Here is a 72,089-nt window from a genome sequence, read left to right as displayed (position 1 = left end):
ACAAATGGGACTTCATCAGACTAAAGAGCTTCTTCAAGGCAAGGGAAAACAGGATTGAAACAAAAAAACAGCTCACTAATTGGGAAAAAATATTTACAAGCCACTTATCCAACGAAGGGTTAATCTCCATAATATACAAAGAACTCACACGGCTTAACAACAAAAAAACAAACAACCCGATCAAAAAATGGGCAGAGGACATGAACAGACATTTCTCAAAAGAAGATATAAATATGGCCAATAGACACATGAAAAGATGTTCATCATCACTGATCATCAGGGAAATGCAAATCAAAACTACACTAAGATATCACCTTACACCCATTAGATTGGCAAAAACATCCAAAACCAAGAGCAACAAATGTTGGAGAGGTTGTGGAGAAAAAGGAACCCTCATACACTGTTGGTGGGAATGCAAACTGGTACAGCCACTATGGAAAACAGTATGGAGATTTCTCAAAAAGTTAAAAATAGAAATACCCTATGACCCAGCCATCCCATTACTGGGTATCTATCCTAAGAACCTGAAAACAGAAATCCCAAGAGTCCCTTGCACCCCTATGTTCATCGCAGCATTATTTACAATAGCCAAGATGTGGAACCAACTTACATGCCCAGAAACTGGTGATTGGATAAAGAAGATATGGTATATATACACAATGGAATACTACTCAGCCATAAAAAAAGACAAAATTGGCCCTTTCGCAGCAACGTGGATGGACCTCGAGAGTATTATGTTAAGCGAAATAAGCCAGTTAGAGAAAGACGAACTCTATATGACTCCACTCATAGGTGGAAGTTAACATATTGACAAGGAGATCTGATCGGTGGTTACCAGGGAAAAGGGGGGTTGGGGGGAGGGCACAAAGGGGGAAGTTGTGTACCCACAGCATGACTAACAATAATGTACAACTGAAACCTCACAAGGTTGTAATCTATCATAACATTAATAAAAAAAAAAACCACATGATCATCTCAATAGATGCACAGAAAGCATTTGACAAGATGCAACAGCCATTTATGATGAAAACTCTGAACAAAATGGGGATAGAAGGAAATTACCTCAGCATAATAAAGGCCATATATGACAAACCCACAGCCAACATTATATTCAATGGGCAAAAACTGAGCTCCAACCCCCTGAACAGGAACAAGGCAAGGATGTCCACTATCATCAGTCTTATTCAACACAGTACTGGAGGTTTTGACCAGAGCAATTAGGTAAGAGAAAAGGAATAAGAGGAATCCAAATAGGGAGGGAAGAAGTGAAACTTTGTTGTTTGCAGATGACATGATCTTATATATAGAAAACCTCCAAAAAATCCATCGGAAAACTAATAGAAATAATTTACAACTACAATAAAGTTGCAGGGTATAGAGCCAACTTACAAAAATCAGTTCCTTTTCTATACTCCAATAAAGAACTTACAGAAAGAGAACTCAAGAATATAATTCCATTTGCAATCGCAACTAAATAAGTAAAGTACCTAGGAATAAATTTAACCAAGGTGGTGAAGGACTTATACAATGAAAACTATAAGACATTACTGAGAGAAATTGATAATGACTTAAAGAGATGGAAAGAGATTCCTCGCTCATGGATTTGAAGAATAAACATAGTTAAAATGTCCATACTCCCCAAAGCTATCTACAGACTCAATGAAATCCCTATCAGAATCCTAATGACATTCTTCACGGAAACAGAGCAAAGAATACTAAAATTCATATTGGGTGATCAAAGACCCTAAATTGCTAAAGCAATCCTGACAAAAAAGAACAAAGCGGGAGGTATCACAATGCCTGACTTCAAAATATACTACAAAGCCATAGTGACCAAAACAGCATGATATCAGTACAAAAATAGCTACACAGATCAATGGAACAGAACTGAAAGTCCAGAAATAAAACCACATATCTACGGACATCTAATCATCAATAATTTGCCAAGGATATACAATGGAGAAAAGATAGTCTCGTCAATAAATGGTGTTAGGAAAACTGGACAGCTACATGCAAAAGAATGAAGGGAGACCACTATCTCACACCATACACACAAACTCAAAATGGATCAAAGACTTGAAGATACAACCTGAAACTATAAAATTCCTGGGAGATAATATTGGTAGTACACTCTTTGACATCAAACTAAAGAGGATCTTTTCAAATACCATGTCCTCTCAGACAAGGGAAACAAAAGAAAAAATAAACAAGTGGGAATTTATAAGACTAAAGACCTTCTGCAACACAAAGAAACTAGGATCAAAACAAAGAAACAACCCACCAATTGGGAGAAAATATTTGCAAATCATATATCTGACGGGTTAATCTTCACAATATATAAGGAAATCACACAGCAGAACAATAAGAAAGCAAACAACCCGATCAAAAAGTGGGCAGAGGTGATGAACAGACATTTTTCCAAAGAAGATATACAGATGGCCAATAAACACATGAAAAGATGTTCAACATCACAAATCACCAGGGAAACACAAATCAAAACTACACTAAGATACCACCTTAAGCCTGTTAAAATGGCTATAATCACTAAGACTAAAAATAATGAATGCTGGAGAGTGTGTGGAGAGAAGGGAACCCTCACACATTGCTGGTGGGAATGCAAACTGGTGCAGCCACTATGGAAAATAGTATGGAGATTCCTAAGAAAACTAAAAATAAAACTACCATATGACCCAGCTATCCCACTACTGGGAATGTACCCAAACACTTTGAAAGCAACAATCCAAAGGAACATATGCACCCCTATGTTCATTGCAGCACTATTCACAATAGCCAAGACATGGAAGCAACCCAAGTGCCCATTGACTGATGATTGGATAAAGAAGATGTGGTATATAGTAACAGTGTAATACTACTCAGCCAGAAAAGAGACAAATTCATCCCATTTTCAATAATATGGAAAGACCTAGAGAGAATTATGCTAAGCAAAATAAGCAAGTCTGAGAAAGGCAAACACCAGATGATTTTACTCATATGTCGAATATAAACAAGTATTGGGACAATGAAAACAGTTCAGTGGTTACCAGGGGAAGGGGAGTGAGGGGGCACAGTAGTTGATGGGGAGCACTTATGTGGTGGCAGTCAAGAAGTAATGTACAACTGACATCTCACATTGATGTAAACTATTATGAACTCAATAAAAAAAGTATAAAAAAAGAGACTTCCAGATTGCTCCTTTTATGGGGTTGAATAGTGTCCCCCACAAAATTCACATCCACCAGCATCCTCTAAATGTGGTGCTATTTGCAAATAGAGTCTTTGCAGACATATTGTGTTAAGGTGTGGTCACACTGGGGTTTCTGGGTCCTAACTCAATGACTAGTGTTCTCAGATGAAAGACTTAGAGACACACACAGATGGAATCCAGCTGTGTGAAGATAGAGGCAGAAATTGGTGTGATGTTGTCACAAGCCAAGGAACACCAAGGATTGCTGATTACCCCCAGAAGTTAGGGAGAGGCATGAAGCATATTCTCCCTCAGAACCTTCAGTACGAACCCACCCTGTGCCCACTTTGATTTCGGACTTCTGGCCTCCAAATAGTGAGAGGATGTATTTCTATTGGTTTGAGCCACTCAGTTTTTTATTTTTGTTTCTTTTTTTACTTTCTTACAGCCACCTCATCTATCATGCGTAAGACAGAGAGACTCTTCTCTGAACATGTTCAACTGGACAAACTCTGGATTGGTACACCTGGCAGAAAGAAGGTAGGATGTTGGACCGAAAGCAGGAGAAACAAAGGGATTTCCATCATCCTCTGCTACCGAGCCATAAGGCTAGACTTCCACCTCCTGGGCAGAAGACCAGCGAATTCCTCCATGAGAATCTATACAACCTAAAGGATCTGTAGATTCTGGTATTTAGGGGATTTCCAGCCAGACGACCCTACACCAAAGCCCACCACTGACAAATCTCAGACACTCTCAAGTTGAAGTAGACAGGCAAGGACCAGCCAATATTCAAGGGAAAGAACAAAAGCAAAAGAGAAAAGAGCTCAGACATACTGAAGCAATGCAGGCGGAGGAAGGGAGATTTGAAAACTGTTGCAGTGGGCTGAGAGTTGTGCTCATGTGAAATAAGAGCAGAGAACAAAAAGGAATTTGGGGAAATAAAAAAATATATAACAGAAATGTATCTTTCTGTAGAAATGTGAAAAGATCAAGTTAAGTAGCTCACCCTAAAAGAAAAACAAAGAGATGGAAAATAGGAGAAAAAAATAACAGAACTAGAGAATCATTCCAGGAATTCCATCATATGACAATATGGGGTTTCAGAACACAGAATAGAAAAAAACAAAATAAAGGATTCAATAAAATTTCCCAGAAATGAAGGCCAATACACTGCATTGTTCAACAGAGTAGCCCTAGACACATGTAGTTAGTGAAATTTAAACATAAATTTGTTAAAATTAGATCATACAACTCATTGGGCACACCAGCCATGATTCAGATGCTCAATAGCCTGGTGTGGTGAAGGCCACCACATTGGACAACAGACATACAGAGAATTTTCATTGTCAAAAAAAGTTTGATTGGACAGCTCTGGTATAGAGTAATGGATGAAGTCAGATGCACCAAGGCACATAGATATGGAATTTCAGAGCACCAGAGATGAAACGAAGATCCCAAAAGCTATGAGAAAGTGTGAGGGGAGCAAGGAACGGGTCACACACAGACTCAGAAATCAGAAGGAGACTAAATTTCTCAACAGTAATATTAGAAGCAAGACTCTATCTCTTCAAATTCAGAGAAGAAATTCTAGCCTGCCTAGAATTTTGTTCCCAAACTCTCAATTAAATATGAGGGTAGAACAGATAATTATTCAGACAGGCTAGTTCTTAAAAACATAATGTACTCCTCTGCATTGTTCGTCATAAAGCTACAAAAAGATGCCCTCTAACAAAATGAGGGAGAAAACTAATAAAAAGACAGTCACAGGATCCAGAAGCAGGTAATTCAGAGTATCAGAAAGGTGAGGGGAATGCCCAGGAAGATCAACCTACAAAAGCCACCAGAGCAAGAATCTGGACATCTGGACAGAAGCAGGGGGAAAGTCTCAGGAGGGCTTGAACCTGCAGACAGCAGTTACCCTCCTGGTGGAAAACAGATGATGGGGCACAGAAGACTCATCAAATTACAAAAAGGAGCTATTGATTTCAAAGAAAATTAAAAGTTGTCAAGGACAGAAATAGAAGGATAGCAGTGTGCGTGGCTCAAATGTGAATAATACCTATTTAAGTCATATTGATGCAAACACTGAACTGGAATCCCATTCCTATCCCTGTTTGGGGAAGATAGAAAGTGGATGTGAGGCAAGGGGGATAGCAGAAGACCAAACTCTCCTCTTCCAGAGCCATCAAGACAGTAGTATAAGCATGCCATTTAATGACACAGCTGTGAACACTTGGAAGAAGCTAGAAAACAGGTTGAAAGCAGATTCTGAAGGGAAAAACTGGAGTGGGGGATCAGGTAGAGAAAATGTGTGCATATATAAACTAGATTTTTAAAAGCAATGTTTTAAAAGCCACAGATCATGCGTCAGCTTCTCCCTTGGGACAAGTGCTCCATCTCTGTGCTCTGAAAGACTGGCATTGACCTCCTGCCATATTGAATTAGCCTACTATGGATCTGAATTTCCTCCCCCCAAACTGAGCACTACTCATGCCTAACCCAGAGTGGCTCTCAGGAAATGTTTGTGGATCTAAACAGAACCCTGCTAAGAACCTTCCTACAGACCTTCCAGGAGTGTTTGATGTTCAGGTGACCCTCGTGATAGCAGGTGTTGGGAAGTCTTCAAATGACATAAGAATGAGGGGTGCCAGTGGGAATCCACGTGGTGTTTCCAATAGGTGTTTCACAAAAAGCCATGAGATGTATTCACTGAAGGTCTATTATGTGTTCAGTAGCATTGTAGGCCCTGAGAGGACACCATTGGGGCCAACATTAGACTCAAGGCCAATGCTGCCCTTTGTGTGCCTCCTGGTCACCATCCCAGCAGTGGGACTAATGAGGTTATTCGGAAATGGATAATAGTAAAGGCCACAGGTCTGGAGTGCTCTGTCTTTTCCAGCTCCCTCACCTTGGGCAGCTCATTAATCTCTCTGGGCCTCAGTTTCCTCAGTGGGCTATTAGGAGTATTAAATGAGACATCTGTAGAATTAAAAGCTTGTACTCCAACACTGAGACTCCATTCAACTCTCTGAATCTTCTATTTGATCTTCGTTTGTCAATCAACTGTGTTATGGTAACAACTGTAGAAATGAGACATACGGTGCTTTTGAAACTTCACACAGATGCTCAAATAAAATGTAGCATTTTAGCTTTTCATAACTGAGAGCATCTTCCCCATGGCACCCTACCTGGGGTGGGGTTGGGGTGGGAGAATTTCTTGTTACCAGAAAAGAACTTGTCGATCTCATTTGGGTAACGAGATTGTCTGAGTTTGTTTTTTCCAATTTGCCCCCCTGTTCCCCTGTTCCTGTTAGGATGAGGTCAGGATGTTTGTGGGTATAACTTATGGGAATGGGAAAGTGGGCTCAGACCCTCCTCCTGCCCTGGGCCTTGCAGGTGACAGTTGCTCCATGCCCTGGCTCTGAAGAGGGTCTTCTAGTATTAACTGCTGCATTCATGGTCCTATCAGGCCTGAGAGTCACCCCTGCTAACCTGGGCCCTTCTTGCTGGCACCCAAGTACCAGTACCACCCTCCACCCAGCCTTGATGAGAGTACACATTCACTGCTTTGGGTCCTCTTAGCCCTCCTGTGACAGCCACCTGTGGACCCATGGGCTCCCTTCTCAAATCATATTATAGGTTGAAATGTGTCCCCTCCAAATTATATATTGAAGTCCTAACCTCCAGCACCTCAGAATGTGACCACAGTTGGAAAATAAGATCTTTAAAGAGGAAAGTAAGATTAAATGAAGTCATATTTAGGTTGGTCCTAATCCAATTTGTCTGGAGTTTTTATAAAAAGAGGAGATTGAGACACAGACATGAACAGAGGGAAGACCATGTGAAGACCAGGGAGAAGATGGGCATACACGAGAGACTCAGAGAGGCCTCAGAAGGAATCAACCCTGCTGACACCTTGATCTCAGAATTCCAGCCTCTAGAATTGTGAGAGAATAAATTTCTGTTGACTAAGCCACTCAATCTGTCAGACTTTGCTATGGCAACCATAGTAAATTAATGCAAATTCCTTCTCCTTCCCTCATGGACCAGAGCAGAGTGTGTCTAGGGGCACACTGATTGTACAATTGTGTTACCATCTCTCCAACTAAATTATGAGATCTTCCTGGTAGGAACTTCAGTTTATTCATATCTCTATTCCTGAGGGCTGAGAGTGCTATGGCTGGATGGTGATTTCTGAATGAATACATGAATGAAAGAATCATCTCTATTTTGCACAACTATTTTCGAATTTTAGTAAGATGGAGGGTGCAGAGGTCACATCACTCTGTAAATAGACCAATTAATTAATCATTGGTACCAGCGCTCATGGAACAACACGAGAGTCATGGTGTGCAATGATATAAGACACTTGCAAGTCCTTGGTATAGGGAGGGTAAAGTTTTGGGCAAATACGGCACCTGAAGCAGCTGGTTTTAGGGCCAGTGCATGCTTCTCTTCCTTCAACTGAAGTTAATACAAGGTAAGTCAATTCACCAAAACTGTAAGACATTAACACATAAGATATTCTGTCAATGTCATTTTTCTGCCAGAGACAGAGACATAAATACACAAAAACAGAGAATACAATCCTTTGGGTTTAAGGGAAAGCCCACAAATTCACCATTATGCCCGTTAAATAGGGGCAGCAGGCTGGGCCAAAGAAAGGGACAGTGAAGGGGATGGGGCAGACATCAGGTCAGGACATAAGTCCAGAATAAAAATATGAAAGTGTTTTTACAGGAAAACCCACTTCTTCACATCACAGTGCAACACAGCAGAGGTTGGGGGTGGGAGAAGAACTGAAGACTCAGAAAGATCCTCAGGAATCCAGTGAGTAAGTCACTCAGCAAATTGCCTCTCCAGCAAATTGATCTGTGGCACATGCTGCTGCTTTCATCAATTCTGCAGCTCATAAATATAAATCTTTATAACAATGGGCAGCACTGTTTTTGGTTCACCATATGCCTGGAATCATTCTCAGGCTCTCAATTTTCTTAACTTTCTTAAACCTCCCAATCATAGGTGATCTTCTCATTATTTCTTCAGAGAAGAGGGAACTGAGGCTCACCGAAGTTAAATAACTAGATCCCACAGCTTGTAAATAGTAGAGTGTGTTAATGGATCCAGTCAACCTAGTGCCTCGTCAACCACTACATCTTATTAGCAACAGTAATCTTTACTTTCCCTCAGGAAAACTGCTGGATCCCTACTCTTTCATATGTGTTTACATACACCCATGTACACACACAAGCACACACACTCACACCACCACCACCACTAACACCAACTCCTTCCCTTGCCCAGAAAGTCCAGCTGACAGTCATGCCACTGGAGAGTCTTCCGAGTTCTCTGCTGCAGCCATCCGAGATGATGTCTCAGTTCCTTTGTCTCTGTATTAGTTACAGTTTTCTCTATAACAAATTACCCTAAAGCTTAGTGGCTTAAAACAACAATTTTATTATCTCAGATTCTGTAGGTGAGGAATTCATAAGTAGCTTAGTTGAGTGGTTCTGGCTCAGAGTCTCTGATGAGGTTGCAGCCAAGCTGTTGTCTGGGGCTGCCATCATCTGAAAACTGGAATGGACTAGATAATCTATTAAAAGGAGGCTCACTCATGGGCCAGGAAAGTCAGTACTGACTGTGGAAGAACGTCTCATTTCTTTGCCAAGTGGAAACTTGTGTGTCCTCACAACATGGCAGTTGGCTTATCCCAGAGTGAGTGATCCAAGAGAGAACAAGATAGAAGTGTCCATGTCTCTTATGACTCAGCCACAGAAGACCCACACCACCATGCCCAAAATATCCTAGTGGCTTCAAAGGTCAACTCTATTCATGTGGGAGAAGACTATATAAGGGTGTGAATTCCAGGAGGAAATAATCATTGAGGGTACTTTTGAAAACTGGCTACCACAGCCTACAACCACAGTGTGCCCTACTGAGAGGTATATTGTGGTAACACAAAGGCATGGTGTCAAGTAGACCCAGCACATGGTAGGTGGTCAATAAATTCAGTTCTCCCGAACCATGTGACCCCAAGACTCAGCCCTGCTTAGACCTTAACACTCCTCCCTCTGAGCTGAGCAACTACCCCATTCTGCTTCCAGTAATTCATAGTAACTTAAAAGTTTACTATTTTCTCCAATTTCCTTCAGTTTTCATCTCTCTTCTGGGTCCTATACATCTTACTCTATCTGAAATGGATGGATGTTCCACTTGTCTGTTGTAGCATAATAGACTACCCCAAAAGAGTAACTAGTAATGGTCTTTTATTTTGCTCCTGAATATGGAGCAGCTGGACTCAGCTGGGCAGCTCTCCCTTGGCCTCTCTCATATGGTTATAGATGGGGTGGAGTGAGGGTCATCCCAAGGCTCTCTTCACATATCTGGCTGGAAAGACTCAAACAGCTAGGGGCTGGAATCCCTGGGTCTCCTCAGACATTTCTGTCTTTCTATATAGATACATAGATGATGATAATAGATAGATAGACATAGATTCATCAATAGAGATAGGTAGATGATGGGTATAGTTGGATGAATGTAGACAGATGATAGATAAATAGATGGATATTGATGCATGTAGGTGTGGATAGATGCAAAGTAGATATAGATGGATGATAGATGGATAGATAGATGGATAGATAGATGTAAATGATATATATGTAAATAGGTAAATATAGATAGACTATTGAGAGATATAGATAGAATGATATATACAGACAGACAGACTTACACTATGACACTTAGAAATATATTTTGCATTTTCAAACAAGATTCCATGGAGAAGACACTTCTTGGCCTAAAGAGGTGAATATGGAAATTCAGATACCCAACTGAGGGCCTTCCAGTCCCATAGATAATCACCCACTCTGCAGACGTTCTCAGCCAGTCTGTCACAAGAGAGGAAGTGAATCCCTGAATTAACCAATGTTAACACAACAATTCCTCAGTCCTGCCTATCTTTGAGCCCTTAAGGGATAAACCTGTCTCACTCTAGCTTTTCATGTATCCTCGACACTACACAGCCTGGACATGACAGAAAGACTTGTCAGAACTCTGGGACCAGAAAAGTAATCCTAAGGGAAAGAAGGAGACTGCCCACATGAATGCAGTGGGAGTGTTTCCCTCAAGTCACTCCAGCGCATCTGCCTCAAGGTTGCCCATGCTTAGTTCTGATGACAAACGTACTCCTAGAATGGGGATGTTTATATTGTTGTTCTTAGGGAACTTATTGAACAGCATCAGCTCTGAAACCAATGATTTCATACTTAAACCTCAGTGAGAGATGTGTGTATTTATTTTCTAAAATAGTTGATGAAGCTGGAGTTGATAATGCTGGAGCCCAAATTTCAAAACCAATATTGGTTTCCTGAGGACCGAGGATATTTTGATGAAATAATAGCTGATATTTATTAAGTGTTCACATCATGCTCAGTGATCTGTGTCCTAAATACTTCACACACATCATCTGATTCCATCATCACTTGAGATAGGTGCTTTGTTATCCCCATATTTGGCAGATAGGGACTCTGAGGCACTAAGTCCTAAGCTACAAAGGTATTAGTAACGTGTTCAAGGTTTTACTTGTAAGCGTATGTAGTGTTGGAAGGCACCAGATCCCTTTGACTAGGCTGCGCACCCATCCACAGTTGCTGGGAGTGCTGGCTGTTGCTACCTCACAGCTTCCCCATTCTCTAGAGAATCACCATTGGCCAAACTAAAGCCACTTCACCTGGAAGTTGCAAGCATTTTCCAAAAACCACTGCTTGGTCCAGACTCAGCCCTGGACTGAGCTTGGATTCAAAACCCAAGAGCTCCAGCTTCGGAGCCCCCCATTTCTCAATCACTGTGTGGTGCACTCTACTTACATTAAAATAACACAAGTAATACTAAGGTGAGAGGGAGAGAGCTGTGTAAGCCAAAAAGTATTGTTGTGGCTCTTTCCCAGCAAACGATGAAACACTTACAGAAGAGTCTGTTCCAAGAACTATTTTTCTGAACCATCTCAGTGTAAATTGCTGACCTGATACTCCATAAACCCTGTAGTTTCTACAAACAAGGATATTTCCCTATTTTACCTCAATATGACCATCCAAGTCAAGAAGTTAATGCCACTACGTTACTGCCATCTAACCCTCTGACCCCATCGAATCCTCCCAGTTGTCCCAATAATGTCCTGTACAGCAGAAGGGCCCAGCCCACTTGTTGTTAGTGTCACCTCTCTATACTCCCTTCGATCTGGAACATTTCATCAGTCTTTAGCTTTCACAACCGTAACTCTTTTGAAGATTACACATCAATGAGAAACCAGGAGTAGATATTCCTCAGTTTGGGTTTCCATGACTGTTTCAGGATTTATTTCAGGTTTGTCTCCTTGGTAGGACTATTACAGAGGTAGCACTGAGGTCTTCTTACTGTGAGCCATCAGGTGATGCAGTCAATTTATCCTGTTTCTGGTGATGCTCTCTCTTATCATTTGGTTAAGGGGGTGTCCACCAGGTTTCTCCACTGTGAAGCTATCCTTTTCCCTTGTAATTAACTGGAATTTGGAGCAACAGCACTTTGAAACTGTGTAAATATACTCATCAAACTGCAATTTATCCATATATATATATATATATATATATATATATATATATATATATATGTTTTACTTCTTTACTTAGTTTTTTAGTTTATTCAATGGGTCATCATGTCTTACTGTCTTTCTATTATGATGGTCGAATTGTTCCTGATTTGCTCATTAGAAGCCCCACAGGCTGGCTTCTGTGTCCTGTTGACATGCCCCCTCCCTGTTTAGCATTCTCTTGCTTTCTAGTACAACAAGATGTTCCAGGTTCATCTTGTACTTTCCCAGTCCCAGCCCTGGAGTCAGCCATTTCTCCAAGGAGCCATGGCTCCTTTTAGTGGAAAATGGCATGTTTAAACCAAGATCTGGGCACTAGGTATGCTGATTTCTGTTAGGATGTCATTGCTTCTAAGCTCTAACAGTGGAGACAAGTAGAGATCATGTGTTTTTATATCTACATACACAACACAGCCACACATCTATCTATCTATCTATCTATCAACCATCTACTATATAGAAAGAATGAATTTACACTGATACATTAAGTTCAAATCTATGACTCCACAGGGTTCATTGCATTTTCTCTCCTTATCAGTGACTTCCTTCCCAACAGTTTGAAACCTGGCTCCCATCATCCTTAATATATTGACTTATTTGATCAATCCCCCTTTATGTGATCAATCCCTTTCTACTCACGGATGCCCTCCTCATCCTACTAGGCTCCTGCACACCAGTTTAGGCTCTGGTTGCTCTACCCAGGCCACTCTTCTACATGGAACCCCTTCTCACCTTTCTTGGGCTCCCAAACCCAACACAGGCTTCCCCTTCATGTGGACGCTCTCACTATCCTACTTTGTCTCAGACATGGAGCCATTGTGACTCCCTTCTCTTCATGCCCATAAGAATATGGCTGCCCACCTTGCTGTTCCCCACATATTGGCTTTAGGACAGAATTATCCAGGAAAGAAAGAGGGAAGGGATGGAGATTAAAGGGAAGTGGCAGAAAAGGAAAAGGAAAAACTTATGTAGCTTCTGAAACCAAACAAAACTGATGAAATTTGTAGCCTGTCTGCCCAACCAATGATCAATCAATCATTTTTTTTTAATTTGATCTCCATTGTATTAAGACAGTTGGGAGCTGAGGAAGGAGTATAAACACATATAATAAAACATCTTTCCTACCTTTCAGAAACATCAGGGGAGATGAGATGAAAACTAAATCAAAGCTAATATTATAATAATGAGTGCCTCATTTGAGTATTACAAAAAATACGCACTCCAACAATGGGAGCACTAAAGTATGAATACACTTTCTAAGAAACAGGCAAAGTCACAGTAGATTAACTCTCACCTGTCTTAATATATCAAATGAAAGCTCTGAAAAGTGCCCACCCACTCAGTCATTGTGATGGTTAAAAACGTTTAGTCACTGACTCTCACTGATTCAGTTCTATAGATTTCCCCTAACGTGCAAGAAGGCATCAAAAAGTACTTTTGTAAGGAGAAGTTTATTGATTTGCTCAATATAATATTTTATAAAATATTCAAAATGAATGTGTGATATAAATGTCTCTACTACAGTCACCACAATAATCATTGTGTTCATTAAAAATTGTTGAGAAATTTTATTCTCGATCAGTGTTCAGCAGAAGTAGATAGTACTAAGTGTGGGAGGATGGAGATCATCCTGCAAGAACCAGACAAGCTGAGTTCACATACCCGGCACTCACTTGTCCCCTGCTTCATATCACATAACATGTAATACTCTACATAGACACTTGGAAAATCAATAAATGTAAGAATCCTCAGGCATCCATCACATGCAGTAGGTTAAGCCCACCTTCATTCTGAATTGTATTCACAAAGTAAATTAAGATCTCTGGTGTTCTGGGATACAGCTTCCTTGAAGAACAGTGGAAGTCCTTAGGGAAAGTCAGGCTCCAGTCATGGTCCCATCTCTGGGCTCAACTTTTAGAACAATGGGCTTTTGTGGTTTCACAATTGCTTCAGTGCCTAATTTTATGGGTATCTGCAACAGTTAAACAAGCATATGAGAACTGATTGAGGTAGCACTGCCAATAACAGAACAAAGTAGACAAGACACATAAAGAACGACAATGTTTTACAAACATATAAACTACTTTTAACATCACATAACTTTAATTCTTTATATTTAGTCTGTAAGTTGCATCAAGACCAAATAGCAAAAGCATTCATCCATCCATCCATTCATTCAAGAAAATATCTATGGAGCACCAATTCTGGACCAGGATGGAGACAAATTCATGTTGGCTTGTATTCCTTTTTGATTTAAATTTTAAGTAAAAAGTATGAACTTCTACAATTAAAACCAGATTCTTATGGATTATAGGAAACTATTTTGAAAAGCCATATAGAATTAATTTTGTCTATGATGGACTTATCAGGTGATCCAGAGTGTTATTACATATTTTAATTATATTGCTTCATCCTCAACTTCTAGAATTCAGTCACCTCTCCCAGTGGAAGCCATCCAGTTTCATGACTGGAAAGGTTCTTTAGAATATTATTCCTGCTCTCCAACATCTCTTGGATCACTTGAAGAGTGCAAATGGTGAACTTCTGAAATACAGTACTTTCACTGATAGTTTTCGCCCCTTTCTCACCCAGTCACTCCTTAAGTGTTGGGGAGGCCAGCAGCAGAATCGGCTTTGGGACTCAGTTGACTGAAGCGTAAGCAAAGTATCATAGAGAGTAAGAAGTGCCAGCCTGTGGGTGACTAGGAGTTCACAGGGAGTGTCTGTACCATCCCAGGTGTGCCAGAGATCTGCTTTCTCTCTTTATGGAATCTCTTTTGTCATACTTACAGCATTGCCACACAGCTACCCTAAAATCATAAATAAGATGGGATCCATCTCTATCCTCTCCCCTGCAGGGAGCCTACTTAAGGGGAGGAGCTGCACATTACGTGCATGAGTCCTAGAAATAAACCTTATTATAGGGCCTGATTTGTTAGGAATCAAAGGCTAAAGTTCTTTACGTATTCAGAAGAGATATTCCATATCTTTCTATAAATTTAAAACCTTGTTATTTTATGATTATATATGGTATGCATACTTCTCCCCTGCAGACACATACACACAACACGCACATACAAAAATGTCATTTGTTAAAATTTTATAGTTAAAATTTTTCAAAATTTGTATCCAAGAGCTCTAAATAAACTTCAAATTATTCCTTAACCATTTGCTGAATGACTACAAGACACCGATGGAAGTTTATGATGGGAATAAATGAGGTGCAGGAGTTAAAGACATTCATAGACACAAAGAAAACATACAAACCAAACTGGATGGTTGAATAACAAAGTATTAAGTTAGGCGATCTGACCAATGATACCAGCCTGCAATAACTGATAGAGCAGAGGAAAGAATGGGCTCTGGACTAGATGGGAAGGCCCCATAGAGGGGCTTTGGGATTCATCTAAGACTTGAAGGATGAGAACAGAATGAGGAGGAGAGTGAGAAGAACATTCATGGAATTATTACTAGGATGTAAAAGGCACCCAGTTTTACTAGAGCAGGGCTCCTGGAATATGAGGTCAAATAGGTAGGAAGGACCTAGACTGCGCGAGTCTTTCACATCTGGCAGAAATTATTTAAATTAGTGATTCTCAACCTTGCCTGCACATAAGGTACAATAGGAGTGCTTTTAAGCCACACTCTAGGTGAATTATTTTAAAGTCTGAGATTTCTTAAGCATCAGGAGTTTTAAAGATCCGTGGTGATTTCCTTATACAGACAGCAGTAGAGAACTGCTGTCATGAATCTTCTGTAAGTTTTGGTGGAGAAGACCATCCTTCAACAGTCATGACATGGTGATCACTGCACTTAATAACTGTGCAAGATTTTCCCTTCCTTCCAGTGGACTTGAAACCAAATTTAAAATTTTACTCAAGTCCAAAGGACTGGGCATAATCCTGTCACACTAACTGCATTGGCTCCAGATGATCTTTATAGTTGGATCTTATAAAGTCACAGACTTAGCAATACAGAGCTAAGCGCCTTAAAGGTCACAGATGGCTCCAAATAGATTCTTCAGCTAATAGAATAAATTTACCTTTGGATAGAATACAGTCTTTTATACACACACATGCACACACACACACACACGCACACAGACCCCTTGACATAAAAAAAAAAAGCCCCTCCCAATAAAACGTTATTTGTGAAGAAACTTGACTGTCCAACCTCTGTTTCTTTACAAGGTTTGAAGGAGAAGTTCTGCAGCACTCTGACGACAGCAAGTTTCATGTTCATCAGAGCAAATCTCATGCCAATGCAGTTTCGGGGTCCGGTTCCAAAAGGCAGGTATATATAAGGATTTATGCTGTCCTTGTTCTCCTTACTGAACCTGGATCCACAAAAGTAGATGAAAGCAAGTTATTGAAACATAAAAACCACAAAAGCTACAGGTTTGGAATTCTCACTTAGCCTCCTCAATCAGTAGTACACAGGATACTGTTGTGGGCTAGTCATTGACATGCAGCTATGGATATTTTGCTGTAAGAACTGTAAGTTACAGACCATTTCTATTCCTCTTCCCTATAGTAGCTTTCAGTCTTGTTGAGGAGATGAGATGAATGTCATTTAAAAGAAAATTTATCTTTAAACAGGAAAACTACATTCAGGGTGGTGAGATGTTCACAAAAAGAGATGAGAGTGATTCAAGGAAAAGTAAGTCTCTGCCTCCAGTCACTTATGTTGGTCATGTGCACATGCAGGAAGGAAGAAGGAGAAATGCCTCCCATTATTTACAACGTTATTTTCCCTTCTCTTCCTTATTTTCCTTCCCCTCCCTCTCTCCTCCCTTCCCTCTCTCTCTCTCTCCCTTCTTCCTCATAGAGTAGCTCATTTCAGAAGACTTACATGGGCATATGATGCTACTTTACTATAGTATAATCACTGATTTCTTTATCTTTCTGTTCCACTAAGCCATAAACTCCTTGAAGGTTAGACCTATTTTTATTTCATTTGATTCCTCAATATGTGACTACATTAAGAACACCTGTGGTAGAGGTGTCAAGATGGTGGCATAGGCAGACTCTGAACTCACCTCATCCCACAAACACAACAAATTTACAACTATTCTTGGAACAATTAGCCCTGAGAGAGAACTGAAAACTGGTTAAATAGAACCCTCACAACAAGGGACAGTCATGACTGTGGTTGAAGAGGCATAAATGCCTTATGCAGAGAAAAAAATCCACATTTGCAAGCTGTGGGGCATCATGGCCTGCTGGGAGCAATCCTAAGGTATGCAGCCTTACCTGGAGGAGTGGGGGACCTGAGCAGGGGAGAGTTACTGCTATAAGCATCTATTAGACTCAGCACAAGCAAGACGAGTCTCATAATATCTAGCTTTGCTGGCTCTTAACAACAACAGGGAATACCCCCAGAAAAGCTATAAGACATAGGAAAAAAAGGCCACCTCTTAAAGGGCCCACAGACAAATTCACCCATTTTGGAGAACAACCTAAAATCAGCAGAAAGAAAGGTACACAGTCCTTTTGTGAAAAGAGACCCCCCAGTAGGCTCTCAGTGCATCTTGGTAGAAGGTGAGACCTCTCCAGGGACTGATACATTGGCAGCAGCCATCATTGCAGCCTAGTACAGATGTGCTGACACAAATGCTGGCAAACGCCATTGGCCTGTTAGCCCAGGGTCTCCTCCACCTACTAGAGTACTGATTTAATCCAACTCCACCAGGGCAAACATCATACACGAGGCACTGGCCACATCCAACAGCAAGCCTTTGGGCAACTTGTGGGCCTGCATTGACTGGGTGCCTGGATAATCTGCAGGCAGGCAAGTGGGTCTGCCTCTGTGGGGTGGGGCATGCATAAGGAACAGGTGGAGTGTGTGGGGCCTCTGCAGTGTGGGAACTGGTTCTGCTTCAGGAGGTCAGGTTGTGTGCACAGGACAGGACTGTGCTGATGTTGTGTGTGGCCCTGTGGGAAGTGGGGCTAGTCAGCTGCAGAACATTTGTATTTCTCAAACAGCCACATAGGGATCAGATGCACCTTCCAAAGCCTGAAACAATTGGGTTCTATGTGGCTGTGGCCAGCCCGAATCAGCTGCAGTCCTAAGAGAGCTGACAATAGCCTTGCAGGCCAGATGTCTACACAATTGTAAGCCCTTGAGCCTTGCAACCAGCCACACTGGGGGTCTACTCACTTAGCAGAAAAACCACAACAGAAATGTGCTATTAGACCTTGTAGGCAACTGTGCTGGGTCTCCCCTTGCCTGAAAAAATGACTGCAGAGACCATAGCAGCCACAGGCAGCTGAGCATTACAACCAGCCAGCCTGGGGGACAGCCTAGCCTCACTGGGCATCTGCAATAAGAGCAACCTTGCCACAACAGAAGGATACACATAGGCCACACAAGTGTCACTCCTGGAACATTTGGAACTGGTGGCTAGAGGGAAGCACTCTGCTGGGCTTCATAAGGCTTCTCTTACATAAGGAGACCTCTCCAAGGTCAGGAGACGTAACTGACTCACCTAATACATAGGTGACACAAAACTACATAGTCACAGAGAAAGAGGCAAAATGAGGAAGCAAGGGAATATGTTTCAAGTAAGGGGACAGCACAAAACCCCAGGAAAAGAACTAAATGAAATAGAAATAAATAATCTAACTGACAAAGAGTTCAAACAAAAAGTCATAAGAATGCTCACTGATCTTTGGAGAAGGTTGGATGAACTCAGTGAGAACGTCAACAAAGAACTGGAATATGTAAAAAAGAACCAGTCATAAATGAAGAATACAATACTGGAAATGAGAAAATCACCAGAGGGACTCGAAAACAGAGTAGATGATACAGAAGAATGGAACAACGAGCTGGCTGGAAGAATAGAGAAAATCCCCAAAGCTGAACAGATAAAAGAAAAGAGTATTAAAAAGAACAAGAACAATGTAAGGGACCTCTGCTACAACATTAAGTGAGCTCACATTCATATAATAGGTGTCTCAAAAGGAGAAGAGAGAGAGAGACAAAGGAACAGAGAATCTATTTGCAGAAATAATAGCTGAAAAATTTCCTAACCTAAGGAAGGAAACAGACATCTAGGTACAGGAAGCACAGAGAACACCAAACAAGACACAACCAAAGAGGTCCACACCAAGACACATCATAATTAAAATGTGAGGAATTAAAGACAAAGACACAATCCTAAAAGCTACAAGAGAAAGGCACAAGTGACATACGAAAGAAAACCCATAAGGCTATCAGCTGACTTCTCAGAAGAAGCCTGACAGGGTAGAAGGGAGTGGCATGATATATATAAAGTGCTGAAAGGAAAAAACTTATGGCCAGGAATATGATACCCCAAAAGGTTACCATTCAGAATGGAAGGAGAGATAAAGAGTTTCCCAGACAAGCAAAAATTAAAGGAGTTATCACCAAGAAATCAGTTTTACAAGAAGTGCTAAAGGTACTTATTTAAGTGGGAAAGAGAAGATCACAAATAGGAATAAGAAGAATTATCAAAAAAAGCAATAAAATCACTGGTAAAGGCAAAAAGACGGTAAAGGTAGCAGATCAACAAACTATGAAACTAATATGAAGATCAAAGACAAACGTACAAATATTACCTATTTCCATGGTAAGAGGGTAATGGACACACACATAAAAAAAAGTTAGATATGATATGAAAAACATAAAAAGTGGGATGAGGGGAGTAAAAGACTAGGGCTTTTGGCAAGAGGTGCAAACTAAAGAGACCATCAACTTAATACAGATTGCTATATACATAGGTTGTTGTATGTGAACCTCATGGTAATCACAAACCAGATGCCTATAATAAATACACAAAAATTAAGAGAAAGGAACCCAAACATAATACTAAAGAAAGCCATCAAGCCACAAGGGAAGAAAGCAAGAGAAGAAGAAAGGAATAGAGAAGAACTAGAACACCCAGGAAAAAAGGTAACAAAATGGAAATAAGTACATACTTATCAACAGCTACTGTAAATGTCAATGGACTAGATTTCCAATCAAAAGGCATAAGGTGGCTTAATGGATAGAACAACAAGACCCATGTATATGCTGCATACAAGAGATACACTTCAGGCCTAACAGCACACACAAACTGAAAGTGAAGGGATGGAAAAATATACTCCATGCAAATGGCAAAGAAAAGAAAGCTGGGGTAGCAATACTTATATCAGACAGAATACACTTGAAAGCAAAAACTGTAACAAGAGGCAAAGAAGGGTACTACATAATGATAAAACCCAGCAAGAGGATATAACACTTGTTAATATCTATGAACCCAACATAGGAGTACCTAAATATATAAAAGCAATTATTAACAGACATAAAAGGAGAAATAGACAGTAATGTATTAATAGCAGGGGACTTTAACACTCCACTTACATCAATGGACAGATCATACAAACAGAAGATCAATAGGGAAACATTGGTCTTAAATAACACATTAGACCAGATGGACTACACAGATATATACAGAACATTCCATCCCAAAACTGCAGAATACACATTCTTTTTTAATGCACATGGAACATTCTCCAGGATTGATTGCATACTAGGCCACAAAACAAGTCTCTTTAAATTTAGGACGACTGAAATAAGACCAAGTATCTTTTCTGACCACAATAGTATGAAACAGGAAGTCAACTACAGGAAGAAATCAGAAAAGAGATAAATACTTAGGGATTAAACAAAATGCTGCTAAATAATGATTGGATCAATGAAGAAATCAAAGGACAAATAAAAAATATCTGGAGATAAATGAATATGAAAATATGGCATTCCAAAACTTATGAGAAGCAGCAAAAGTGGTTGTAAAAGGGAAGTCTATAGCAATACAGGCCTACCTCAACAAACGATCTAACATTGCACCTAAAGGAACCGGAAGAAGAAGAACAAACAAAGCCCAAAATCAGTAGAAGGAGAGCAGAATTAAATGAAACAGAGACTAAAAGAACAAAAGAAAGATCAAGGGAAAAGATCTGGTTCTTTGAAAAAAAATAAACGAAATTGACAAACCTATAGCTAGACTCACCAAGAGAAAAAGAGGGAAGTCTCTAATAAATAAAATCAAAAATTAAAGAGGAGAAATTAAAATAGATACTGCAGAAATACAAAAGATTATAAGAGAACACTGTGAAAAGCTATACACCAACAAACTGGATAATCTAGAAGAAATGGATAAATTCTTAGAATCATACAACCTTCAAGACTGAGTCAAGAAAAAATAGACAATTTTAATAGAACAATCACCAGTAAGGAGATTGAAACAGTAATCAAAAACCTCCCAAAAAATAAAAGTCAAGGACCAGATGCTTTCCCTGGTGAATTCTACAAAACATTCAAAGAAGACTTAATACCTATCCTTCTAAAACTCTTCCAAAAAATTGAAGAGGTGGGGAAGGTTCCTAACTGGTTCTACAAAGTCAACACTACCTTGATACTAAAACCAGACAAGGACAACCCAAAGATGAAATTACAAGTCAATATCACTGATGAACATCAGTGCAAACATCCTCAACAAAATACCAGGAAATTGAATATGACAGTCCATTAAAAAGATCATACACCCTGATCATATGGGATTTATTCCAGGGATACAGGGATGGTTCAACATTTGCAAATCAATCAATGTGATACACCACATTAACAAAATGAAGAATAAAAATAAAATGATCATCTCAATAGATGCAGCGAAAGCATGTGACAAGGTACAGCATCCATTCATGAAAAAACGGTGAATAAAATCTGATGGAAAGGAAGTAGCTGAACATGATACAGGCCGTATATGACAAACCCACAGCTAATATAATTCTCAATGGAGAAAAACAGAAAGCTATCCTTCTAAGACTAGGAACCAGACAAGACTGCCCACTTTCACCACTCTTATTTAACATAGTATTAGATGTCTTAGCCAAAGCAATAAGGCGAGAAAAAGAAAAGGGATCCAAATAGGAAAGGAAGAAGTGAAACCATCACTATTTACAGATTGCATGATATTATACATAGAAAATCCTAAAGAATCCACAAAAAAACTTTTAGAAATAAAAATTGAATGGCAAAGTTGCAGGATACAAAATCAACATACAAAAATAGGTTGGATTTCTACACAGCAACAATGAAGTAACAGAAAGAGAAATTAGAAATACAATCGGGTTTACAACTGCAACAAAAAGAAGAAAATATCAAGGAATAAACTTAACCAAACAGGTAAAAGGTCTGTACACTGAAAATTATAAAACATTGTTGAAAGAAATAGAAGAAGAAACAAAGAAATGGAAAGATACTCTGTGCTCTTTGTCTGGAAGAATTACCATAGTTAAAACGACCATAATTCCTACAGCAATCTACAGATTCAATGCAATCCCAATCAATGTTCCAACATTTTTCACAGAAATAGAACAAAGAATCCTAAAATTTATATGGAAGAACAAAAGAGCCTGAACAGCCAAAGGAATCCTGAGAAAAAAGAACTAAGCTGGAGGTATTACACTGCCTGATTGCAAAATACACTACAAAACTATAGTACCAAAAACAGCATGGTACTGGCACAAAAACAGAGACGCATATCAATGGAATGGAACTGAGAACCCATAAATAAACCAACACGTATATGGACAATTAATTTTTGATAAGGGAGCCAAAACACACAATAGAGAATGGAAAATCTCTTCAATACATGGTTTTAGGAAAACTGGACAGCCACATACAAAGGAATGGAAATAGACCATTATCTTACACCTTGCACAAAAATGAACTCACAATGGATTAAAGACTTGAATGTAAGGCCTGTAACTATTAAACTTCTAGACAAAAACATAAGCAGCATGCTCTTCAACATCAGCCTTACCAGGATACTTTTAATTACTATGTCTGACTGGGTCAGGGAAACAGTAGAAAAAACAAACAAATGGGACTACATCAAACTAAAAAGCTTCTGTACAGCAAAGGAAACCATGAAAAAAAAGAAAAGACAACCTAACAATTGGGAGAAGATATTTACAAACCATATATCTGATAAGGGGTTAATCCCTAAAATCTATAAAGAAATCATACATCTCAACAAAAATAACCCAACAACCCAATTAAAAATTGGCAAAAATATCTGAACAGACATTTCTCCAAAGAAGATATATATATGGCCAACAGGCACATGGAAAGATGTTCATCATTAACTACCAGGGAAAGGAAAATCAAAACTATAGTGAGATACCACCTCACTCCAGTCAGAATGGCAATAATTAACCAGACAGGAAACAATAAGTGTTAGAGAGGATGTGGAGAGAAGGAAACTCTCATACACTGCTGGTGGGAGTCCAGACTGGGCAGCCACTATGGAAAACAGTATGGAGATTCCTCAAAGAACTAAGAATAGAACTGCCATACGATCCAGCTATTCCACTGCTGGGTATTTATCCAAAGAACATGAAAACATGAATGTGTAAGATACATGCACCCCTATGTTCATTACAGCATTATTCACAATAGCCAAGACTTGGAAGCAACCTAAGTGTCCATCAAGAGACAAATGGATAAAGAAGATGTTGTAAATATACATAAAGGAACACTACTCAGCCATAAGAAAAGATGAAATCTAGCCATTTGCGACAACATGGATGGACCTTGAGGGTATCATGCTAAGCAAAATAAGTCAGAGGGAGAAAACCAAATAGCATATGATCTCACTCATAAGCAGAAGATAAAAACAACAAACAATCACATAGAAACAGAGATTGGATTGGTGCTGACAAAAGGGGAAGGGAGGAGGGACGAGGGCAAAAAGGGTGATTAGGCACAGGTGTGATGATGGATTGTACTTAGTCTTTGGGTGGCAAACATGATGTAATCTACACAGAAATTGAAATATAGTGATGTACATCTGAAATTTATGTAATGTTGTGAACCAATGTTACCACAATACAGTAAATAAATGAATAAATAAAAAATAAAATCCAACTTCACAAAAAAGAAAAAGAAATATTGTGGATTTGGGGAAAGTGATAATGGTATTGTTGCATGTACTTTTTAAAGAGTCCTTATATTTTGGAGAACATGATGGGATAGTTATACATGGTATGTCTTAAAATAATATGGGAATTAGGAAAAAGATAGCAGTGGTGTCTGAATGAGGCAGCTGACATGGACTTATGGATGTTGGACAGGTAGTGGTCACATATAGATGCATTAAAAGTATTCCATAGACTTATGTCTATGGGATATGCTTGTATATATGTCAAATACACATACACTTGTGTATTTGTCAAAATTCCTCATGTTAGGCATTTTTTAACGTTTGTATTTCTCACTGCCTGACCCAGTCCCTGACAAGCAACAAGCACTCTCCGTCTATTTGATGAGTAAATGAATCAAAGAGAAGTACAGTTAGTGGTTTTATGGTCAAGAAGTTTAGGAGGGGGAACTGCTGAGCTTGGAGGAACCGCAGAGGTCCTCTGGTCCAGAAACAGAAGACTTGGCCAACTCTGACTTCTTCTTTCAATGAGTAGCACATGTAGACACTATGCCAGCACTAGGGACACCATGGCCAACAAGAAAAGTCCCTGCCATTAGGGAGCTTATCCTCAGGGGCTAATAAAAGTTTAGATCCAAGCCAAAGCCCTAGAAATTTTGTTTCAAATTTTGCTCACAATAAAATAAGTGGGAAAGCATTAATGCTTTCCAGAGTTCAAGCTGTGCCCAAAGTCGGATCTTGGTTCTGAATTCCCAGAAAAGCATCCTCAAGACCCCTCCAAGGAGGATGTCTCAGACATCTAGAGAGCAGACATTTTGCTTTGGAATTGTCAACCAATAGTAAGAGTAGAAGGGAGTCGGCACAGGACCGCAGCCACAAACAGCACTGAGGGACCTGTGCTTACCTCCATCGTCGATGAGGTTGCTTAAACTATCAGAGATGAGGACCTCTCTGGTCATTACCTGCACACTTACAAGAATGCTAGAGGAAATGGCAGCGAATGTTTAAAAATATGGAATGTAGGAATGTTGGTGGTAAATTCAGAGAGGTGAAGCAAATAGCACAGAAGAATGTAAAGGAAAAATGAACCTATGTTCCCAAAATCAGATAGTGCCTCAATAAATTATGGCAAATGCATGCAATCATACATAAATATATATATATATTTATGTAAATACATATACATATATAGAGTAACATAAGATGGTTATAGTTTACTGGTAAATAAGGTAAACAGTTCAAAGCAAAATAAAATATAATATCATTCCATATTTTAAAAAATTTATATATGCATAAAAAAATTCCATACATAAATGCATCACCTTATTAACAAGGCCTATCTTAAGGTATTGGGACTGTGGACAGCTATAATTTTCTTTTTTCTAGTCTACGGTTTGTAGAATTTTGCAAACAAATAATAACCACTCTTGTAATAAAAAAACCTCCCTAAAATAAAAAGATGTACAAATAAATGATTGTACAATTACAAATTTGTCATCTATACTAAGATGTCAGAATATGCTGAAACCAGACTGAATCAGAGCGGGTTCCCTTTTCCAGGGGCCCTGTACCTTTCAGGACGAAACTCTTCAGGCTCTGGCCAGAACTCTGAGGCTCGGTGAAGAACAAAGGTTGGCACAGTCACCAGTGTCCTTTTGGGAATGAACACCCCATTGAGTTCCACATCTTTCTTACAGATCCTCTGAAGTCTACCAGCAACTGGGAATAATCTGAGAGATTCATTCAACACCATGTCAAGATAGTCCATCTGTAGCAGGGCATCATAGGTGGGAGGTACCTGGGAAAAAAGAAACAGATTTTGATAAAGTAAGATTTAGGATCAACTTTCCACGCAGGCTCTACAGTGTTATTGAAAGTGTTAGGTGCACAAAAGATTAATTTATTTTGATAAAGTACCTTAGCATTCCTAGGCATTTTAATATCTACATGTCCTTTGACCTGTTCAGTGGCCCATTGAGATGTGTGGAGTATTTTTGACTATGGAAGACCATTTGGACAATCCTCTATACAAGGCCTGAAATCCCTCACATTAGCACGTCTATCAGATTGGCTTTTCTTCTTTCTCTTGTGAACAAATGTGACTAATGGACTATAACATTTACTCTTAAGTGAAATATGCCCAAGTCATTGTTTTCTTTCAAAAGAGAGACCACACACCTGCACCAAGGAAAGAGAATGTATAAAAAAGGCAATTCCCTATTGAACTTAAGGTTTTTTAGTTGAAAAATACTACTTGTTAACTCTTTAGGTTATATATATAAAATTTTAAGATATGTGCTCTATTATATAAAAACTCTATAAGTAATTTGGGAAGAAACCTGTTCCTTTCTAAACCAAACATGACCCAAAAAAGGTTAAGATGGGTGATACCATGGCACACAATTTCATTTCTAGGAAAAGGTGTAACAAGAACTTTACTCTCAGCCCTACCCTCTGGTATTGGAACGGTTTCCTGGTTGGCCCTTCAGGATTTGACTATAAACTCTGAAAATCTAAACAACACACTTCAGCCCCACTTCCGCCAGGTCTCTTCTCATCATAAAGAAATTCAGTTTGGGAAGAGATCTTAAGACAGTGCGGACAATATGAGCTATCACCTGGTATTATATTGAAGATGGAATATTGTAGAGGTTAAGAGTTTGGCTCAGGAGCCAGACACCTTATTAAATGATTGGTTATATGACTAGCATGTGAAAGTTCTTTCATTTCTCTGTAGTTCAGTCTTCTGATATCTTCTATGGATATAATTAGAGCTGACATTTCATAAGGTGGTGTGGCAGAGACATCACTGCTTATCCAACATTCATGTGTCCCCTACATTTCCCAGCCCATTGAACTTGGGGGAAATCACATTTGCCAATGGGCTGTGAGCCGAGGTGATGTATGTCAGTTCAGGGAAAAAACATTTGAAAAGCCAGTGAGCAACAATCTACTTCTTTATTCCTCAGCCAATAGGAAGGCCTCATGTTCCATATAACCAGCTATAAGAAGGTAGAGATGTACAACCTGTATCTCTGAGTGCTATGTGGGGCAGAGACTCCCACTCCCATCCTCGACTGGGGTCCAGTTGGAAATGTAAATGTGAGTTAGAAGTAAACATTTGCTATGTAAATCCACTGATATTGAGGGCTAATCCCTTAGTGAGGCATAAGATTGCCTATCCAGACTAATACGGCATTTTATGAATATTAAGTTCATTTATAAATAGAAATCATTTAAAAGAGACATGTATACTAAGAAGCAAATGTTGGCTATTTGTGTTGTTATTGTCCTTGTAATTATTACTATAAAAAAGGGAGAACAAAATGCTTAGCTCGTCTCCGTCTCTAAGTGAACTTTTCATTATATTGCAATGAAAAGAATCCCAATATGGGCTTAAGCAGATAAAAGAAAGAATCTCTACTTTGGTAAGCCCTAAACTGTATCCTTACTTTACATCTGAAGGACCTATGACTGAGAAAGATCATAAGACTTGTCCAAAACCACACTCAGGAAAGTCATGTCTTCCTTTTCCTACACTGTGCTCTTCCCTGTATACCAGGATTCTCGTAGTCTGCAAAGTTTACCCATCGTGGTAGATTGCACTAATAGTCCCAATTCACCCCTTCCTGTGTCCATGCCCTTTGCCACCTAACTTTGTGGGGCCTCCAATTCTGACTCTTGGGGTGGCCATGTAGCTTGCTTTGAACCAATGGAATGTTGGCGAACTGTTATGCAAGCACGGTTTTGAAAGGTACCCATATAATTGTGCTTTTTCCTCTTGCACTCTGCCATTGCCCTAAGAAGAACAGGTCCGGGCTAATTTTATGGAGTATGAGAACTATGTGGGGCACACGCAGAACTGAGTCAGCCTATCCAGCTTATCTAAGGCCAGCATAGATCAGACAATAGCCAGAACAAGTCAAGTCCAGCCAACATCAACACAGATAACTATCCAGAAACTTGACAAATAAATGCTGATTGTTAGATGCCACCGAGATTTTGTGATTTTTACTTGGTATTATTGTGGGAACACTAGGACCGGCACTTTTTTCAAAGATCTTATATTTATGTGAGTAGCATACATTACTTAGATTTCTCTCCCCCCCTTTTTTTTTTTTGTCTCTTTACACACTTCCTAAAGAGCACACGTGTAAGAATTGACACACTCTTTTTGCAAATTTCTCTTAGGAAGTGGTAAAGAGACATTCTTGCTAAGGCTTCACCTCCCCCCCCCCCCCACTCCAAGTAACATCCATTCACCTTATTGGGGAAAGTCACATCAATCTCCTTCTGCAGCTTCTGCTGGACATCAGGGTGAGTGGCCAAAAGATACATAAGGAAGGAGAGAGAAGTGCTCGTAGTCTCATAGCCAGCAAAAATAAACACAATAGATTGGGCTACAAGCTCGAGATCAGACAGAGCTAAAAGGAGAGGAAAGTTATTTTAAGTAAATTATGTAAATATAAAACATCACAGTTCAGATGATTAGAAATCCAAATGAAACTCCCCAACCCCTAGGGAAAAAAATAGAAAAGTAGTTCTGAGTCAAACTGGGAATGGTTTGCACTCTGGTGTCTATCTAACACAACCAAGAAAAGGCCAAAATGGTCTTAATCCAGTTTTTCAAGGGTCTATAGTATTTTTGGTCTTTTCTCCTGGTTATGCCACACTCCCACCAACACAGCTGGGTAATTTCCAAGAGATACCATTCCTATCTAACATATACACTGATATTAGTAAGTCCCTTGGAGAATCCTAAAAGTACTTTAGCTACAAATAATGTAGGGTAGCATTCTCCCCCAGGAAAAATTTAAATTATGCTAGATAAAATATAGTTTGAATTCTTTTAAGAGAGTCTGCAATACTAAGGCTTAATTGTAGAGAAAACTAAAGGATGTTGCCTCTAAACATGTTTCAGGGAATTTAAGAGAATAATGTTGGACTACAGATAAACTCCTGTTACTCAGTGTGGTCCATGGCACAGCAGCATCAGCAACATCTGGGAGCTCATTAAAAATGCAGAAATTCAACGCCCACCCTAGAACTAGCAAATCAAAATCTGAACTTTCATAAGGTATGGTGGTTTGTGTGTACAACCTAGCTTGAGAAGCATGGATAGCACCTTGAGAGGCATCAGGTAATGGAAGACCTGGGTAAAGTCTTTGAATGGAAGATCCAAGATATGTACCAAAGCTACAGAGACAGAAAAAAAAAAAACACTAGAAGAGTGGTGATTGACCATAGTCTAACCAATGGCATTAAAATAGCAGAAGACAAATGGTGTCAATAGACGGCATTAACCAGCATAAGACATAGAAAAATATGATCCATTGTGTGGAACTACAATACTTATTCAATCATGGCCTGACTGTCATCTTCCTCAGCACATGCAGGCTCTGTTTGGCTCTACTTTATGCTCAGTAAATGGTCCTTGAGATACGAAGTTGTCTTCCCTTTTGACCTTCTCCTGGAAGAAACTAAGCATGGTCAGGGTCTAATCGATTTGACTGGAACTGGATTAGGACCTTTAGACACCCAGAATACTGAAATAAGCATGGTACCTTCCCCAAACATGTATTTTACAACTAAAACACTACAAAATGACTGTAAAAAAGGTCTACAGAGTTCTGATCTCCCAATGATGATTTCTGTGATGCTGTTGTCAGTAAATTCAACTATCAAAAACTTGCCATCGGTTAACATGAACCTCATGATACTCAAAGTTTAGAGCTGTGCTCTCCTATATAGTAGCCATATGTGTCTATTTAAATTTAAATTTAAATTTAAATTTTGACTACTTAAATATAAATATAACTTAAGATATAGTTCTTCATTCACACTGGCCACATGTCAAGTTTCAATAGCCATATGTATCTAGTGTTTACTGCATTGAACAGTGCAGATATATAGTATTTTCTTCATTGCAGAGAGTTGCATTGGACCAGATAGATAGGCAGATAGATAGATAGATAGATAGATAGATAGATAATACACAGCTAGATAGAACTAAATGTAGACATAGATATAGATGTATTTATAGCAGTGTGCTGGACTCAGATCATACTTGCACTCTAGTACCAATTATTAAATATTCAGAAATTATATGAGATGATTGTCAAACAACTGGTAGCTTTAAATTAACTATATGGGAATATTCATGTCATGGAAATAAACTATAAATCAAGTCCTGTTTTAGGGAGGCAGAGTATGTTTAGATTACTGGTTATGGGTGGATATAGAAATATTTATGTTTATCAGTTCTGTGTAAATATATTTGATGTTCTTAGCTTTGTCCACTGAGAAGATCTAGAAGCAGTGAAACCCTAGTAGCAATGAGCACTCCTAGACACCCGATTTGGGTATCTAAGTACCATTACACTAAAAGGAAGTGGAGTTCCTTGGAGAAATGGTTGATTCCAGGGCTAGTCACAGGAAATAGAAGAGAAACCTCAAATGTCTTCCATCAGAAAGCAAGGCAGTGGTCAGAAAATGATAGGTGAAAAGGCACAGGATAATCTGTATACCATAGTGATGGGTATACATCATTATACATTTCTTAAAAACCATAGAAAGCACAACACTGAGAGTGAACCCTAATGTAACCTATGGGCTTCTGGTGATAATAATGTGTCAACATAGATTCATACATCATTAGAAATGTACCACTCTGGCGAGGGATTTTTATAGTGGAAGAAGGTGTATAGAGACTGTATCATAGAGGAAGGAGCAGGGGTTGAATGGGAAATCTATGTACTATCCACTCAATATCGCTGTGAATCTAGAAGTAGTCTAAAAAATAAAATCAATTGAAAAAATAAAATTTAAAAAAAGGACGAAAAAAGAAAGGACAGAGGAGCCCAATTGGAAGGGCTTCCAGAGGACAAACCTGAGAGAATTTGAGAATCAAAATCAAGAATGATGGAGAGTCACCCCAGTGGCATAGTGGTTAAGTTCGTGCATCTCACTTCAGCATCCCAGGGTTCATGGGTTCGGATCCCGGGTGCAGACCTGCACACAGTTCATCAGGCCAAGCCATGGAAGTTTCTCACATACAAATACAGGAAGACACGCAGAGATGTTATCTCAGGGCCAGTCTTCCAAAAAAGAAAGAAAGAAAGAAGGAAAGAAAGGGAGGAAGGAAGAAAGGAAGGAAGGAAGAGGTGTAAGAGAGTAAATTAGCAATATATGAGATCATATTGATATAAATGTACAAACAAATGTAAAGGAGAGAATGAAAATCTCCCCTTACAAGGGAACATCAACTCATAAATGTAGAAAAAAGGATGGAATTAGAAAGGCATCATTTAACAACCATTGCAGTAATAATGGTTTCAGTCAAAAAACATCTACACTGATAAAAGTCCTAAGTGAAATTTGAAGAGGAACAGAATGGTAACATGTTCTCAAAGGCTTCCTCCAAAAGATACTTATTAATTAAAAAGGGAAAAATAAAATTTAACAATAGGTTAAGTTAGTGAACACAACTTCAACCAAGAGTCCAAGTTAAGGTCACCAACACCAGGGCAAAGGGCATCAGCTGTGCTGAAGCCTTGATGCAAATTCCAGGCAAAGGTTATGATTCAGTGAGTCTGCACGAGTCCTGATAATTGACAAGGAAACAAACTCCCCAGAGGTTCTGATGTAGGTGATCCACAGACCACTGATTGACTTTGGGGCATGAAATACTTGTATAAGGTCGCCCTCCAAGCGTTGAAGAAAATTCTGCCTACATGCTTCTAGAAAGTGTCTCTGGCTACTATTAATGTCTGAACATGTGTCTTTCTTCAGTTTGGTTTAAAAAGTCATTTGTCTGGAAAACTCCCTTCATGTTTTCAGAACCACTCCCTCCCCCTGCACTTCCCCGTCAGTGGTCCTCTGAAGCCTTCTTTGGTTACCTTTATGGGTGTCCATTTCTTTGGAATTCTGGGAGTTAATCATCAACTGAAGAAAATCCACTCGGTTCTGGAAGCAGAAAGAGACATTTCAATGACAGAAAGACACTTGTGAAGTCAGAAATATATCAGGAATGTAGTGCTTAACCTGTTTCCTGAAAATATGGCCCTTTAAGTCCAGGAGTCTGATTAGTGTTGCCTGAGTCACCAGTAAACAAAAACATCCAGCTAAAAATCTGGAACAGGATGTTGCTTCAGCATTTCTGGCTTTTGAAAACAGCTTCTTGGCCAAAGAGTTGCCTGCTCCTGTCATGCCTGCTTGCTCAAGAAAAAGGCCCTGACTTCAATCCTGTTTTTCTTCAGCATTAATTTTTAATGAATGCCCACATAGATAAATTCTCTGATATTTGCAGAGTTTATTGAAAGCTTTTATGCCAGCATCTTCAAATGCTTCACCCTCTCAGAACACTACATGGTCTTCAGTAACATCCTGGGGGTACCCAGCCCTTTCTCCTTGACCTGTAGACATCCTTGTGTTGAACTCCAGGCCTTATGAAGGCAAAGCTGGATTAGCCATCTTGCAGCCTCAATGCCCAGAGAAGACTTCTGTCCACTATGAGGGGGCTCAAAATAACATAGACTATACTCCACCAGGTAGCCTGATGGGGGCTTCCATTAAAGAATGTGTAAAATAAGAGGCCTGCAATGAAAGTGATTTTTTTTCCCAGTATAAGATCTGGGAAAATTGTAATGTAATTTAAGTATAAATAATTTTAAACAGAAATTTTTAGCCTTTGATAATTTATTGAAAGGAAGTGATAAATTTTTTACCTCATCAATATTCATGCAGTGACATACTAATTGTCATGCATATTATTAAATTTTAAACATTGCCCTCTGATTCATTTTTTTATCTCCCTCCCCATCCTCCACCTTATTCATTTTCCTGAAAATATTAGAACTCTCCTGTCCTAAAACCTAGAAATCTCCCCACCAGAAAAAAAATACACCGAAGTGCACAAATCCTGAGTACAGCTCAATACATTATGAAAAGTGAATAGCTTCGTGTAACTACCACCATATTTTACCGTTTCCTTATTTTTGAGGCGACTTTCTTTCATCCTTTTTACAGATTTTATGAAAAAATCAGTTACACTTTTTGGAAACACACTGATATTTAATGCTTCATAAACTGGGCGAAGAAATGGAAAGAGAGCTGTAGGGAAAAAGAGAAAAGAAAGCATGATGAAAATGAAAATTTCACCTTGAGCAATTGTAATTTGCTTTACCAATCAAAAGAGTAAAAGACACCAAGCTTCTCAACCATAAGCCAATTCCTCCATCATCTTTGCTCAGACTTCCTAGCTAATGGCTAAGCAAGGGAAAGTCCACACATAGGGGCCATCACTATAGCAGTGAGATCAATGACCCCTTTTGCATCTTTGAAGTGACAAAAAGAACAAGATTAAATTCCTTGACCACTTAACCTTTTATCTATCGGACTAGAGTTTCTTTGGATAAACCAGACCATAGTCTGCTACCTTAATTAATTGTGCTGTTCAATAAAAGGAGTCAGGAGAGGAATAAAACATGATGGTTTTCTAACCACAATGGAACGAAATGAGAAATAAATAACAGAAAGAAAATTGGGAAACTCACAAATACATGGAAATAAAACAATACACTCCTAAATAACCAACGGGTCAAAGAAGAAGTCAAAGGGCAATTAGAAATTGCTTTGGGAAAAATAAAAGTGAAGACATGTTATACCAAAACTTAAAAAAGTTTTAAGTTTTTAAAGTTTTAAGTTTAAAAAAAAAACTTACTGGATGTAGCAAATGCAGTGCTCAGAGAAAATTAATGAACACAAATTTCTACATTTAAAAAGAACTAAGATCTCAAGTCAATAACCTAAATTTCTACCTTACAGCAGTGAAAAAGGAAGAAAGAATGAAAACTAAAGCATGCAGAATGAAGACTATAATAAAGACAAGAGGAGGAACTAATGAAATAGAGAATAAAAACCAATAGAGAAAATCAATGAAACCAAAAGCTGATGCTTCAAAGAGACCTTTAGGTAGATTGACCAAGGAAAACAGAGAGAAGAATCAACTTAAGAGCATCAGAAAAGAAAAAGGGGACACTACTACTGACATTAAAAAACAAAAAGCACTATGAAGAAATTCTATGAACAATTGAATGCCCAGAAAACTTAGATGAAATGGAAAATTTCCTAGAAAAACACAAACTACACGATCTGACTGAAAAAGAAATAGACAATATGTGGTAGTCGCCAGAGGGGAGTGGGGAAGGGGGAGGGCAAAAGGGGTAAAGGGGCACATGTGTATGGTAACAGATGGCAGCCAAACTTTTGGTGGTGAACATGATGCTGTTTATAAACAAGTTGAAACATAATGATGTACTTTTGAAATTTGCATAATGCTATAAACCATTGAGACTCCAATAAAAACAATAGACAATCTGAATAGACCTGTAATGAGTAAAAGAAAATTGAGTGAGTTATGTCTGGACGGTTTAAATGAGGAGTTCTATCAAATATTTTTAAAAGAAGTAAGAAAAATTTTTCACAAACTCTTCCCAAAAATAGAAGAGGGAGGAATACTTCCAAACTAATTCTATAAAGCCAGTATTATCCTGATACTAAACCAGACAAAAGCACCACAGGAAAAAAAAAAAAAAGCTGCTGACAAACATGTCTTATGAACATGTTTGCACAAATCCTCAACAAAATAATAACAAACTCAATCCAGCAACATAAAAAGAAGCACACAGGGTAACCAATGGGGTTTATTCCAGGAATGCAAGGCTGTATAATACCGCACATTAACAGAACAAAAGACAAAAAAACACATGATCATCTCAATAGATGCACAAAAAGAACTTCAGAAAATCCAAAACTCTTTTGTGTTAAAGAAAAAACTTCAACCAACTAAGAGTACAAGGGAATTTCCTCAACCTGATAAAGGGAATCCACCAAAAAAACAGCTAACACTGTACTTAATAGCGAAAGGCTGGATGTTCTCCCCTGAGATATGAGCAAGACAGGGATGCCTCTTTCACCACTTCTATTCAGCATTGTACTAGAATTTATAGCCAAGGCAATTAGGAAGAAAAAGAAATAAAAGGTATCTATATAGGAAATGAAGAATTAAAACTATTTCTATTACCAGATAACATGATCTTGTATACAGAAAATCCTAGGGAATCCACTAAAAACCTATTAGAAGTAATAAACAAGTTTGGCAGCATTCAAGGATACAAGGTCAATATACAAAATCAATTGTATTTCTATACATTGCAAAAAAAAAAAGATTGAAAAGTGAAATGAAGAACTTCATTTATATTAACAACAAAAAGAACAGAATAGTTAGAAAGAGACTTTTTAAAAAGCAGTGCAAAATTTATGCTCTGAAAATTGCAAATATTGTTGAAATAAATAAAAGGATACCTAAGCAAATAGAAAAGCATCCCATGTTCATGGATCAGAAAACTTAATATTGTCAAGATGGCAATAATTCCCCAAATCGATTGACAGCTTTATCACATACTCTATGAGCATCCTACCTGGCTTCTTTATGGAAATTGACAAGATGAACTTAAAATTTGTATGGAATTGCAAGGGCCCAAGAATAGTGAAAACAATCTTGAAAAAATAAGAAAGGTGTAGGACTCACACTCCCAATTTCAAAACTTACCACAAGGATATAATAATCAAGGCATTGAGATACTGACATAAGATTAAACATATAGATCAATGAAATAGAATTTAGAGTCCAGAAATCAACCTACATGTCCATTATCAACAAAATTTTGAGACGGATTCCAAGACCATTCTGTGGGAAAATTACTCTTTTCAATAAATCATGCTGGGACAACTGGATAGTCACATGCAAAAGAATGAATTTGGTCTGTTACCTCACTTCATATACAAAAATAAACTCAAAATGGATCAAAGACCTAAGCAAAGAAAACTATAGAACTCTTAGAAGAAAACCAAGGATAAATCTTCATGATCTCATATTTGGCAATGGATTCTTAGATATAACACCATAGGCTCAGGCAATAGAATAAAAATTCACAAATTGTATATCATCAAAATTTAAAATTTTCTGCTTTGAAAAGCATTACCAAGAAAGTGAAAAGACCCCTACAAAACTGAAAAAAATTCAAAACCTATATCTGAAAAGGAACTTTTATCTAGAATATATACAGACCTCTTACAACTTGAGAATGAAAAGACAAACAACCCAACTGTAGAAGGGCAAACACTTTGAATAGACATTTATCTAAAGAAGTTATAGAACTAGCCAACAAACATGTAAAAAGTTGCTCAACAGCACTAGGCATTAGGGAAATGCAAATCAAAACTGCAGTGAGATATCACTTCACACAGACTAGGATGACCATAATCAAAAAGATAGAGAAGTGTTGCCCAAGTGTTGGTGAACGTGTGGAGAAATTACAACATTCACACATTGCTGGTGGGAATATAAAATGGTATAGCTATTGTGGAAAACAGTTGGGCAGTTTCTTAAGTGGTTCAACAAAGAGTAATTATATAATCAGCAATTCTACCCCTGAGTACATACCCAAAAGTACCGAAGGCAGGTATCAAAAAAAACCCAAAAAACTTGTACATGAATGTTCATGGGAGCACTATTCACAATAGCCAATAAGTGGAAACAACTCAAATGTCCATCAACTGATGAATGGATAAACAATACGTAATATGCCCATACAATGGAATATCATTCAACCATGAAAATAATGAAGTACTGATATATGCTACAACATGGATGAACCTTGGAAACATTATACTAAATGAAGAAAGGCAGTCACAAGAGACCACATATTCTATGATTCCATCTATATAAAGTGTCCAAGCTAGGTAAATCTATAGAGACAGAAAGTAAATTAGTGATTGCTTAGGACTAAGAGTGGGAGGGGTGGTATTTAAAACATACAGGGTTCCTGAGATGGCAAAAATATTCTAACAGTTCACTCTAGTAATTGTTGCACGTATTTTAGAATATAATAAAAATCATTTTTAGTTGTATTGAACTATAATTCATATGTATAATGACATACAGTACTGAATAAGTTTAAGGTGTACAGCATAATGACTTGACATATATATACTGTGAAAAGATTACCACAATTAATTTTGCTAACATTCATCATTGTATGTATTCCAAAACATTTTTTCCCTGTGAACTCTTAGGATGTGGTAAGTACAGCATCAGCTATTCCAACACAGAATTGAGGACAAGGGCCGTGTTCTATGCCTACCGTGAGAACACAGCCTGCAGAGGGCATCCTTTCAGGATTGACTCTCTTAGCAACTTACAAATATAGCACACAGCAGTGTTAGCTATAGACATTGTGTTGTACTTTACATCCCCAAGTACGTATTTATCTTATAACCAAAAGTTTGCATCTTCTCACAACCTTCATCCAACCCCAACTCTACCTCCAGCAGCTGGTAACCACAAATCTGACTTCTTTTCTCTATGAATTTAGTTGCTATTTTCTTTTAAGATCCCACATGTAAGGGAGATCACACAGTATTTGTCTTCCTTTGCCTGACATTGCACGTAGCATAATGCCCTCAGGGTCTATCCATTTTGTCACAAGTGGCAGGATTTCCATCCTATTTACACAACATTTTCTTTGGTCATTCACCTGTGGATGAATACTCAGGTTGTAAAAAGAATTGAATTGTATGTGTTAAATGGGTGAATTCTATGGTATTTGATGATATCTCAATAAAGCCATTATAGAAAGAAAGAAAGAAAGAAGGAATGAAGTCAAGAAGGAAGGAAGGAAAGTAAAGAAAAATAGTAGTCCACATACTTATTGAGAGAATGAGTGGATCAAGAAAATCAAGTCTTAAGAGCCTCTTAGCATTGTCCACAAAGGGATCTTGTGGGTTGTTGAGGGAATCTATGTTCACTCCAAATGATGTGCTAGTAATCACATCCATGCTGTAGGCCCCAAAGATGCTGAGGAGAGAAAGAAAGACATGGAAAATTAAAATCATCACCTCTTTACTGTCCTTATACAAAATATGCAGCAAGAAGAACATGTAAATTCATAAACACAGGCAAGACAGGTAAAGAGCCACACACCATCAGAAGTTTCTGTTGGATCATCTAAAGAGTCTATACTACCATTACACTCATTCATAAGGTGTTTATCAGGTGCCGTTGATGCAGCTGTCCCTGTGCTAATGGTGATAGGGACACTAAGGGTAGTTAGACCCAGCTCTGAGTTCAAGGAACTGAGTCACAGAGGGATAGACACCCATAATAAGACAAATTACTGTACTGTGTTATGAGTATGGGCAACAGTATGTATATAAGCACTGTGTCTAAGCAGAACAAAGGGTAGAATAAGTGACTCTTCCTAGAGGACTCAAGAAAGCTGAAATTGATCTGGTATTGCCTCACCACAGTATCCACACTCAGAGTTGATTCCTTTTTTGTATATTACAGAATAGCAGCAGCCTGTTCTGACTTGCCAGGAATGTCATCTCTCCTTCTCTATACCCCTGTTAAGGCTCCTGAAAGACAGTCTTCCTCAACTCTAGTAATCTCAGGTTGCCCTGAGGGTAGACTCATTTCCACAAATATAAAAACTGTGGATGTTCCTAGTTAAAAAATAGTAATAACAAATCACTCTAAAATTGAATTGGGGATACTATAGCTAAGAGATCACGTATCCCTAGTTTTCCAAGGACAGTCCCAGTTTACACCAGTTGCTCCTGAAAAAATTTTAAAAATCCCATTTTAGAGAATATGTGACATGGTCACCCTACCTGTAGCCTATATAGGGACTTCTCTCTTTTGAAACTGAAGGAAGGAGAATTGGTGGTAAGATTTATTATCTAGTATTTGCTGGTATATTCAGCAGAGGATGAAGGTGTATAAGTTGTTCCAGGTTCCACATTGTAACTTTCCTGCCCCACCCACTGCGCATCAATAGGTACCAAGTACCTCCCCTTCTTTTCATTCCATATTATCTACACTCAAATCCTTGGTATGATCATGTTTCTTCTTTATAAACTATGTAATTTTTTCTTCCAGAATATCCAAGGTGGCAATTAACCAGATAAATTAATCCTGGCTCATGTACACAGATGAGAAGACCCTTCATCTCTTGGCGCCCTTCTTCTTGGGTGAACATCTCCTTCTTGGGTAGCCCACTGAGGGGTAACACCACATACCTATTTTTGTTTAGTCACTAGAGGAACTGAAAAGTGGGAATTTTGGTTCCATGGCAGGCAGTTGGAGGGTCTCGTGACAGAACTCAGAATCCCAGCAGGTGCACTCCTACTTACTTTTTCAAGGTGACGGGTTTGCCTTTCTCTGCTTCATTCCTTAGGTTCCTCACCAACACATCTCCATAATGGCCAATGATGGGGAACATCTAGACAATATACAACACCAACTAAAGTTAAATGGGGGAGACTTGCGTTCTAGAAAGACCTGGCTTTCACAAGCATGGGGCAGTAAGAGATATCTTATAATGAATCTTATAATATCTCTTCTAGGGCACAAAAACAAAAGACTACTTCTAGGGAGTTCAAATTCAGCAAAATACCCCTTGGAAAGGAACTACAATCTTATTTTCTACCTGACACCAGATGCATTCTTTAAGTTTCTAATTAAAAGCCCTCTTAATTTCTTACCTCCTTGAGCTTTCCACTGGTGAAGGTTGGTGTCAGCAAAGTTCGTATTCTCTTCCATTGTTCATCCTCAGACCGAATGATGGCATTTTTCATAAATCCCTCTGGACCAAAAGTCTAGACTCAAAAGCAAAAGACATTTTGCCCTACATAAGTTTTGGAGGTCTCAATAGTTACATAGCATTTCTTAAATGGGCAGCAATTATTTATCAAATATTTAGTGACTGTCATCTTAGGAGCAGATCCTATGATAAATGCTCAATAAATATTTACCACAAATGCCTAGCTTCCTGTGAGGGTGAAGGAGACACCCAGTCAACTGATGTGATGTCCAGCCTTTGTTTTCCAATCTCCTTTTAAATGCAAATGACTCATGTGGTAGGGAAACTGTTGTTCCAGAGGAAGAGATAGGAATAACACTTACTACGTCCTCCAGGGCTGCACAGAATAGAAAGGGATTGGTAAAAGATAGACTTGGTAAAATGTATGTTGCCTCAGACCAGTTTCATCTTTACAAATCTCTACAGCAAAAGCAACTCAACAAGAGACATGTCTTGATATGGTGATTTTCTTTAAAAAAAATAGTAGTTATTACTTAAAAGATTTGTAAGCTATTTACTATTCTGAAGAAATCGTACAATCATATGGAAATCCATTGCCATTACATTTTTTCTCCACAGACAGAAAAGAAAAGAAAGTGATAATTCTATTTCTCAGCTTGGGACTGGCCTACCAAGCCAAACTGCTTGAGAATTTCTTTCATCTTCCAAACTATTTTGTCTTAAAATGCATATCTCCAACAGCCATTCACTATAAAAACTCAAAAACTAGGAAGAGAGGGAAACTTCCTTAACTTCGTAAACAGCATCTACAAAAAAAACCCTACAGCTAACATGATGCTTAATGATGAAAGACTGGACTGACTTCACTAAGATGGCCAAGTAGAAAACTCCAGCCTCCGACACCCCCCCGCCCCGGCAAAGAACATCAGTGAGACAGCCATCCATGAATGAAAATAGATCCAGGAGGGCTCAAGGTTCTACTTAAGAAGCTTCAGGAACACAGTGGAGCAAAACACTGAGTGTAACTGCACATAATGAGTAGGGAGAGTATTTTCACTTGCCTGCATCATCCCATGCCCCAGACCAGCACTGATCAGGGCCAAGAGAATTCCTTTGGTAGGAATAGGACAGTGGGACAAGTGAATAGTTTCTCCAGTCTTTCAGGGCACTGCACAAATGGCCTGCTTGGTTTCAACCCACCCAGAGAGTGGCATAGCTGACATGTCTTGAGACACCTAGGAACGATAAAGAAGAGCAGAGAGTGCCAATATTAGCCATGTGGCAGGAATGACGTAGTTCTCTGTGGCCTGCTTTGCAGAAGACTCCAGAGCCTTTGCTGCTGAGGAAACCAATAACCAGCTTCAATTCTGAGGACACCCTATAGATTTTGCTGCTGATAATCCCACAGATTTTCATCTCCTCAGACTCCAACTGCCTGAGTTTTGCCCTGTGCCACTACTCCCCAGTCAGAGCTGCCCTAGCCAGTGCCACCAATGACTCCCTGAGCGCTGTGATCTGTGACAAAAGACAGCCCCAGTCTCTGTGGCTGGGTGTGTGCATGACAACAGACCAGGCCCCTGCAGCTGCTCAGGTTCCTAGAGCCAGCCTTGACTCCTGTCAGTGGACTGAACTGCTGCTGTGCCCACAGCTAACTCCTGCAGCCATACACCTGCACTCTGCCACCCTCAACTCTAGTCATCAGCTCCCACTGCAGTGCACGTGCCTGCAGTCAGCGCCCACAGATGAGCATGTGCACACCACCAACTATGGCCACTGGTGCCTGCCTTGGTCCCTCAATTCTGGACCTGGAGGTGTTGCTGAAGACCCCAATAGCCCTCACAGCCACTGTGGACCCTCCACAACTCTTGCTGCTGAGAATCCTGCAGTTTGTGATGGTGTGGACTCCAGCTACCCAAGCCAACCATGCCTCCCTGGACCTGGAGCTGCCACATCCCCACGCTTCACACCCCAAAACACTAGACTGAGGGCCACAGCACACTCTGGTGTGCCTCAACCCACAACAAAGGTCTTTCCTTACCCAAGTTAGTTTGTAAAGTCGGGAAGAGGTGACTGCTTCTCCAAATGCACAAACACCATTGGAAGACAACTAGGATCACAGAGAATTAGACAAACATCACACTATCAAATGAATGCTATAAACTTCCAGTAACTGACCCCAAAGAAATGAAGATCCACAAATTTCCTGAAAAGAATTTGAAGTAAATGTTCTAAAGAAGCTCGGAGAGATACAAGAGAACACAGATAAACAATTTAACCAAAACGGAAAAAAATATGAAAAGAAAATGAAATTCAACAAGAGATATAAAATGTAAAAAAGAACCAAAAAGAAATTTTAAAGCTAGATTACAGAGATTGAACTAAAAAATGCAACAGAGAGCTATAAAGGAATCCCCATAAGGATATGAGTGGATTTCTCAGAAGAAACCTAGAAGGCCAGGAGAAGGTGGAATGATATATTCAGAGTGCTGAAAGAAAAAACTACCAGCCAAGAATGCTTTACCTGGAAATGCAATCCTTCAGAAATGAGGGAGAGAGACTGACATTTTCAGAAAAACAAAATCAGAAAGAGTTCATCACCGCTAGACATGCCTCAAAAGAAATGTTAAAAGGAGTTCTTCATGCTAAAAAGAAAAGACATTAGCTAGTAACATGAAATCATATGAAAGTATAAAACTCACTGGTAAATGTAAATATATAATCAAATTCAGAACTCAGTAATATTGTAGTGGTGGTGTGCAAATCACTTACAGCTCTAGTGTAAAGGATAAAAGGCAGAAGAATTAAAGATAACTATAGCTAATTTGTTAACGGATACACAATATGAAAAGATGTAAATTGTGACATCAAAAATAAAAAAGGTGGGGGAGGCTGGCCTCATGGTGCAGTGGTTAAGTTTGGTGCACTCTGCTGCAGCAACCTGGGGCTTACAAGTTCGGATCCCTGGTGTGGACATACTCCAGTTATCAGCCATGCTGTGCAGGGACCCACAAACAAAATAGGGGAAGATTGGCACAGGTTTTAGCTCAGGGCAAATCTTCCTCAAAATAAATAAATAAATAAATAAAAAACAAAAAAAGGGGTGCAGGGGAGTAAAAGCATTGAACATTTGAATGAGAACAAAGTTAAGCTGTTTGCAGCTTAAAATAGACTGCTATAGCTGTAAAATGTTTTAGAAGCCTCATGGCAACAACAACGCAAATACATGTGATAGATACAGAAAAGATTAAGATAAATGAAATAAAGCATGTCGCTATAGAAATTGTCAAATCACAAAGGAAAACAGGAAGAAGAGAGAAAATAGGAAAAAAGGATATTAAACACCCAGATGAACAAAATGGCCATAATAAGTCCTGACCTACCCAAAATTACTTTAAATGTAAGTGGATTGATGAATGGATAAGGAAAATGCAGTGTGTGTGTGTGTGTGTATATATATGTATACATTCATATATTCATATATATATATATATATATATATATATTCAGCCTTTAAAAAGAAGGGAAGCCTGCCATTTACAACAACATGGATGAACCTGGAGGACAACATGATAAGTGAATTAAGACAGGCACAGAAGGACGCATATTGCATGCTGTCACGAATCTGTGGAATCTAAAAGAAAAAGTCAAACTCATAGTAGCAGAGAGTAGAAGGCTGGTTATCAGAGGCTAGGGAGGGGGAAAGAGAGACATTGATCAAAGAGTAAAAACTTTTGGTTACAGCAATGGAACAGTTCTGTATTTTGATTGTGGTAGTTGTCACACAAATCTACACAAATGATAAATTTTCATATAGCAACACATGCACGGACACACAAATGAGTGCACATAAAATTGATGAAATCTGAATAAACTCTGTGGATAGTACCAATGTCAATTTCCTGCTTTGATATTGTACTATAGTTATGCAAATTATTATCATTGGGAGAATCAGGATGAAGGCCACGTGACATGGCACCTCCCCGTACCATTTTTTTTGGCAACTTCTGTGAATCTATAATTATTTCTAAATAAGAATTTAATAAATAAATGCAATTTTAAATTAAAAGAAAATGGATGCGTACTCGCCGGTTTGTGAAGACAGAATAACATTCTTTCACTAGTACGGTTTTGATCATGTCTGGATCTGTGATAGCCAATACAGGAAGCCGGCCTTCATAAAACCTGTTGAGGAAACAAAGCTGAATAAATTTAACAAACTGGCTTCTGCTGCTGTTACCATACCTGGAAGTCCAGATTTTCATCCTGACATTACAGAATTCATACGCCCGGAGATCATGGTTAGAAATAACATTGGAACACTTGTTAAGTCTGGGTGGTACGTATATGGGTATTTCCTATACCATTCTCCATAATTTTTCTAGGTGTAAAATATTTCATTATAAAAAGGAAGTAAGTTTAGTAAATAAGTAAAGGAAATGAAACTACATAAGGACGAAATAATAATTAAGGAAAGTCTACCCCCTCAGTCATGAAAAAATATAATTTTGAAGATGCATCAACACATGACAAATGCATGACATAACAATAGATGAAAATTGTAGACACACTGATCATAAATATGTAAAAATGGTCTACAAATGGAAAAAGATTTGGAATGCTCAAAAGGCTATAGTAGGATAACGTATGATTTAATTCCCCTGTTTCTAAAATTTCTCAAAGAGTCTCTGGACTGAGATTGTCTTACATACAGTGAGGACATAATTATAACCACAAGTCTATCCAATTAAAGTTTCCAGAATACTTACCCCCACGTTTTTCCATACTTTTTAAAACATTTCTTGTCAAAATCCCAAATACCCTGCAGGGAGAAAAAAAATTAGATTAATCTAAATATATTGAACCCAACCTGTCTCTTGGAAGAAAATGACTCAAATTCCATGCAATTGGGCTTACTATCTTTCATTGATAGTGAGAGGGACCTCTTATGCAAAAACATCTCAGGGGAAAGGAGAGAAAATAGAGGAGCTATTTGAATTGGAGAATTTAAAGTCACTCTAGAAATTTCTCTGAGTATCATAGATACTAAGTGATTACCCATGTCTATGAATACTAAGTAACTCCTCCTCTTTATAAAGTGTTTTCACTTGTGCATCTGTTGTCTCTGAAATCAAATAACTCTCTGAATTATTACCTCCATGGACATGTTAGAAATCTGAAGCTGAGGGAAACTGAGAGTGGCCTGTACCCTCTTTGATCTCCTATTAAGGATCCTTTTCATTTATCTCATGAGCTCTCCCTAGAATTCTAACAGAATTAGGAAGTTTAACACTACAGTGACCTCTTTTAGTCCAGCAGATTTAAATAAATCTAAGTCATCTTTGTTGAGTAAGAAAGTGAGTAAGTGAATGAATGAATGACAATGTGGATTCGCCTTCCACTTTTCCAGGTTAATATGGAAAGGATGGGGAGATGCTACCAGTCCATGTAGGACAGTACAAATTAAAACACTTCTTCTGAGCTGCCACATCTGTAAATTAAGGAAAAAGAATCTTCTTATCATTAAATTTAGTTGTGGTGTTTTAACTCTGGAAAAGAAGGTCCCAGAAATGTGGGTGTTGGGGTGCATCTACTAAGGAGCTGATCTGGGAAAGGTGGAAATGAAGTTATTGCTCTTTCAGAGGGAAAAACGTATGAAAGTTCTTAGCCAGTAATAAAGCACTGAAAGACTCAATAAGGAAAATTGGGATCTGAGAAACAAGCCTCAAGGCTGTGGGAAAGGAAATCTGAGGCAGAGAGGAGCCTCCACGCAAGGCTGTGCCTGCTTGCTGTCTGTATGTGAACTTGAAACCTCCCATCCAGTGGCCAGGCCCTGGGAGAGGCATCAGAGCTGGATTAACCACAAAGGTGCCACCAAAACTCACAGTCCATGTGTCACCAATACTCCGTTCTGTTAAATTAGATTTTTAATAATGTTGTCAAATCATCTCCATTTTAGTGGTTTTGTATAAGTGATTCTGCCTTTGTTTAAAAAAAAACACAACTCAATTAGTCGATAAATATCTAAAGTCGATAGACAACCACTATCTTGTCTTATATCCATTCCCTGATCAGACTCACCCATAGGGTCCCTCTTCTGAAGACAGAGAAGTAAAGCAGAAAGTTCTTGTTCCATCTCTCAAATCCCAAAAGGTCTCATGGGTAGCAAAGTATGAGTTAGATCCATGAATATAACTGCCAGGGTTTAGCAGATCTTAAGAGAATTTCAGTATATGCAAATTACCCAGTGGAGAATTCTGGGGCTGCCTAATTGAAGTTTCAAAGTCTTCCAGGAGGATGGGGAAAAAAATGACTACCCAGAGCTTACGTTACAAACAGGAAAGTTTGACTCTAGAGTACAGAGCTTAATGAGCCACTACCGGGGACTCCCTTCATTCTCTTCTCCCAATACTAAGTACCCATTTTGCCTTTCTGGGAATCTGCATCTGGCAGGAAGATAATATTCTTCACAATACTCACAAGTTGGAACATCACATACTGTGCTGAATCGGCCAGAGAGCTGGGCTGTCCAACTGAGGCAAACCTGAGACTCATAACAGATGAAAACAGAGTCCTGGAGTAAACCTGGCCACGTGCTGGGTGGGGCATATGACATCATTTCTAGAAAGTGTGGAACCTCAGAACTTCCTCCAGAGCAGGGACATTTTCACTATAGAACTAAACTGGGATTTGCAAATATGAGCAGCAAGAGAGGGAGCTCAAAAAATACCTTACGGTAGCTCAGAATATTTCCAAAGAAAGGCAGAGGTGTCGGCCCAGGAATTCCGAGCTTCTTAAAAAGTCCATGTGTATAGGTGCCAAATCTATAAAGTGAAAGAGAAAGCCAGGTCACAGGGATTGTGGAATAGATGCTGAGGCTGGCCAGTCCCTGACTCAGACCTGGAACAGTCAAGGAAGGAAGGTAACATGTAGGAGATAAATAACAACAACAACTCCGATAGCAATGATTACATTGAATCATCATCTTCTTTCCTACCTCCACTGAGACTTGCAAAAAGTAATGATGAGCAGCTGAAAGCAGCTGAAGCATTCATGGTGTCAATCCTAGAGTGAATGCTGATAAATGTTTTTAAACTTGAGTGCTCCTGAGAGGTTCAGGCTAGAATTCTTCCAGGAAATTCACTTAGGTCGATTTAATAAGTTGACTCTCCCATAATTTGGAGATTCTCATTCTAGATAGAAAGCGAAAAAAAATTTTCTACTCTGATGATATTTAACCTAATTGCCTCCACTCAATGAAAGAGTGTTACTGGGAGCCATGTTGCTGTTGCTGTTCTTACATTATGTTCTCACATGAACATGATGTTGTTCTTACGGTTTGTTCAGAGCTGTTTATGCTTTTCCTTCCCTCTACGCCCTGACCTCACTTTAGGATGTGATCCTTCTTAAATCTATCTTCATGCAGGCATTGAAGCAGCCAGTTTTCTCTTTCTACAGAATGAAAACCATGTTCAAGCTGCCATTGGCCTCGTAGAAATGCGAGTGACTCTCTGCTACCCCCAAGTCTCTGTTGTCAGGGAATTTGGTTTACTTGAGCTAGATAGAAGGGTGAGTGGCCCATATGCTTCCTGAATAATACTATATAAAGGAACCAATGACTAGATAATCCATTTCCAGACTATTCTTCCCTCGTGGTCTCTGATCCTCCACCTGTGATACTCATCTGCTAAGCACAGTTCCAGGGACATTCTGTTTTCTCAAGAAGGTCAGTCACATAGTGGTTAGTTTACTGCTTCTGTGAATCAGCTATCTCAAAAAAACCATTAAGGCTTGAGCTCCCTACGTCAGGACTGTCTACATCTCATCTTTCATGTGTCATGTGTGGAATCTCACAACTAGGGGCTCTGGATCTTGCAAGTCTCGCCATTCTGTTGTTACTGAGAGGTGGCAGAGAGTGGGAAGAAGAGACACTGGAAGAACAGGCTGCTGAAAACCATTTTAACCATGAAGCTGCTGGGCCTACAAGGCTAACTCCCTAGAGGCAAATTAGGAAAGTATGGTTGAAAAGCATGTTATCTATAAATGGTTCAATATGCTCTACAAATCTTTTCAGCTAAAAGATAAGGGACCATCCAAATTTCAGGGCTCTTCCAGTTGATAGTATAGGATGCATAACGCAATACAAAATGAGTAACTATAAAATGTTCCTGAGAGTTGAATTAAGACTTTTTCTTCACTTCTTTGAAGGTTAGCCTTTAAGGTAGTACAGTTTCAAATCATTTAGTACAAATCCAACAAATATTTTAATATGTAATCAAATAAACCGAAAAAATTGCATGAAATGATGTGTGTTTTAAGGACCCAGCAGAGGCATCTCATCCTGGGCCTAGCTGGGCCTTTGGATCCTTCCTCCAGAAGAGCTGATGGAAGCACGTGAACTGACTGCCAAAAATGTGTATGACTCAGTTAGTCCTACCCCAGTTCCCTCCTTTGCCATCACAACTATGGCAAATCAATTGAATCAATTTCTGCTTCTACACTTTCAATGTCTTACATGAACACTTAAGTGAGGCCAAGCAATTGAGTGAATGTGTCCGTAACATTGATCCCCAAGGGAAGAACTGGTCTAGTGTCTAAACTCGTATGGTTCCATATCAAGGCAGAGGGTGGGCTGGGTGAATTCTTCAGTTTCTTTACAACTTCCCTCTTTTGAATAGAGTAATGCTGCCTTTGGTATAAATGAAGAGGCTAACATCAATGCCACTCATTATTTATTACACTTATATTATGTTGGCTTAAGGAGGGCATTGTCCACTCTGCAGCAACTGACTCTTGGCTGCACCAGTGTCTCTGAGGCTACGCTGTTGTTGGTTCAGTGGCGACACTATCTAGTGACAGTCCTACTGTCAGACGGACCAGAAACAGAGTGATTTAGATGGCATCCCTGTCTCCAAGCTTCAAGTAGATGAGATGCTAACCCTGCTACCCTGTGATGGACCACCTGTGGGACCACGACTGAGGAGTATCTCTGAGAAGTCAGCTCCAAGGGATGAGAAATATTCTTCTACTTCATCCTGACTCCTACGTGGAAGCCTCTCATATCATCACTGGCTCCGAAGTCTTGCTTACTCACCTGCACTGAGAGATTAATATACCTGCTGGACAGGTATATTTTAAAACACATATACATTCTATGTCATAGAAGTATATTTTTGTACCTAGATTCATGTTCTTGACTTTATCCCAGAAGGGTAAGGTTATTTATGCACTTTTCTAGTCACAAATACTGAAAGAATAACCCTCTTTTATCCTGTATAAAAACTATATGCCGCATGAAAGTATATGCTGGAAATAGTCTTATTTCCTTTAAAAAAATCTACTATTAAATAGAATGAAATTAAATCACATTAATTTTAAAATGTCATCAGTCCGAAAACATATTCCCACAATATCCGGAATTCCTAACGTTTCTTTCAAAGAATTAAAACCAGATTTATATTTCATATGTTCACATCTGTGTTCACGGTTTCCTACTCTCAGAAAGTGAAATTGACACAGAGGTCAAATGTGACATGCAGAGACCTTTCCTACTCACACATAGAAAAGAATGCTCTCCCAACCTGCTCCATGATACAGGGAATCCCACCATTGAAAGGAATTCCTATGATGCATGGTTTTGATTCATCCTCCTGTACTGTAACTTCAAAGGAAAAAATATTTAAAATCCAAATTGGCTTTTTGGGCTTGTGCCTTTGCAGGCTGCTAGCAAATTTCATATCCGGGGGAAAATAAATCTCTATACTGATGCTAACAATCCCAGAGGCTGGAAGGAAAAGGTGAAGGAGAAGAACACAATTTTAAAATTTCTGCAGGGTCTTCTCCACCGTAAAGATTTCTCATTGAGGAGTAAATAGCTCTGTATATTACAGGATAGGGGAATTGAGTCTTAGGAGGGAATTTGAGAGGAGGGGCACAGCAAAGAAGGATGAGCTAAGTCTGAAGAGAAGGGTAAGCAATCTCCAGCCTTAGCAAAGTCAGGGAGCACCAGGTGCCTTGTGTAACTGATGCTGGGCCATGAGAGGGAGAAGAGCAGAAGCCACCTGAGTGACACAGGTGCATGCCTTTTTCAGTAGATGCAGAACCTGGAAGGTGAAGATAGTGAGACAAAAATGAAAGCCAGTCCCTCCTGCCTCCAGAACCCTCAGACCATGAGAAGGGAGGAGGACCTCATTGCACAGGACCAGGTGTTTGCAAACTGCCTCTGCTGAATTCTGGTTGATTAGTTTATGTCCAAACTGGTAGTCAATCAAAAGATCACCCTTAGGAGCAAATAATGTCACTAAACCCTCCTACCTACAGCAGTTATCAGTGGTAGTTGTGCGAGTTGGGGGGGGTACTCCTTCAGCAGATATGGGTCAGATCAATAATAATACCTCATGTGTTTATAGCACCCAACAATTAAGCAGCTTCTCCTTCATTAACTCTTTTCATCTTCAAAACAGATAAGGTAAAGCAGCGCTGATTAGTTCCCCAAGCCCAAGGTTACAGAGGACATGAGCCTTGACAGTTACTCACAGATAGAGGAACACAAGGCTGGTAGCCAGGAGAACCCAGGTTTCTGTAGAAAAGTTGGGGATCAGGTCCATGGCCACTTTCCTTCTAAGATTCTCTCTTCTGAATTTGCCTTTCAGAAGTCTGTGCTACTGTTTGCAGCCTGTGGGTAAAGAGCTTCCCTTCTCTCCCAGTGGAGATTCAGTGAGGCTGGAAGATTTATGTGCTGGGAAAGGAGGCAGGGCTGGAGCTGCAGCCAGTGGAAAGGCCACCTGCACTCGAAAGGTTGGTTCTCTCTCCAGCCTGATACTTGGCCCAGCGTCATGAGCACTCTCAGTTTGACCTCCTTTGAGGTCATATTTTGTGACAAATCAATAAATAACTCACTCAGTGTTGTCAGTGAGCCTAAAGGTTACAAGTAAAGCCATTGGCTTTCAATCTCTAAGCTGCCCTTGACTCTGTGGCTGCATGCACTTCAAAGTACTTGAAATCATTCTAACAAGCTAGGTCTTCAGATTTTTACCCACGCAGATCCCGCTGCCTAGAAATGCCCCTGTGCCCCTAGAAAGCTCCTATCCTTAAAACTCAACTTAGAAAGAACCCCCTGTGTTAGAGTCTTTCCTCACCAACCTCCTTGAACAGATATAAGTACTTCCTACACTGGGCAAATTCTATCTGCCCCTAATTCTATCATTGTTCTCTCTGCCCTCCAGCGCTGTTGGTGGTTTCAACAACTAGTGTCCTTCTCAGACTGAGAGATTCTCAAGGGCTCAGTCTGAGTATTATTCACTGATATGTTCCTAGTCCGTAACAGAGTGCTTAATGAAGAGGAGGTGTCCTAAAATGTTGGTGGCATTGAGTTGGTGGAGGTGAGATTGCTGGTCCCCTGCATGTCCTTTCCCTGTGGCTCATTAGTGACCACACCATTTTCCTGGATAGTTAACATAATAAAAGGGCCTGGATACACTTTGGCAACCATCACTGCACGTTCAGGCTGATCCATCAGGATTCTAGTGACAAGAGGGCCCCTGAAGGAGAGGCAGGACAGGGACAAGATGGTGATGGCTTTACCAAGTGGTATCATTTCATATTACTTCCTGTCCTCCCCATCAGAAGGTCCTGCAGTAGTCAGACAGTTAGACAGATCCTTGACCAAAGAATGCCCTCCTCTCTCTCTGGAAAGTTTATGTCCAAGAACAATGAAGGTCAAGGGAGTGAAAAGGAGAACAGTAGCTTGAATGGTCAAGTGGACCCCAACCACTTTAGCCACCAAAGTGTCACCATAGTCAGCATACAGTAGCACACAGGACCCCAAAAAGATGCTATGAGCTTTTTCTCTGGGGCAAAAGGGTCACAGTAGATGGCTTTCTGCTTTATGAATAATGGGAGACTCTCTAATAAGTGGTGAGGAGCTGGTAGGGGGAGGCCTGTAATTGCAGTCATTGTCACCTGTGAGCCCCACACCACATACTGTTGGGAAAGATCCAAAGACTGAGCATCTGGAAATTATACCAGCTCATTATCATCAATTTGACCCATGTTCTGTGTCTTCTTTGCCTGAGAAACTGTGGATCATGTGAAAAATAAAACCTGTTAAAACTCAACAGAAACAGAAGACATTTAATCTCTATTTGTGCACTTCCTTCTCTCTTTATCTTTTCTCACTTTCAGCTCTTCTGCAGAAAGTCATACTCACCCCTCACCAACTGTTTCCAACCCACTGACCTGTAGTCCCAAGGGCTGTCGAATATTAGCCTGAGTAGGTGGGTGTCTCACTGGTAAAATGCAGTCACTCTTAACTACCTCACTCACTTGCTTTTATTTACTTGGGAGTTTGTCATGCAGCCGGAAATTTATACCATCACGCTTTTCTGTCTTTGGGTTAAAGTTTTCTCAAGAGGCAGCCCTTAAAATCCACAGCTGCCACTGGAAAGTGTGATGCATGAATACATCTATTTGTCTTTGCATGGAGTCAAGGCCAAGTGGACGAATATTACATGTAGTTATTTTGCAGGTTGTGGACTAGAAGACATACAGTACGCTTCTTCAGGAGTAGCCTCCCAAAGGAGTGAGACACATACCAGTGATGAGAATTTTGCATACCTCTTGAATCACTGGGATAATGGAGCCCTACTCAGAGGGAATTAACTAAAGAGGTGACTGCAAGCTTGAACACCAACAAAGGACAGACATGGGAAGCTGGAAGATGATCCCCAGGAAAAGATGGTAGAAAATACAAGGAATTCCAATGTTTCAGCCTCCTTTGGATGCCTTCCCCAGGTAGTATTAAATAAGGTCATTCTACCATCTCCAGTTTACAGGTATAGAAACTGAGGCTCTATGACTGCAAGTGGCTTCCCAACAGCTATTGATCACAAGAACATAGTATATACAAGCTAATAGGAAGGGAGATTGAAATTTCTGGTGCTGCTCTAAAATGCTAATGTTTGCCATTTTCTGGTAAGGGCCACTACGGTGACTAATGAGAACCTAGGGTGAAAGAGCAAACTGGTTAAAATTCTGGTTCCTATCTCCATGGCGACCCCCAGAGCAGCTCCCCCATGAGTCTTCCAGAGCAAAGGACTCTACTTCATCTCAGCAGGAACAAAGACAGATGCAAGTCAGGAAGATACTATGGGTATTGTTGGGTAGGATCTCCCCTCTATGCTCCCAACCAGAGTGGTACTCAAAATACATCCAAACAAAGAAAGACTAGAGTGTCATCTGACAACTATTGAAAACTTAATTCTCTCACCTAGACACAAAGCCTTTCTTATTCTTCTTGGAAACAAAACCCCTGTGAAAACTAATGTGCTTTCATCTTTCTCCACACTAGCACACAGGACTTGGCAATGATAATTTTGTAACTAATCCTAATGTGACCATTCACCTGTCATAGTCACCTCAGGGCCTGGTCCAGCTGCTTGGGATGTATCCCAAGGGTGATAGGCTCATCATTGCTTGGGCCAAAATGTATCCAACACCACGTCATAACCAATGCAAATGACATTTTTCTGCAAGTGGAAATAATAGAAGGCATGATCTCTGTGCCTCTTCATTCCACAGAAGGGAACACTTAACATGAAGAGAATCCCATAACAATTTTGCTGAATATGTGAAGGAAGACACTGTGTGTCAGAAGAATACCCTACACACCTTGTGTCTCTCACCTCCTCATTTGTGTACTAATGGGCTCATCGTGTACTTTCAAATCTCTGTTCTAAATCTTAAGACACAAGTGCAACTAAGACCTAGACATTATTCAATTTGAAGACAGAGACAAAGTAATCGATAATTATAGTACAGCCAAGTAAAAATTATACAGGTAGGAGAAACAGTGTCCTCCTCAACAGAGAGTGGCTCATCTGTTTTATCAGTCTCCTAAACAATACAAGTTGAAGCTTAAATAACATTCAGGGAAGCAGTAGGCTCGGAAATCAGTATAGATGGACAACCTGTCATGGATCAGTGATTCAAGGACCCATCAGCCTGACATTTTCATCCTTCTGTATCGTTAGCCCAAGTGTCTCCTCTTCTAGGAAGCTTGTCCTGACTTCTACTGGCTGAGAGAAGTGCTCATGGCATGGGGAGAAAGTGTTGCTCTCAAATGATTTGTGCATTAGATTCAAATTCCACAGGTCACAATCTGGAGTGTGCAAAAAATGAAAGCAAGATTGAGTATCTGTAACTCAGCTCTGAAGCCCCCTTTCTTCTTAGTAGGGAAAACTGATCTGCCAATTCAGGGTAAGCAGGTGGTATCTAAGTTTGGGTGGCTGACCCTCACTGTTGGTGGAGGAGTGGTGAGGAAAGTGGCAGGTCCATGGACATACTCTCTTGGCATTGGAGGAGAGGGCACCACTCTCCAGTGTCATTGTATGTATGCTGGCTTGGTTCTATGTGTGCTGTGTTCAGGCCATGGGCCAAGACTGAATATAAAAGACACAGGATTCTCGACCTCAAGAAGGCAGAAGGGAGAGAGAGATCAAACAAATAACCATGAAATAAATATTGAGTTATAAATCGAGACACGTACTATGAAGCAGCACTATTGGACAGAGTTGACCCTTCTTTCCTTAAACTCTCTCCTCCTTTGAAAGATATGAACAAAACAGAATCAAGAGGACTTGCCACATTGGAAGTGTGTGACCTCGGGCATGCCTGGGCTTGTGCCCTCATCGCTCTGTGATGGAATTGACCAAAATCAACCTAAGAGGACTTTATCCCAACCACAAGACCTCTTAACTGCCTAACTCAGCCTCCATGTCCCCCTAGGATTTTCTAAATCCTCCTTCCCCCTCCTTTATTCTCCTTCCCTTATATGTCATTTAGGGCCCCCCAAATCCCCCAAACCAGTCAGGAACCAAGTATCCTGAGGGCAAGAGGGAGAGCAAAGATGAAATAGGATGGACCTGGGAGAAGACAACCATGGATATGGCCGAGAGCTCTAAATTCTAGAGTGGTTTCTCAACTGGGACTGCTTCAGAGAAAGAGGCGCAGCACATGCCACACAAGCACACACAGAACAAGATATAACCTCTGGCAATGAGAGATAATATTTATTGTTCTGAGTCCTTGACCTTCATTAACTGATTTAATCCACCCAGGGATCTTAGGAGACTGGTATTGTTATGATCCCTACTTTACAGATGAGCAAGCTTGGGCAGAGATAAGATAAGTGACCATTCAAGGTCTCATCACTAATTCCTAGCAAAGCTGGGATTCAAATTTAGATCTTCTAGCTTTAGAGCCCAAGGTCTTATCTTTAACCAGGCTCATCATTGCCCAAGGCCACACAGACTTAGTTGGGGGACTAGCACTAGAGCCCAGGCCTTCTGAGGGGGGAGTGACCAATGCTCTGCCCCAACACGTAGACAAGGAGAGGCCCCCTAACAAGCTCGTTGATGAGGGCTGGGACAACGGTGTGATAAAAGGGAATGTTCATTCTGACCCACACACATTGCACCATGCAGAAAGCCCCCTTGTCCTGAAGCAGAAACACTTCTGTAGACATCACAGCAAAAGTGAGAGGAGGAGGAAGACTTCCTTATGGCTGCTCACTTTCTCCTCCATCCCACATCTTCTCAATCTTGATAAACTAAGCACCAACACTTCTACTTCACTGTGCAGTTTATAAAGTCCTTTCATGTCTCTCTTAATTGATGCTCAAGACAAGCCTGTGATGTATGCAGTGTTGGGATTATTTTAATTCACACTTGACAGATATGGAAACAGTAACTCAGGGCAGGGAAGAGTCTTGCACCAGTAATTAAATCATGAATCCAGGGCATGGAGAAAACTTGTGATTCTGAATTTTGCCAGTGGCATGCTTGCTTGGATTTCAAGGGTCCTCCTGAAATAACACTGCAGGTTGTGTCAGCCTCACATGGGGTATATATTTACTCCCACACTTCCATAGTAGGTACAAAAATACTACAGAGCTGGTTCTGGCCACAAAAACAACAAGTACATCCTTCTATACATTACTCAATTGTGTGTTCACTGATCTGGTCATGACAGCAGAGGTGAGATGTTGAAAAGAATTCTAATGTATCACAGTCAGAACCATTTAGGTTTCCAGGAAGCAGATTATAAAAGGTGATGAACCAGGTGATGAGTAAAAGAGGAATCAGAGAACGGGAGGCAAATTTCAGAAAACCACATGCAAGAGAATTAATGAAACAAAAAGTGTAATGTGAAGGAAAAGATGAGTGTCATGGGGTGTGTTGGAAAAGGGGGAAAAACTGTGGTGGTCTCTCCTAATTATTGCAGTGGCTTCCTAACATATTTGGCTTACCCTTAGCTGGCTTCAGCCAGGAATTCCCTACTCAATCATTAGACAGAGCCTGGTAAACACGGACCTTGTAACATTCCTCCATTGCTCAAATCCCTCCAACCCCTCCCATAATTCCAGGATAAAATCTAAACTCCTCAGAGTAGCAATGCAGGAGGCTTGTTTATCTTGCCATAGCTGGCTTCTTCAGTCCACTTGCCCATGTATCCACCACGTTTTGAGCAAATGATATGATTTGCCACTCTCCAAGCTTCCCAAATGAGACATGTGTGTCTCTTTCTTTCTGCACAGGCTATTCTTATGCCTGGAATGGGCTCAACCCATTTTCCATTAGTTGAATTCCTAGCCTTCCTCCAGGAGTCAGTCAGAGCATCATCTGCTCCATCACTTGTCCAATGCCTCAGTAGGTTGTGGTAGGAAGCATCCCACTTCTGCACATTCAGAATTCCTATAGAGGAACACATAGTGACTCAGCCCAGAATGCTCATTACAATCCATGTGCATGGGGAGCTATAAAATTTACAGATGTCTGGGACACCAGAATATCTAGAAGTAGGAGGAAAGAAGCACCATTAAAAAACAAAATAACAACAACAAAATTAAAACCTTTCTCCTCCAAGCAACTCTAACATGCAGAAGATAATCACTGTTGGAGATGGGGTACACATCACGTGGATTTTCTCCTTGAGAGCAGGAAGTTTGTCTTATTGATTCTGAATCCCTGGCCCAGCACACTTCCTGGCATATCATAGGCATTTAAATATATATGTGTAAAATAAACGAAAGCCTGAGTGAATGAACAAAACATTTGCAGGTTAATCAGACTCGAGAAGGTAGCAAGGAATAGCCTGGAAATTCCAAATAAAAAACACTGGTAAGCTAGAAAGTGAACATCTCCTAAGGTTTTAACTAGCAAGTAAGCTACTAATGAGTGAGATAAACTTGAAAAAGAGTCAAGTAATGAGAGCAGTGACCAAGAAGGATCTGACTGATCACGTGAAGCAGCCAGCGAAGTCATGGTAAAATAAATGCAAGCACCACTTAGGGAAGCTGATTTCTTTAAGGGGGTTGTTTGTTCCAGAGGTAAGGAAAGAGAACAGTTTCCCACGTAAAATAAACTTATCATCACTGTCATTTGAGAGTCCCTGGATACGTCTGTTGTCACTGCTCCCACGTGGACCAAACTCAAAGCAGGGACTTGCAGAGAAGGTAGGGGGAAAGGCTGGTTCCAGTCCTGGCCACAAATTAGAGAGAAGGCAACTGATTCTAGAAGCCATGAGTCTATTTTCATGAAATATAGATATTTTTAATTTTATCTTACCAACTATGACATTATAATACTAAAAAAAAACTGTATCACTATGACATGTGACTTGGAATATAAGGTTGTTCCCACAAGTATACATTTATGAGGAAAAAAGCATAATCAGCCATTTCTCAGTTGTTCAATTAATATTCACTTTCTTCTTTTGCATTCACTTTGTCAAATGCAAGCACTTACTAGCAGTTAACTAGTGGCACATACTGGTAATCTTTTTTTAATTTGTGGGATCAAGATGTAAACTGAAGGAAATCATACCTATTAATTCACTTTTTCTAAGAATTGTGAAAATAGTTGTTGAAATATTAGATCAAGAGGCTAGTTCCCAAGGAAACATAATCAACCAAAACCAAATCAAGAAGAAATAGAAAGATAAAGAGCACAGAAACTCCTAAAAAATTTAAGAACAGTCAAAATCTTCCCACAAGGAAAATGTCATGCTTAGAAGAGTTTTACAGTCAACTTCAAGGAACAAATAGCTCTTATCTCAGTTTCCCAAGAACAGACAGGCTGAGACATGGCCTTTTCTGCCACCGTTTTATTTGGGAATATGATCCTAGGAGCGCAAGAGTGAAGGAAAATGGGAATGAAGCCTGGAAGGAAGGAGAACCTATATGAGGTTTTCTCACCAACCTGGCCAACATTTGATATCAAAAGCAATACATTCTTTGATCAACAGAGACAGTCTTCTGAGAGGCCATATGACCACTACATCTCGGTCTGTCCATCCAAGGGAAGGAAGGTGGAAGAAAAGATCCACTGGTTTCCATCTCCCATTAGTCAAATGTTCTTCCCATGGACCATTCACTTTCTAAAACTTTTATATTACAGATGGTTTGGTAGGTTGGGAAGCACTGTCAGGCTATACCTATGCAAATTAATCTGGAATCCATGCAACGGTGGTCCCTGCAGTGGTGGCTAGAACCAAGTGGCCAAAGATGAGATTATGTCAATTAGTTATTAATACTATATAACAAATTACCCCAAAATGTAACAACTTAAACAACAATGATTTATTATGTCACAGTGTCTTGGGGTAGGAACCCAGATGTGGCTTAGCTGGTACCTCTGGCTCAGGCTCTGATGAGGTTACACACCTGCTCTCAGGCTGGGCTGCAGTCCCATCCAAAGTCTTTACTGGGGGAGGATCCACCTTCAAGCCTAATTAGGTGATCATTAGCAGGATTCAGTTCCCAGAGGCCTCCCTTAGTTCTCCCTCCACCTGGCCCTCTCCATAGGGCAGCTCACAACATGGCAACTGGCTTCCCTCAGAGTGAATGAGTGAAAGAGGACACCCAAGATGGAAGCCACAGTCTTTTTATAAACTAATCTCAGACGTCGTGTCCTATCTCTTCTACCATATACTACACATTCAAAGCACCTGATCCAGCCCATGCCAGGAGAGGAGATTAGACAGGGGCATAACTACTGGGAGGCAGAGATCATTGATGGCTGTCTTGGAGGCTGTGACAATGGAGAGGAAGTCAGGAGAATCTGAAGTGTCTGATAAAATCAATCCAAAAAATTGAAAAAGAACGCATCATGCCTAGCTCATTATATGAGATCAACTTAACTCAAATCAGATAAAAACAGGACGAGAAAGGAAGATTGAATGCCTGTCTCACTCATGAGCTTCAGTGCAAGAAAACTAAACAAAATAGTAGCAAACCAAATGCAGTAGCGATGATGAACCATGGCCAAGGTGAATTCGATCCTGGAAGTCAAGGGTGGTTGACAATTAAAAAATATAAATATCAGTTATCATATTAACCAACTGAAAGAAAAAAGTCATATCACTTAAATTGTTTCAGAGAAAGCATTTGACAATATTCAATTCCCAATTATGTTATTAAAAAATCTTAAAATTCTACTACCAGGGAATGTCCTAAATCTGATGAATCTATCGAAAAACCTAAGAAAATATCAATCTCCATAGTATAAAAGCATTATAATCTTCTACCTCCATGTTAATGTTCTACCATGTGCACATATAGCCTTTCCAAAAATAGTAACATCTGTTTAAATAAAGAAAATCTCATCAATTAAATTTTGCTATAAATGGGGAGAATGCCATGGCTTATTTTTGTCAAGAATGCAGCCTGTGGATTCCAGGGTGAACAGTTCAAAAATCACTGAAAAATTAAATACTTTTCTTCCTTGTGAGACAGTATAAACTGACCAGCAAGAGACCGGAGGGAAAGGAGAGGGCCAGAGGTTCATTCAGCTGATCACCTAGGTTCACAAACTGGAGTTCCTGATCACTAGTTAGGACACTGGCTCCTGTGAAAATCAGAAATAATGCACCATCTAAACCCAGAAAATAAACAAACACTCGTCATTTTTGCATGCAGTTCCAAGGGGTCAGCGTTGTGCCCAACTAGCCCCGTGACTTTTCCGGCGGCCCAGTCCAGCCAAGTTCAGCCCACTCCTGAACTCTACCACAAGATGCCCTGTTCTGACCCATCATACAGTGGTCTACAAGGCCATGGGGCCCTCTCCATCAGTCTGAATTGGGTCTTGACTGTACTGGTGCTATGATAGACCATAGGGGCAAAGTGTGAACAAGACTGTCACAAAGGGTGCTTACACAGAGGACCCAGATGGGATGCTCCACTGTGAGCAGATACCTCCAAAGGCATCTGGAGCTCGGTGAAGGCAGAGATAAGTGGGATCTGGAGCCACTTATTGGTGAGGATGAGAGAGCTTCCCAGAGAAGTTGACTCTTGGCTTGCACATCATGGACATAGGAAACTTTGGCCAGAAGAAGACAGGGAGAGAGGGCATTTCGGTCTGTGAGAGTGGCCCAGCTTACCATCATTATCATTGTTGAGTGTATTTTTCATTTCTTGGTTGCAAAGCACAGTGTCTAAATACAGTCAACTTTTATTACTGCTAAAAGGAATTATTCAGCTCACAGGCCAAACTAGGGAGCCTCTGTTTGCAGGGCCAACAGAGATTGTCCCTGAACCAGTCAGAAGGAGGCTGGAGGCTATGCAAGGCGTCTGGAAAAAGCCACTAAGCATGGCAGGCACCAGAGTGATCTGTCTTGTAGTTGTTAGGGTACATTTCTGGGAGTTTAAACAATTTATTGATGTAAAATTACATAACATATAATTAACCATTTTAAAGAGAGCAATTCGGTGTCATTTCGTACATTTACAATGTTTTGCAACCACCAAATCTATCCAGTTCCAATGCATTTCCATTCCACCAAATAAAATCCCATGCCCATTAAGCAGTTTCTCCCCTCTCTTTCCTCCTCTCCCCAGCCCCCTAGTAACCTCCAATCTACATTCTACCTTCTTGGATTTACCCATTCTAGATGTTTTGTATAAATGGAACCATGTAATATGTGGCCTTTGTATCTGGATAGTGTTTTCAATGTTCATCCCTGTTGGAGCATGTGTCAGTACTTCATCTCTGTCATGGCTGAGTAATATTCTACTGTACGCATGTGCCACAGTTTCTTTAAACATTCATCCACTGATTTGCGTTGTTTCCACCTTCTAATTATTTTGATTAGTAGTACTACGAACATGTAGTACATGTATTTATTTGAGAAACTGTTTTCCATTCTCTTAGGTGTATAGCCAGGAGTGGAATTGCTGGGTCATAGGATAATTCTATGCTTAACTTTTTGAGGAGCTGCCAAACTGCTTTCTACAGTGGCTGCACCATTTTATATGCCCACCAGCAATGTCCAAGGATTCCAATTTCCCCACATCATCACCAAAACTTATCATTTCCTTTTTTCTTATAGCCATCGTAGTGCTTGTAAAGTAGTTAAATTTCTGGGATTTTGACTTTGTGCAACCACATGGTTAAGAATCTGAGAGAACGTGACAGAGCTAGAAGGGGACAAAGAAAAGATCTGGCTGGAAATCTGGCCCAGCTGGCCCCTGAGCTCTCTACGGACTCCAGGGACATCTGTGCTCTCTGTTGTGTAGACAGCAGGCAGGTAAGGATCCACAGAATTTGACTGACATGCAGGCCCTGTTTGAGTCAGGTAAACATGATTAGCCTCAGTTGCCTAATCTATAAAAGGAGCATTAATAATTACATCTTTCCTTCCAAAGGAGCCCAGACCAGACCATCTCTGGCCCATGACCCAGGGCTTGGGGCGTAGATCTGCAAGTCTGGCTCCTGGTGGCTTTGAAATGTGACATTTCCCAACCAGGTACATGACCCTCAGCAGGCTTTCCAGAAATGTTCTCTCAATGTGAACTCATGAACTCAACTAGTGGCTGGGAGAGGACAAGAGTTATAGAGTAACCACAAATTGTGTAATGTATTTTCTTTTATCGAGAAGAGGACATGTGAGTTCAATCAGTTGAAAAAACAACTGAAAAGTGGAGAATTTACTGAGTGTGGACTGTTTGCCTTTTTCCTTATGGCTGGTATTTATATATTGCATGTATTTATATAGCTCTTTTTTACCACCTGCTGTATAGAAGCCACAGAGGTCACAAACATTTAGAGACAATTTTCTTGATTCTAATTGTGGCTGTTGGTGTCTATCTAGCTGCGTGAGCACAGGGTCCCAAGCAGGACCACCAGTCTCCCCTTTCCCCACCCCTGTAGGATCTCGAAGACTGTCTTGGTAGAAATCCCTCCCACTTTCCTCATCCCAGCCTTGGGCACAATCTGTTTATAAACAGTTCCCAAGTTGAACACTTTGTAGGCAGAGAAAAGGCAAGTCTCAAAGGAACGAAAAACAAGAGCAGGGAGAACTAATTCCCTCTTCACAGACGTAGTGTGTTTATAAAATTCCATCAGGACTTCCAGGTAGGGCCAGGACTAGGGCGAGAAGAGTGAGGCATTCCTCTTGCGCACAAAATTACCAAAAATCTCAGTAATCATGATAAATTATACTATAATTAATATTTTTAAAAATCAATATTAATGTAAAAACATCTATGAGGGACCAAATAGCAAAGTTTTAAATAAAGATGGGATCAGTAGGTTAATTTTACTTACACTCTAGGATTCCTCTAGTGAATGAAATGTGTGCTGCAGTGTTTAGGGGTGAAGTGCTATCATTCTGTAACTTACATCGAAATGTAAAACAGGTAAAACAGGTCATTGATGGATAGAGGGGTGGAGAAGGTGATAAAGCAAACAAAGCAAAATTCTAATTGTTCGGTCTAGATGGTAGGTAATTAGGTGTTACTTAACAATTTCTTTCATCTTTCTGTTCACAGTTTCTGTATTTAAGAATTGTCATTATAAAATTTTGGGAAACGATAACTAGCAACATTTTTTAAGACCTTAAATGTCATTCAAACTTTGCCCTTCTCCTCACTCCCCATTCCCCCTGCCCTAATCAGACCCGCATCATCTCTGACCTAGACAATAACCACAGCCTCCTTGATGATCTCCTTACAGAGGGCCACTTTTGCACATTTACTCAGGGTGCTCCTGAATTTTATCCCACCTGCAGTCAGGTGCTGCCTGTGTTTCCATAGTAAAAGGTGACCATGCCCAGCTGGGCCCCCAGTGCCTCACCTCAGACCCCACGCTGCATCAGACTGGAGTCTTTGCAGGTCTCTGCACACCTGGTGCTCTACATCTTTGCTCAGGCTGTTCCACCTGCCTTTTCTCTCTCAAACACCTCCTCATCTTTAGGATTCCTTCAGAAAATTAAGCATGGTGGAATGAAAACATGCGTTTATCTCTGAAGCTGCATGAAGTCCCAGTAAAATGCACTAAAGGGCTTTCTTAAGAGGCATAAATCCACAAGGACAAAGACACCCAGAGAGGAGACAAGAGCCGCCAAATATTTGAACCTAGCAAGTAGATATAAGCAAGAGTGGAGAGTGGTAGCTCTAATTCAATGTCTGGTGTCCTTATAAGAAGAAACACAGTGACACACATAAGGAAGGCAGCTCAGTGAAGATGAGGCAGAGAACAGAGTTCTGCTGCCACAAGCCAAAGAATACCAAGGATTGCTGGCAACTACCAGAAGCTTGGAAGAGGCATGGCAGATTCTCCCTCAGAGCCTCCAGTAGGAACTAACTCTGCCAACACCTTGATCTTGGACTTCTAGCCTCCAGAACAGTGAGGCAATAAAATTCTGTTGTTTTAAGCACCCAGTTTGTGGTACTTTGTTATGGGCCCTTCTCCTACCCTACAGAAGACTGGGGGACTATTCTCTGTACTGTTGAACTGAACAGACCCTGGGTAGGGGACTCCTGGCAGATAAGAGGATGAGGATGGTGGAGTAAAAATTGGAGGGATCCTGAGATTTCCATCACTCTCTACCTCCAGGGCACCATTCCCCCATGAGAAAGTGCACAGCCCAAAGGATTTACAGATCTTGATATTTTGGGGTTCTTTAGCCAGATGGCTCTACACCAAAGCCCACTATTGATAAATTCCACGCACTCTTAGATACCAGTAGACAGGTAAGGACCAGCCTTAATTCAAGGGAATGAGCAAAACAAACAGAGAACAGAAGCAATGTGGGAAGAGGAAGGGAGCTTCAGAACACCCACAGTGGTCTGAGAGCTGTCCTCATGTGAAATCAGAACAGAGCAAAAAGGAACTCTTAGAAGTAAAAAAATATAACAGAGAATGTAGCATTCTACAGAAAGGTAGGAGGGTGAAGTTAAGTAAGTCATTCCAAAATTAAAATAAAGAGATTGAAATGGGAGAGATAAAAGCTAAGAAAATCTAAGAATTATTCCAGAAGTTCCATCATCTGAACAATAGGGTTTTCAGAACAGAGAACAGAAAAAATAGAGGAATAATTCAAGAAAATTTCCCAAAACCAAAGGCCAATGCACTGAATTATCCACTATGCTGGTGCCCCAGCTATATGTGATTAGTTAACTTTAAATATAAATTAATTAAATTTAGGTAAAATCAGAAATGGATTTCCTCACTCACATTAGACATATCTCCGAAAGCTACAAGAAGATGCCTTCTACCAAAGCCAGGGAGAAAACAAAGAAAGAGAAATAGGCAATTCAGAGAGGTGAGTGGAATGCAAGGGACCATGACCCTACAGATACCACCACAGTAAGCAGCCTGGACTAAAAGCAAGGAGAGAGTCATGGACTACTTGAACTCGCAGAGAGCAGAGTTATGCTTCCAGCAAGAAATGGATGATAGGGACAGAGAAAACTCATCAAATTACAAGAAAAGGAATTTTTGACTCTAAGGAAAATGAAAAGTTGTCAAAAACAAAAATGGAAGTTTAGAAATGTGTGTGGCTCAACTGTGCATAATAAGTATTTAAGTTACACTGAGGCAGACACTGATTAGGAATTCAATCTCCATCCCTCTTTTGGGGAGGCAAGAAGTGGGTGTGAGACAATTGCAGATTTCAGAAACCTAAACTTTCGTCTTCCAGAGTAATCAAGAAATATTAGTATAAGCCTGTTTTTTTAATGACACAGCAATAAACACCAATAAGAAACTACTAAACACGTTGAAAGTGGATTCTGGAGGGAAAAACAGAGTGGGGATCAGGTAGGACAAGGCACTCCCAGTTTTCTTATAAACTTTCTAGGATTATAGGGCAGTTCCATGTTCTAAAGGATGTACATCTATAAATTTGATTTTTTAAAATAAATTTTAAAAGTCTCAGATTAGGGGTCAGCTCCTCCCAACCCCGTTTGTAGCACTTGTCTCCAAATGGGGCTGGGAGCTCTCAAAGCACTGGACCTGACCTCTCACCATATTGAATCCATGTTTTCATGGATCTGATGTTTCCCCACCAGTTTAGTGTAGTCTCATGCCTGAGCCAGAGTGATACTCAGGAAATGTCTGTGCATCTGACCAGAAGCCTGGGAAAGAGGCTTCCTGCTCAGCAGTGTTATGGGCCCTGAGGTAACACCAGTGGGGCAAACACTAGCCTCAAGGCCACCCCTGCCCTTTAGGGGCCTTGGGTTCCATCCTAGCGGTGGGACTAATGAGGTTATTTGGAAACAGCGCAGCATAATGGTTTAGGCTGCAAGTTTGGAGGGCTCCGTCTTTTCCACCTCTCTGGACAAGTCATTAACCTCTCTGTGTCTAAGCTTCCTCAGATGGCTATTAGGAGGCTTAAATGATAAATTTGTGAAATTGAAGGCTTGAACTCGAACTCTGAGACTCCTTCCAACTCTCTGCTTCTTTCATTTCATCTTTGTTCATCAATCATCGGTATTATAATACCAACTGCAGAAATGAAAGATATAGCACATTTGAAAATGTACACAGATACTCAAAGAAAATGTAGCTTGTTAACTTTTCATAATTGTTATCTTCAACCCCATAAGACTCTAACTGGGGTAGGATTGAAGAGGGAGAGTTTCTTGTTACCGGAAAACAACTTCTTGGTCTCCTTTGGGTAACGAGCTTTTCTGAGTTTGGTCTTTCTGATCCACCTCATTCCCCTGGTCCTCCCAGGATTAAGTTGGGATGTTTGGGTATAACTTATGTGAGTGAGAAAGTTGGCTTAGAGTCTTCTCTCACCCTGGGCCTTGCAGGTGACACTGCTCCCTGCTCTGGTTGTGTAGAGTGTCCTCAAGGGGTCACTGCTACATTCCTGGTTCTATGAGGCCTGAGAGTCATCCCTGCTGACTGGGCCCTTCTCACTGGAACCCTGGTCCAGCCCCACCCTCCACTAGCCTTGATGAGAGGCACATACCCTCCTGAAGGTCCCCTTAACTCACCTGTGACAGCCAGCTTCTATCCCATAGGCTCTCTCTTCAGATCCTGTTATATGCTGAATTCTGTCCCCTCCAAAGTTATATGTCGTAGTCCTAATCCCGAGCACCTCAGAAGGTAAGCGCAGTTGGAGACAAGGCCTTTAAAGCGGTAAATAAGGTTAAATGAGGTCATATGGGTGAGTCCTAATCAAGTATGACTAGCATTCTTAAAGAAGTGGAAATTAGGACAGAAACATGCACAAAGGGAAGACCATGTGAAGACAGCCATAGGAAAACCAATCAGAGAGGCCTCAGAAGGAATCAACCCACCTGACACCTTGATCTTAGAATTCTAGCCTCTAGAATTGTGAGAGAATAAATTTATGCTGTTTTTATTAACTCGGTCTGTCATCCTTCATTATGGCAGCCCTAGCAAGTTGGTACAGATCCCTTCTCTTTCCCATGTAGAGAGACTTCTGGAGCTTTGTCACCACAGTTGGAACAGAAGGTGCCTATAAGCAAGCATGGGAGGACACCAGGGCCTTCTGCAAACCTTGCTCTGCTTGTATGGTTCCACTTCAGACATTCCTGTGTAGACTTGGGCTCACTCTCCACAGCAACCTCCTCCTACACCGAGACATCTGAATAAGGGATCTCAACACCCCACCTTCCCTTCAGCCTGTTGACCGTGCTTCCAGGGTGGAAGCCACAGGGCAGATCCCAGCTTAACTCCACCTCAACCATGGAGGCCTGCAAGGCCCTAAGCAAGGCATGAGTGTGAGGCCCACTTTCCTATTCCCATTAGTCCTAACTCCCTCCCCATACACCCTGACACCATCTTGGAGGATCAGGGAAAGCAAGCAGAATCACCAAGAGCTCAGGTTACCCAAACAAGACTGAGAGGCTGCTAAATAAGCACATTAAGAAGTGAAGTGTGCAATCCACTTCTCGTGTCTGGCCTGCAGTTCTACTCTTCTAGGCTCTCACCTCTCACAACGAGCCCATGGAGCACCCAAAGAGATCAGACATGCATGCCCAAAAGAATGGGAGGTATGTACGAAACAGGCTAGAACGAAAGTCATTGTGAGTGAAGACAAACTGCTTAAGCCAGATTCCTCCCTCTCACTCACTGCCACTTTCAGTCCATCATCAAGGTCTGTCCATTTCTCCCACAAAATGCATCCTTGGTTGTCTTGTCCCAACACCTCCATGGCCATCACCCTGGCTCATGGTGGCATCATGTTTCACCTGAATGCCTGTGATAACTCAACCAGCCCCTCACCTCCACTCTTCCCTCTGTCAGCCAGTCTCCATACTGCCACTGCAAGGAAAAAAATTGCCTCCCTCTCCTGCTAACGACCCTCCAGTAGGTTCCCAATGCACTCAGTAAAAGTCAGACTCCCACCATTAGCTCCGAGGTACCTGCCCACCACTCCAGCTTTATCTCCTTCACCACCTCCATCACCCACCACCATCCTGCCTCATGGGCCTTGTGTCCTTGTCTAATAAAACAAGGTCTTACCTGCCTCAGGGCCTTTGCACTTGCTGTTTCTACCACTGGAATACTCGTCCCCTCTCTGGTCATGGGATAGGCACCTAATTCTTCATGTCTCAGCCTAAAATACCTCCTCCTCAGAGAAGCCCTAAATGACCTTCTGGGGTAATTGGATCCCCTGTTACTTGCAATCTCAACACTTCCTTCATTTCCTTCTTGGTGCTTAAGTGCTATAACTACAGTGTTTACCTTCTTGTTGGCTGTCTCTCTCCCCACAGGATGTGAGCCCCCAAGGACAGGAACCCTGTCTGTCTAATTTGAACTTGTATCCTCAACACTGAAATAGTGCCTGGAACACATTAGGAGTTCAAAACTTCAATGTTGGTTGAATGAATCAAAATTCTGGAATGCTAGGGACAATATTCAAGATACTCCAGATGATTTCAGGCTGCTTTCATAGAACCTATTACCTATGAGAGTGACTGATGCCCAGCACACCCAGTTCTCCCGGGAGGGCATTTCCTCTCTTCACTCTGAATGAGTGGGCTGCTCAGCTGTCCCAAGGTAGTCACATATGCACAGGAAATTTAAAATTTCACTGTTATTTCAGAATCCATCACTCACTTGAGATGGCAACTTAATAGGAGGAGGAACGTTTGGAGCTTTCAAAAACAGAATCACCATGCCTGAACCTGATGTGACCTCCCCTGTGGAAAGTCACAAAGATGCTTATGCTCCAGTAACCCTCACCAGGAGTGCAGCCTCAGGGATGGTTCTGCAGGAACAAAACACTCTTTGGCCAACATGTACTACAAAGCAGGAATTATTCAAAGTGCCTTACATGTCTAACTCATTGAATCCCCAAATAACTCTGTGAGGTGGATCTTATTAGTATTTGACAGATGAGAAAACTAAGGCCTAGAGAGATGAAGGAATTGCTCCACATCACGCAGCCTGTCTATGTGGATTGTGACTCAAACCCAGGCCATTGGACTCTAGAACAAGTGCTCCAGACCATACTGCTATCTGCATAAAAATATTCTTCACAGCAGTATTTACAGCGGTGAAAATCTGGACACAAGTCTCTTTACTCCATTCACTTTCACCTATTGCCCCAAAACCCTTGACATTAAGTCCAGGGCCATTTGAGCCCCTGACCATTACTTTTCTTTTCTCAGATCTAATCTCAACTCTCTTTAGGGCTTCTTTTCCTTCCCCAGGTAAATCTAGCCCTTTATTGTTCAACACAGCAGCCACTGGTTATAGAGTACTTGAAATGTGGCTGCTCTGGATTGAGATTTGCTATAAAGTGTTATATGAATTTACTGGATTTTGAAGATTTAGTATAAAAAAGTGACACATTTCATTGTTAACTTTTATGTTGATCACGTGTTTAAAATGATAGTCTTTTGGATATATTGTGTTAAATAATATGTAATATGAAAATAAATTTCTCTCTTCCTTTTTATGTTCCAATATGGCTACTAGAAAATATAAAATATGTATGTGGTTTAAATTGGGCACTTGCTCACCCCTCACTGGATCATTTTGATGCTGATTCGCCAGGCCTGGCTCACTTGCCTGATCCTGAAGAAGGAGAGGGGGCTCAATCTCTTGATAATGCACAGAATGGGAGTAGGAGAGGAGTGGTTCCCAGAAGAAGGGACAAGTAAAGCTAGCGGGCTAAGTCAACAGAGCTGGACAAACACAGTCTGCTACTTTCTATTACTTCAATCCTTTGAGCTAACTTGAATAGATTGCATGCATACCCCCCACCACACACACACAGAGAAACATATGTGGTAGTTAGTCTCTTTCAAGGTGCAAAGAACAAAGATAGACTTTGGTGACCCCAGGTGAAGAAAGTTTATTTCAAGGATACATGCAAATGTGAAGAGATACAAAATATCAATTATATTGGAAAGGATGCCTCTGGCTTCAAGTAGTAGACAAACAATAGTGACGTAAGCAGCAACAAGTACATTGAAGTATCTCCCAAAATAAAGATTCTGGAGGTAGGTAGTGCCAAGATTGGTGCAAGAAAGTCATCAAAGGCAAAACTCCTTTGATCTTTCAACTCTGTCATCCTCAGAGCATCTCCCCTGCTAGCTACAAGATGTCTCCTGCAGGTTTGAGCATCACATCTTCATATGACAATGGGAAAACATAGGAAGAGAAGGCAGGGGTACAAGGAGTTCTCTCTTCACACACTTCCCTCTTCTCATGGAGGAAAATATTTCCAAGAAGCCCTGAGATTTCCTTTTATGTCTCATTGGCTAGAACTAGGTCACATGTTCTCTCCTAGAAACATCACTGGCAAAGCAGACAATGGCAATGTTTGGCTTTGACCAGTGATGATCCATCCCCTATTGACTTTGCCACTCAAATGAAATTTCTGTTGTTTTGAGCCATCCAGCTTATGGTAATTTGCTATGGAAGCCCCAGGGCACTACTACAAGCGTCGTCCAAACCTGCTGTGGCAGAAAAAGGGCCTCAAATAAGATTCACTTCCAGTGGGCATCTTCTGAACTTCCTGCTAGACTTACCTCATCAGAGAGCCACATCTCTTAAGGGAGAGACATGATTTTCATCTCAGGAAGTGTCAGCTTATTACCAAAGAGCTCGAAATAGTGGGAGCAAATACAGGTGAGGTAAGCTTATGATTCTCAAGTTATATTAGCAAAACAGGGAGAGTGAAAGCCCCAGGAGAGCAGGAGGAGAGTGGGGCTTTCGAGGAAGGAAGAAGTCATGCATGCAACAAGCATTGCTCTTGCTTAGCACAGCCTTGAGAACTTTTGGGCAGTATAACCATAGGAAAAATCATCTCTCCTTATAAGAACTCAAAATCTAGTTAGAAAAATGTGAATCAGTTAACTGGATTAGTGGTGGTTTAAGGCTAGAAAAGAGATTACAAATAAGTCTATTGTTGTCCAGATTCCTTCCTTCAGCGAATACTATGTATTAAGTGCCTGCTCTTTGTCAATCTCTGTTCTTGGAATTTGAATAAAAAATGATCAACAAAGTCTTGAGTTTCTGAGAATTTACTTTCAAGAAATAAGAGGTAGATGATAATTAAAAAAAATAAATGACATTCAGAGGAGCAATGAGGAAAATAAACCAAGGCAAAATGATGGGAAGTGTTGGAGGGTAGCTCAGGATAGTTAGTCAGCAGAAACTACTCTGAGGATGTGACGTTTGTGTGCAGTTTTGAACTACAAGAAAGAACAATGAGAGTGTTCAGTAAAGGGTTAAGTCAGCAGGGCTGAGCTGTCCAAACCCTGCACATTCCAAAGAAAAGACTGACTCTGACCAGTTTCAGGGAGATAAACTCTAAGCCCTTGGAATATGCTGCTGAATAACAGTGTCTTTTTATACCTGGAGACCATGGGCCATAACAGATAGTTTATGCCAACAATGCGCATGATGTTAGGGGTCATGGGCCATGCTGTATCAGTTTGACCTTTGGAGGGGCCAAAGGCTGAATAAGCAAGGTCAACCATGTGGGCAATCCATGTTTATATGACCAACCATCAATAAAACCCCTCAACAGCAAGGTTTGCATGAGCTTCCATTGTTGGAAAAATACCTCATGTGCTCTCAACACATTATTGCTGGGAGAAATAAGGCCTGTCTCTACACCTCCATGGGAGGAGGGAAACTAGAAGTTTGGATCCTATGTGACTTTTACTTTTGCTGATTTTTAGCTGTATCCTTTTGTTGGAATAAACCATAACCACGAGCATAAAAGCTTTACTGAGTTCAGTGAGGGCTTAAGCAAATCATTGAACTTGAGGGGGGTCTTCCAAACCCCTGAACAGAGAGAAACTAGAGAAAAAATACCTCACGCAAAAAGAATAGTTTGTGCGAAAACCCTGAGGTGGGAATGCAAATGGGATTTAGACAAAGAACAACCAAGGGGTCTACCCAAGGTCACACATTGATGTGCAGGAAGAAATGAACCCAGTGTTCAGGTCTGCTGACCCCCACCCAGGAGTTTTCCTCTGAAGCTGCCTGGAAGGGTAGAAATAGGAGTGGCTTAGGAGTCACACAGACATAGGTTCAAATCCTGGTTATACCCTTGTTAACTGTGTGACCCTGGGGAATCTGTTTAACCTTTCTGAACCTCAGCATCCTTATCTCTAAAAAAGATTTAATGTGAAGGTGGCCCAAAGGTGTAGCGGTTAAGTTCACATGCTCCACTTTGGCAACCCAGAGTTCACCGGTTCAGATCCCAGGTGCAGACCTAGCACCACTTCTCAAGCCGTGCTGTAGCAGGCATCCCACAAATAAAATAGAGGAAGATGGGCATGGATGTTAGCTCAGGGCCAATCTTCTTCAGCAAAAAGAGGAGGACTGGTGGCATAAGTTAGCTCAGGGCTAATATTCCTCAAATAATAATAATCATAAATTTAAAACATTTGATGCATATTTCATGGCTTGAGTGAAGACTAAATGAGACAATGGGTGTAAAACCCCTGGTACATAATAAGGCTCTTAATTTGAATTTCTCCTGAAAGCAGACCCTGAGACAAATATTTGGATGTGAATAGTTCATTTAGGGGGTAATCCAAAAAGCACTTTGAAAGGATGGAGAAGTAACTCAAGGAAGGTAGGAACACAAATACAGTGCATGGTCATGAGCAGGTCACTGCTATGAGAAAGTAGAGCACCACGCTATGGGGGACGTTCAGATCAACTATGTAGAATGTGCCTCAGAATTGTGTTGAGGTAAAAGGAAGTGGGATGTTTTCCCATCTCTTAATTGTGCAGGATTGCTCCTTTGGGTAGTAACAACCTGGAACTTCCTGCCTGTCTCTGGGGTAGCCAAGCACATGCCAGTGGGCACAGAGCCTCCCCAGTCTCTGAAGGACAGGAAGCTCTCAACATGGAAATAGTCTACAGGGATCTGTGAGGGCACC

The 72,089-nt window shown here is 40.3% G+C and overlaps 1 protein-coding gene across 4 annotated transcripts; it reads right to left on the bottom strand.

The window, feature by feature from the left end:
• Nucleotides 1–13,242: 13,242 nt before the first annotated feature.
• Nucleotides 13,243–50,025, bottom strand: CYP3A97 (cytochrome P450 3A97). 4 transcript variants are annotated; one of them, NM_001146164.3, is given in 13 exon segments: nt 13,350–13,782; nt 15,983–16,145; nt 25,328–25,554; nt 28,020–28,180; nt 31,655–31,721; nt 32,740–32,867; nt 37,526–37,674; nt 39,012–39,100; nt 39,363–39,476; nt 43,504–43,603; nt 44,188–44,240; nt 46,149–46,242; nt 49,955–50,025. In NM_001146164.3, coding segments are annotated over 13 exon segments (1,512 nt in total). In that variant the 3' UTR covers nt 13,350–13,686.
• Between the last annotated feature and the right edge of the window lie 22,064 nt (nt 50,026–72,089).

The sequence above is a fragment of the Equus caballus genome, chromosome 13, assembly GCF_041296265.1.
Source record: "Equus caballus isolate H_3958 breed thoroughbred chromosome 13, TB-T2T, whole genome shotgun sequence".
Lineage (NCBI taxonomy): Eukaryota > Metazoa > Chordata > Mammalia > Perissodactyla > Equidae > Equus > Equus caballus.
This window is presented reverse-complemented; position numbering and strand designations above follow the sequence as displayed.

Coding starts and splice junctions, on each gene's coding strand:
- CYP3A97 (XM_070230612.1), bottom strand. Junction 28,181..31,654: donor AGAAATGGACACCCATAAAG/GTAACCAAAGAA, acceptor CTCTCCTTTTAG/CTCTGTCTGATCTCGAGCTT. Junction 16,146..25,327: donor GAAGAGTTTCGTCCTGAAAG/GTACAGGGCCCC, acceptor TTGTGGATCCAG/GTTCAGTAAGGAGAACAAGG.